This window comes from Callospermophilus lateralis, chromosome 2, assembly GCF_048772815.1.
Source record: "Callospermophilus lateralis isolate mCalLat2 chromosome 2, mCalLat2.hap1, whole genome shotgun sequence".
NCBI classification, from domain to species: domain Eukaryota; kingdom Metazoa; phylum Chordata; class Mammalia; order Rodentia; family Sciuridae; genus Callospermophilus; species Callospermophilus lateralis.
This window is the reverse complement of record NC_135306.1, coordinates 194543032-194615120: the sequence shown is the minus strand read 5'-3', so window position 1 is coordinate 194615120 and position 72089 is coordinate 194543032. Positions and strand designations below refer to the sequence as shown.

The 72089-nt window shown below is 33.8% G+C and overlaps 6 protein-coding genes across 6 annotated transcripts in view; 4 read left to right on the top strand and 2 right to left on the bottom strand.

The window, feature by feature from the left end:
• Window positions 1-5978: 5978 nt before the first annotated feature.
• Window positions 5979-6929, bottom strand: LOC143390411 (olfactory receptor 4C46-like). The gene has a single exon (XM_077108603.1). The coding sequence runs from the start codon at window positions 6927-6929 to the stop codon at window positions 5979-5981; it is 951 nt and encodes a 316-aa protein (XP_076964718.1).
• Window positions 6930-17371: 10442 nt separating this feature from the next.
• Window positions 17372-18307, bottom strand: LOC143391687 (olfactory receptor 4P4-like). Its single transcript, XM_076844447.1, has one exon. It carries the CDS (start codon window positions 18305-18307, stop codon window positions 17372-17374), a length of 936 nt encoding a protein of 311 aa, XP_076700562.1.
• A 19699-nt stretch (window positions 18308-38006) lies between these two features.
• On the top strand, window positions 38007-38927 carry LOC143390410 (olfactory receptor 4P4-like). Its single transcript, XM_076842804.1, has one exon. It carries the CDS (start codon window positions 38007-38009, stop codon window positions 38925-38927), a length of 921 nt encoding a protein of 306 aa, XP_076698919.1.
• Window positions 38928-48252: 9325 nt separating this feature from the next.
• LOC143391686 (olfactory receptor 4P4-like) lies at window positions 48253-49167 on the top strand. The gene has a single exon (XM_076844446.1). It carries the CDS (start codon window positions 48253-48255, stop codon window positions 49165-49167), a length of 915 nt encoding a protein of 304 aa, XP_076700561.1.
• An 11537-nt stretch (window positions 49168-60704) lies between these two features.
• Window positions 60705-61613, top strand: LOC143391685 (olfactory receptor 4P4-like). The gene has a single exon (XM_076844445.1). It carries the CDS (start codon window positions 60705-60707, stop codon window positions 61611-61613), a length of 909 nt encoding a protein of 302 aa, XP_076700560.1.
• Window positions 61614-71283: 9670 nt separating this feature from the next.
• LOC143391684 (olfactory receptor 4S2-like) overlaps window positions 71284-72089 on the top strand; it is a 954-nt gene continuing 148 nt past the window's right edge. Inside the window, exon 1 of the mRNA XM_076844443.1 lies at window positions 71284-72089. This exon is cut by the window's right edge and continues 148 nt beyond it. Coding sequence (XP_076700558.1) covers window positions 71284-72089 — 806 coding nt within the window.

Genomic DNA, 72089 nt, shown 5'->3' with positions numbered 1-72089 from the left:
GACTGCATACATTTCTCCCACCCATTCCATGGGTTCTCTTTTCATTTTAATAATTATACCCTTTGATATAAAGAAATCTAATATTTAGATGAAGACCAATTAATCTAGTTTTCTTCTGTTATGTATGCATTTGTGTTAGTCTGAGACATAATATTCTAATAGAATCTCCTGAAGCTTCTTCGCTATGTTCTCTTCTAATATTTTTAGGGTTTTAACTTGGAAATATTTGATGTATTTCGAGGTGGTTTTTGTTTGGTATAACATAAGGATCCAGCTTCAGTGTTTTACATGTGAAAATCTAATGTTTCCAGCATCATATGTTGACGATTCTCCCTTTCCCATCAAATGGTCTTAACCCTTTTATGGAAAATGATTTGGTGATATCTGAGAGGTATTATCTTTGAGCTCTTTATTTTATTCCATTGTTAAGTCTATTGTGTTGTGACACACTCTTTAATATTATAGTTTTTATTCTTCTTATTAACACAAATTATAAAAATTAGTGGGATTCACTATGGTATTTGTACACATGCAACATCACACATTAACAATAATTACACACCCTACATCCACCCTCATCCACATGTGTCACCTCCACTTACACCCCTCTCATTCACAAGGAAACATTTTTCACTTTCAGAATTTTTTTTTTCTGAACAAATATACATATTTAGATTCCACATGTAAGGGGAGGGGAGGGGAGATAGCAGAGTATAGGAAAGGCAGCAGAATACAACAGATACTAGTATGGCAGTATGTAAAAAGTGGATGTGTAACCAATGTGAATATGCAATATGTATATGGGGTAAAAATGGGAGTTCATAATCTGCTTGAATCAAATGTATGAAATATGATATGTCAAGAACTTTGTAATGTTTTGAACAACTAATAAAAAAAAGAAAAGAAAGAGAGAGAACATGTAGTAGTTGTATTCTATGTCTGGATTATCATTTTCTCTTTGTTTGTTTTGCTTTTGTTTTGGCACTGGGGATTCAACCCAGGGGCATTTAACTACTAAGATACACCCGAGACTATTTATTTATTTATTTATTTTTAAAAATTTTGAGATAGGGTCTTTCAAGTTACTTAGGGCCAATCATTGTACATTCTGTAAAGAAGAGGATCATTGAGAAGGAAAATGTGTAAAAAGTTTCCAAGCTAATTTACCCATGTTCAGTAAGACTGTGGTCCATCTGGCAGATGTTAGAATTGATAGAGAAAGATAGAAGAAACCAATAGTTTTTTTTACAAGTTTCTAGAGTAACTACTGAGAAGTTTCAGCTGACCTTGATATAAAAAATGAGAGAGTTTAGTTTTGGGACAACGTGGGGTAACTGAGTTGGTCTTAAAGAGTCAGCAGGAAATTATAATCAAAGAAAATGCATTAATGTTAGATTTAAAAATGTAAAAAAAAGATTCCTACATCGGTATTTAAAAGGGAAAGGCAATGATCTTTTTAAATATAACTTCAGATGTTCACTTTTGACAGCCAAAAGTTAAATGGGATTTTATGAATAAATATCTAATAGAAACTGTTAAAAAAAAAAAAAAGTCTTGAATCCCACTGTATAAATAAAATACACCAACAAAAAATAAAGTAAAAACTATGAGTTGTGGTGGCTCATGCCTGTAATCCCAGCAGGTCCTGAAGCTGAGGCAAGAGAATCCCTCATTCAAAGCTAGCCTCAGCAAAATGAGACAATAAGCAACTCAGTGACACCCTGTCTCTAAATGAAAAATACAAAATAGGGTTAGGGATGTGCCTCAGTGGTTGAGTGGCTCCAAGTTGCATCACCAGTAATCCCCTCCCCTGTTAAAAATAAAAAATAAATAGATAAAGTAAAAGAGTGGAAAAAAAATTCTCGCTAAACACTCACACATACACACAACAATGTAAAAGATACAAAAAGTGGGAAAAAATAATCTGCTAAAATCATAAGTTTATCCCAAGATAATTTGATTCTAATCTAAGAGATTGGTCTTTTAAAAACACAGATCTTGAGAAACTATTGAAGCTTACATTCCTAACCTCACTACATTGTTACCAGTTACTGTTGTGGCTTTATATTTCTTAATCTCCTAATAAAATAGGTATTTTCCAGATTACAACAATTCCATGGTTAAGTCCTATAGTTCTTCTCAAGCTCCAAGTGGCTCCAAAGGCTTAGCCACATTTAAAATATCACAGGGCAGATGGATGCTAGTGGTTGACTTCCTAACTGCCATGGTGCTACAGAACAGGGGAGCCTGGAACACTCAGGAGAGGCCATTATAATTTCCGTAGGAGTAATCCTAAAATAGGTGTGGAGAGATCATCCACTGGTAGTGGGAGGACACTTCTACAGAAAATGAAGAGGCTTTTTTTTTTTTTTTTTTTTCACAAAAATTCTTATCTCTCTCTCTTCAATATTCTCAATTTCCTCATCCATTTGGTGATGGAAGTCAGAATCTGGTTCTCACCCATAATTCTTCTCTTTCTAATATCCTTATGTATCAGTTCTGTTGTCTATAAGTGTTTAAAATATTTGGGGAACAATCTCTCTCTCTCCATGTCAGTTAATGTTCAATAGATACAGAACTTGAGATGAAGATGTTTACCAAGTGACATACAGAAGTCAGGGAAACCAACATGGTACAGACAAAAAGAAAAATACTTTCAGGTTTCTTGAAGAAGGGTGAGAGACAGATTCATATAAATTTGAGGCAGTGCTCAGGGTTCCTACCTCAAGCAAATACAACTTCTCTTTAATTTCAGGGATCTGGATCTGCAGAGTGGCTCAAGTCTGGAAGTTGATTGAGGGAACATGACTTTCTCATTTGAGGATTCAGTTTTTATTTCACTCAAACTAGAAATTTTCTGCTTAACTATATCAAGAAAGAAGAGATTAGGGAGGGATCAGGAGCATTCCTTAGACAGGCTGGGGAGACCCCCTGCTGTAGTTGCAGGCACCTCTGCTGGAGATGGAGAGGCCCTTTTCATTTGCAAAGTTCTCTCCATTCTGTCTTCTCAGTTCCCTCACCCATGACTCCTGTGTTCTTAATCGTCCTCATTCATTGATTACTTTGTCTCTAACTTCTAAATATAATGAAACTATTTCTCTATTTCAGTTTATGACAATGGACCTGATGTGGGGATTTCCGTGAGTGTGTCCTATGGAAGCCAGGACTAAATAAATCTGATGAGAGAAGGAGAAAATACGTGGTCCCCAGTGAAGTCAGGCTTTAGCCTGGGGCCTTGGCAACTCTGGAGTGTTCACTGTGTCACTGAAACTTGGTCCCATCCCTGATGCCAATCCAGTAAGGAAGGCAAGGTTTTAAGAAAAAAAGGGAAAAAGGAGTTTCACTGTTTTTTCTAGCTAAACAGAAACACAGGGGACTCCTATCCCAGCATCTGTGATTCTCTCCACCAGAGGCAACAGAAAGATTTTAAAGAGTTGATTCAAAGGAATCCCATTTTTCTCCTGAGATTAGGAGGAGGGACTATGGAGAAGAGATTAGGGAGGAAAACAGGGGAAAGATAATTGGAGCAACAGGGCTATGTTTAAAGCATGACATGGACCACTGTTATAGTTGTAATACATAATTTGTTCTTCATGGGGTGGTGGGACTCACAACCTTTTTAAGACTGTTGTGATAGCCTTTTGTTTTTCAACCTGAGGGCCATGAAATATTGGAAATAATCCCTGCATAGAGTCTAGTATTTTCCCTGGTGTATTTGGCCAGAGATGGTTAGGGCTATGAACTCCTAGCAGTCCAGAGTCACAGCACTTGGGTCTTGTGCACAGTCAGCCTGGTGGAAGGATTTCAGCATGATTCCAGTGTCTACAACACTCTGCCTCTTCTCCAGCAGGACCAGAGTTCATTCCAGCCTTTCACCCTCATTATACAAGGCTTCTGCTTCCCTCCTGCCAGTCATATTCCTTCATTCACTGATCATACTGGGGGCCAAGTTATTGTAATCTAAAATATAATTGTATCACTCACCATTTAAAAAAAAATGTTCTATGCTTTGCCGGTGGTTTTTATCATTAAACTTTAACTCGATTTTAGATCTTTTTTGATCAGCATGTTTCTGTCTTTCCCTTCTCACGATGACAATCTTCCTTTACACTAACTTAGTGTTCATTTTGGTGCCTAACATTTGTGGGGTTTCATTAAACAATTGTTGAATAAAAATATGAATTAATAACCACAGTCATGCTGAATGATTTAGGTTTCCTGAATCTTTTGTTTTTAACTTACCTGTCTTGGAAATGCTTTGATCCAAAGTTTTGCTTCATCACTCTCCTTACTCAATTTTAAGCCATAAGTGCCATCTATTTTATGTCATTACTTCTTGGAAACCTTTCCCATCCGCACCCCCTCTCTAGGTCTTTGTTTGTAGTTATCCATTTAATATGTCTTCATGGTATCTTGTCCATCTTAGCATGTGCACATAGCACTCAGCAGTATTTTCCTACTCCCCTTTGATGTCTCTCACTTAACCACCATAAAAGAAGAACCTAGGTGTGTTTTGTTCACCTGAAAAGTCCCCCAAAATATTAAAACTTTTGGAATCAAATCTTGGGGTTTATTAATGAGTGAAGGAGACATTGAATGAAAAAATAATCCCAAAATTGCTTTTGTATAGATAGATGTACATATTTAACAAAATGGATTTTACTAATAAAATGTGGCCATTAAGTAAAAGAAAAATCATAAACAACCTGCATGTAAAGGGTAATGGAATCTTACTGAGAGAATATCACAATATAAATATTTTTGCTCACATGCTCAGAAAATGAGTTCTAAGTTCTTTCTCATTCCTCAGTTTACACAGTGGTAAAAACAAATTGTGGTTTCCCTTGCTGGTCAATCTGAATCATATGACAACAAACAAACAAAACTGTGTTTTTTACTATATATTTTATTTAACTAATATATGTTACTTTAACATTCCTTCTTTATTCAGTATTTATCAGGGACAAATTTTGTACTACATTGGAGAAAATATTGTTTGCTGGAAGGCAAGTACTTAATGGAGTCTAGGTGTGCATTATTCAAATAGAAGTTTCTGCCTGACAATCAAGTGTTCTTTTATTTGACTCACCTGTTTTTCTCATGGATTATCAAACTACAACAACCTGAGTATAAACAGCCTTCCTGAAGACTACAAGTGAATTTGGTTGAATCTGCATCACTTGCCAATCAAAGGTCAATGTTGCTTCTGTTTTTCAGCCTGAAAGCCCTTAGTTACCATGCTCCTCAAAACATATTACCATCAATTGTGATGTGTATACATAATTTTTTAATGAAAATCATTAGATATTTAGGTATAGAAATTCAACTAGTGTGAAGTGTGTACAATACTGTCATTTTCTATTAAATGGTAATTAGTAAAATAACATGATTTATTTATTATAATTACTTATGCTTGTGACATAGAAATTAAGAATATGATCTGTTAAATCTATCATATTCTGATTGCAGGAACATTGATACATGTGTTCTGGTACTTTTTTCTGTCATTTTCCTGACAGATAAAATGGGAACAGTAAATATGCTGTGCTTATTTCTTTTGAGTATTATAATCATTGTGGCTCAATACCAACATATTTAGTTATTTAGTTTTTATTAGGATGACATATGAATCTATGTAGGTAAATAACGATACCAAAAGCAAGTCTTGATTTGGTAAAAGATTCCAAAGATGGGCAGTGGTCCAAAAGTAGTCATTTCTCTATCTCTGAATGAAGTTTTCCTTCCTTGAAAGCAGGAGTTTAATTTTTTGTTTTGAATTTTATTTTTGGTATTTTATATTTATGGATGATACTGAGATTTATGAAGTGAATTCACACACACACACACACACACACACACACAAAAGCATAATTTTCTAAATCTCATATGATTGATCAAAAGTATTTTGAATGATTTTTTTTTTTTTAATTTAAGTTCTGCTTGGTAAGGTCATTAAAACGGGACTTTCTGTAGTTATATCACAGCTGATCTTCAGACATATTTATTTGATCAGCAGAAAGAAATTTGCTAGTAAATAATTTCCTAATGGTGCTTTTAATCTGGGCATTTCTCAAGGTATAGATCAAGGGATTTAACATGGGAGTTATCATAGTGTAGAAAACAGCAACTGCCTTATCAATAGGTAAAGTAACTGCAGGTCTCAGGTATACAAATAAGCAGGGAAAAAAGAATAAAAGGTTTACTGTGATGTGGGAGACACAGGTGGACAGGGCTTTGCGCCTACCCTCCGAACTGTGGGTCCTCAGGGAGCACAGGATGACCACATAGGAGATCAGCAGGAGGAGGAAGATTAGCAGGCAGATGAACCCACTGTTGGCAACAACAAAGAGCCCCAGAGTGCGGGTATCAGTGCAGGCCAGATTGAGCAAAGGGTTTAAATCACACATAAAGTGATCAATGACATTAGGACCACAGAAGGGTAGTCGCAGGATGAAGAGAATCTGGATGGTTGCATGAAGAAAGCCTCCCATCCAGCATACTCCTACAAGCAGGGCACACACTCTCCAGTTCATGATGGTTGCATAGTGCAAGGGCTTGCAGATGGCCACATAGCGGTCATAGGCCATCACCGTAAGCAGAATTATCTCAGCACCTGCAAAGAAATGTTCCCCAAAGACTTGGGCCATGCATCCATTGAACAGGATGATCTTCTTTTCATGGAGTGAATCCACGATTAGTTTAGGGGTATTGACAGAGGAATAGCAGGCATCAATAAAGGAGAGATAGGCCAGAAAAAAGTACATGGGGGAGCCCAACAGTGGGCTGGAAATGATGGCAACCACAATGAGCAAATTTCCTAACATAGAGACGATGTAGATGACCAAAAACACAGCAAATATAATTTTCTGCATCTTTGGGTTTTGTGTAAGTCCCAGAAGAACAAATTCTGTCACATTTCTGTTCTCCATGTACTTTCTGTGCAAGTTTGTTATATTACCTAAGGGAAAAAACAAACAAACAAAAAAAAAACACTTGAATTTATTAAACTTCTGTATTGAAATAGAACTCAAAAGCCTGGATTCTCTTGTACTCTGAAATCCAATCCGATGATTTTTTTTTTTTTTTTTTAAGGAAACAACACATTCTGTGTTGTTCTAGATGACTCCAATGCCTCCTGGGTGTTGATTATGCCAGAGCCTCTGCATAAGGAACTTACAGACACATACGCAGGAGCCCATCTGAGTTCACAGAATTTTCAGAGATGATGGAGGAGACCAAATATAAGTGCATATTGTATACATTGTGGCAATTAAGCCTGTAAGGGAGGTAGAAGATAGATGAAGCAGTCATCATTGTCTAGTTAACTATTTTAAACTTTGTTCTTAGGAAAAGGGAAACTGCACAACCTGAGAAATGAGTGTAAGCATGACAAGGAACTTGAGGAAGGGTGAATCTGGAGCATGACTCTTGTAAAAGCCATTGTGTGCCCTGGAAGAAGCTGATCAAGGTTCAGTGAATAGCAGAAGACAGATCCAGGAATCCCAGGTTGCATACTAGTGAGGAGAGTTTATAGAAAGAATAGCAGTTCAACAGTGATGGAAATGTAAATATAAAAGGTTACTCTTAAATAATTCATAATGCTTAATAACTAAATCCAAGAACTTCATAATCGTCAATGACAAAATACTTTGCAATATTTGTTCAGTGTATTTTATGGTACCAAGTGCTTTGCACACATGATTCTTTTTAATACTTAGAATAACCTGTGTGGTCCATACTACTTCATTGCACAGATAAGGAAAGAATCTCAGAGAAAAATATTTGTAGTGGTTTAGCAAGGGCAATGCTAACCAAACTCACTGGAATCTTCAGGTGTTCTAAATGCTTTTCCAGATGCACATTGATTTAATCCTCACTACAAGACTACAGATTGCTGGTTATCATCATTTCATAGGTATATTTATTCTTACATTACTTGAAATATAGGCAAAGAGAAATTAAGGATTATGCTCTAAAATAAGCAGCTAATAAATGGCGGAGCTAAGAACAGGACCCAGGTTTTTCTTATTTTATTTATTTTTCTCCTCCATATTCTTAATATGTATTATCCTTGAAATTCTTAGCTTTAATTATATACCATATGTTGCCATGCTATTCAAATATTGTACCAGTAATCCTTTTTTGACATGTCAATATTATTATAATTGATTAAATGCTACCTGAGATACGACTTTACAGAAGTAATTTCATCAGCAGACATTATGATCCATTTGAACTCTCAGATATTAAGAAAATAAATATTTCTGAATTCTTGGAGGGGTTCCTTTGTCCTCATCTGTCCCTCAGAACTAATTCTCACTTTTCTAATACCATTATTAGGTGGATTACTGACCCTGCTGGAAAATCTCATTTTGTCACAGTGGCTAAGCATCTTGGCTTGAATATTAGAACTCTGGTTAGAATCCTGGTTCTTCCACTTGCAACTCTTCTTTCTGGGGGTAGTTTCCCAGGCAAAGCATGCAACTATTTTCTCTATCTATGAGATGAAAATTAATAATATCATCTTGTGAGTTATTCTGATAATTGATTGCTATATGAACATACATACCACCCTTCTGAGGGCACATACAGGACTTCAATTTATGTTTAACTGTACGTACTCAGCAGATGTACAGAATTAACACATTGAATGATGAAGAGATTCTCTCCAATATTACTTGTTAAGAAGCCAAGGAGATCTATATTATCCATAGTCATTTATTCAAGAAAGATTTCTCCATGTTTTACTTGTACTCAGTACCTGATGTCTTATCCATCTAGTATTCATATTTAGGTCTCATGTGTGGGAGGTACATTTAAACTTTGTTTTCACCTCTGTGAATTACTTAGTTAACAAAGGAGTGTCTCATGATAAAATACTGGTTCTTTTTGCTAGAGAGCTACTGCTTCATATTTATGACTCTTGAATTGTCCACTGTTAAATCAGGTTAATGAGATTAATCATATCTTAAAAAATTAGAGTGAGGATGAAATACACTATGATTATACTTAAACATGTTGAATAATGATTATAGTGTATTAAAAATAACAATAGTTAATAACATCAGTTCTGTTGAAGAACTTACCTTGTAATCTCATAGGATTTTAATGATGCTTGTGGATATTCAGAAGCAATCCCATATTCAAAATGACCTCCTCTTTAAATAAGAATCTTTAAATATTAAAATATAAGAAACAATTGAAAGAGAACATTCAGATAATCTTATATCAAATCAACAGATACTAAGGGAGTGTCCTTAAAAGTCCAAATCTTTCCTTTCGACACAAAACCTTGAATGCTTCACAGAAAACCCAGGGTTAGAATTCAGAATGGATTCACTTAATTCACTATGGATATATGATTTGGGCTTCACCACAGGAGGTACAAAGTTTGGAGGAAAAACATTCCAGTAGGTCTCTCTAGTCATGATGATTCTTGCTCTTGATGAACTTACTACAACAGAAAGTCTTTCCTCTTACAGTATCTGCTTATTTAAAGAGGTTGCCACATAGACTCTTGAACCTTACTGGTAGCTGGGCTTTTTCTCCCAGGGATCAATTATTTCCTTTCATGAAAAGTTTTGTCTTAGGAGCAGGAATCCTGGAAAGAAAATTTGAGAATCTCTCCCTCTTGAGTGGGGAAATTTATTTCCTGCATTAAGGACCTATGTCTTCTTGCAATACTGTGGTTATAGGACATAGTGCATGTAAAATACTCAGCACGTTACCCACACAGTGTATGGGCTTGAAAAAAGTTACATCTTTTTGAACCTATCAGTTTATTTTAGTCTGGGTTGATTGATATTAGCAGCATTTTCTATCCAAACATCAAACACTTCGTAGCTTGCCTTGCATTAACTAGTGAATACATCATCCAGTATTTGAGAGGTTCATGAGTAGTGGAATCAATAACAAAGAAAATTAATAGAGATTAAAAAAACTTAAAAGGAGTTGAACAAATTACAAAATAAACTTAAAAATCAAAACGCAAAACTCAAGAGAGTGATTTGAAACTTTCTATGGCATAAGACTAAAGCAACACAAATTATATCTTTGCAAAAAAAATTCCAAAGTCAATGAAAATAGATTCATCTTGTCCTTGGTACCTCAAAACAGCATGAAGGTTTTTCAAAAAATTAAAAAATAGTAGTATCATATGATCCAGCAATTCAACTTCTGGATGTATGTATAAAGGAATCAAAATCAGTATGTCAAAGAGATGTCTGCACTCCCATATATAGTGCAGCATTATTCAAAATAGCCCAAATATGAAATCAACCTGTGTCCATCAAAGAATGAAGGGATAAAGAAGTTGTGGTGTATGTACAGTGGAATGCCATTCAGCCTTAAAAAAAGGAGAAAATTCTGTAATTTGCACCAAATGGATGAATGTGAAGGATATTATGTTTAGTAAGATAAGTCAGGCATAAAAAGACAAACATTTCATGGTCTCACTTATACACAAAATCTAAAACAATCAAACTTGCAGAAGAAGAGAATAGAAAGGTGGTTACCAGGAGTTAGGGGTATGGGGTAGAAACCAGGAAATTTTGGTCAAGGAGTGCAATTTGTTAGATATGAGGAGTAAGTTCTAAAGATCTGTTATATAGCATGTTGACAAATAATAATATATCATTAACATAGTTTTTAAATGTTCTCACCAAAAAGAAATGATATGTGAGGTGACAGATATGTTTATTATCTTAATCTAATCATTGTACAACATATATATGTATTATTATGTGTTGAACTAATATGCATTCATGTTAGCTATTACTATTATTATTATTTATTAAATTTAATAAAATGTAATTCAATGGTTATAAAAAAGAAAACATAGGCTTAAGGAAAATCAATACTTCTTAATTTATGCAATTAATTAAGTTAAAGTAACTGTCACATGTTACTGAAATTACTGGTTTACATGTAATATATTATAATCTACACTCACAGAAGAGTAAGAGCCCTTTAACACTCATGCATATGTCTCTCCTTGCTCCCAGCACAGCGCCCGGGGCGTATTAGATATGTGGATGGCATGTGTTGAATGAATAATTAAAGGAGAACACGTAAAAAGAACATATTTAGCTCTAATGCATTTTTCATTTTAGATCCAAAGTCTTCATCCTCCCAAGAAAATAGAACCAACATTTGGGAAATAGTTTGTTTATAGTTCTACTTTCTAATATAATCTTAATGATGCCACGATATAGAAAACAAAACACTCCAGAAGACATTTCAACCCAGGTAGGACAACTTCACCTTGCCTCAGAACTATCACCCATAGCAAGTCATCATGATAATATAACAGGTCACTAAGACAGGACAGCAGATCATTATAACAACACAGAAGGTGATTAAATCATCATGGAAGATCATTATAACACCACAGTAGTTCATTATGATACCAGCACATGTAACAATAACATAGCAAATCATTATGACCACATAGCAGGTCATTATGACATCAAGGAAGGTCATTATGATAACATTACAGGTCCTTTTGAAATAATAGAAGATTCTTATGACATCTTGGCACATCATAATGATATCATGGAAATTCATTATGATATCATGGCAAATCATTATGACACCACAACAGGACAATATTACATCATGCAAGATCTTTATGACACCACAGCAGGTCATTATGACATCATGTGAGGTCTTTATGACACCACAGCATGTCATTGTGACAGCACAGAAGGTAACTCATGTTGTAGCCTGTATGTACTAATATGATACAGTATAAATTTGTATAGATGTAGTAAATAATGTTATCTTCAAAGGCCAATGTTAATACAAATGATCCAGAGATGGCATCTGTATATTGACTTTTATTTTCCTCACAGCTGGCTGAGAATGATTAGTTAAAAAGTTCATCAGCACTATACTTACCTTTTTACATATTCCATTATTTTAATATAACCCCATAAGCAAATGTTAAGGCATTCAAAGGCTAATTAGACTAATTTTGTCTAATTAGAGACTAAAATTAAAGACTAAAAGTAGATTATGCTTTGCATAACCCATGAAATTATACCCAACATATGCCATCCCTGGGAAAGATAAGCTCTGTGGTGTAAAGACCCCAGTGTCTACTGACCCCTGAAACTCCCTGACCCAGTGACTCTGACCTCCCTGCTGAGTGACATCATTTAGACATGTAAGCCTCTCTAATCCTCCACTCCCTCATAGTTCCCTTGTTCTTCTCCTATTCTGAATGCTGGTCCCCTCACAGTAGCCCGAGGATGCTCTTGTGCTGGGAGGAAATTGGCCTTCCAAAGCAAATCTATCTGAAATGACTTGAATAAAACTCAACATTATTACTGCCACCTCAAGGTCATATGTTCTTCTTTCATCAACTCTAAAATTCCTCCTGCTCTTCACAGCCAGTTCCTCCTTAGTTTATTCTGCACTATAGCCATGTGTTTGATATTTCTCATCTATTTTAGGATATGGTCAATGAGTTCCACCAGAAATACTGCTTAGTCTTAATTGTAATTTCAGAGACTAGTCTGGGAGGAAATGCTTTTTAAATAACAAGCATCTCCATTTTTGCAAAGTCTTCTGTAATGTTTTTCAAACAAATGTATACTTTTTTGTGTGAATTATGAGATATATTCCCAAGTATCTAATATGTTTATTTTCCATACTTTTATTTAAGGTCTTACATTCTACTGGTTGTTAGCGTACAAAAATTATTTTGACTTTTATTATTAGTTATAGTTCTAAAAACATAAAAGAATAAAATAAAATGATCTCTTAAGGCTTCTTTTATCTGCAGGGTATTTTTTGTTGTTTTTGTTGTTGCTGGGGATTTAATTTAGTGTGCTTAGTCAGTGAACTGCATTCCAAGTACCCCCTCTTTTTTAAAAAAATTGAGATAGGTTCTCCCTAAGTTGCTTAAGGCCTCAATTTCTAAGGCTGGCCTAAAACTTGTGATCCTCCTGCCTCAACCTTGAAAGTTGCTGAGATTACAGGTGCAGCAATTTTTCTTTAGTGTAGACATTCATGTAAATTTTGAAAGAAAGTTTTATTTATAATATATTTAATATTTATAATGTATTTAATATATATATATATATATATATATATATATATATATATATATAATTCTTGAAGCTCTAATCATTATATACTGACTAGGACATACAGTACAATATTAAATTAAACAGAAATGATAACAGAGGTCCTTGACTTGCTTTTGTTAATTGGAATATTTTCACCTCTAACCATTAAGTATTATATTATTTCTTCATTTTTATATAACCTATACCAAATATAACAAGTTCATCTGCCAAGTATATATATATATATATAATTCTAAGAGATAATTATATAGATTCTCTCTTTTTATATACGAGAACATACTAACATAAAGATACTAACAAAAATAACAGTTTGCATTCTTGATAAACAAATATCAGTTATGATTAGATGAATTCATATAATGCTAGATTAATTTTTCTAATAATGTGTTTAGGATTCACTTCAATATTTATGTATGAGATTGGATTTCAAACTCTTATTTGCTTTTGATAATAAAATTATTTTTTGATGATAAAATTGTTTTTATTAAATGAATTTAATTTCCACCTTTATTTTCTGAATAAGATTTTGTGGGATTAGAATTGTCACTTCCAAGAATGTTTAGTAAAGTGTGCTTTAAAAGTTTCTGGACCCAGCCTTTTATAATAAATAACTGTTTAATTTTATTCTAAATGGACAGAACCATTCTTGTTTTCTGTTAATTATTGGTTCATGTTTTTCATATAGATTTTAATGTATATTTTACTTACAATTTCATTGATCTATTTTCAGTGTGCTTTCTTATTTCATTTTCTTGTGCATCTTTAATGGCCCACCTTAAATCCTTAACACCACGTTTTCTGTCTTTGTAACTCTCCCTCATTTTGTATTAATCTGAACATTTTCATTAATTCTATGTGTTTTCTCAAATGTAAATTCATTAATTTCTTTTATGATACACATTGTTTCTGAAGAGCTCATGAATACAGAATTTTTCATATTTTATACTGTTTTGGGTTATGTAGAGTATACTTTGCATAATTTCCCACTAAAAACTGAAGTAGCCCTTCATAATCATGCATGCAAATTTTCTACAGCAAAATGCATATTTACATACAAAGAGATGCATACATTTTGTAAGTAGCATTGGTTTATTTCTGTAATTTGTTCTCACCAACAAGAATATAATGATTTTCCAGATAGGTTTGTTTTTAATATCAGAATGGCCAACAATAAATTGTACACAAATAAGAAACTGCTAATTTGTCCACATTTTAAATTAAAAAGTAACATTTGATATTTCTCTTCCATTTTGTTCATTCATTCATTTGTTCTGTGCAATCTATAAGTCATACTTCTAACTTTGTATGCTGAATTTAATTAGATAATTTTAGCTTTGATTTTTCAATGTAGCAAATTTTGAGAGTAGAAGACTTTGCACTTTATAAAGGATGTGGTAAAAAGTCTAGCTGGGTATGCATAAAATATAATTTGAATTAGTCAGAGATAAAAGGATCTGGGCAACTCTAAATGTTAATTAACAGTATTTCAGTTTAGCTTCCTGTTTTATATTTCTCGACTCAAATAGTTTGGGAGAATTTGCTATGAACTACATTTCACTAAATGATGTGGTTTTCTCTATGGGTTCACGTTTAAAGGAGACAGTAAAGAAAACTAAAATGTCACTAAATATCACATCAAAAACAAAAAAAAACAGACATAATTCTATAACTTCTGTTGTAAAATGTCTAAATCCTACAGAAATAAAAATTTATCTTAACAACTACTCAATTTCCTTTCATATGAAATCTCAATTTATCATTTCATATGAAGGTAATACGATAGTTTTCTTCTCAGTTTTCTGGCATAAATAAAACATAAGATTCACAGAAGTCTACTGATTTGCCTAGATTTGGGCAGTGAGGAAGTGACAAAAGACATCAGGGTTTGAGGACTGAATCATTGATCTCTTTTATTTTCATCACTGCATTAAAATGTGGCCTTTGATTATGGATAAAAATTCATCATTCATTTGTGTTCTGACTGGGCCCCTAAAATTTTATGGTGATTTGTCATTTTTGATGTTTTGAAGCTGTGTTTAGGAGAAACATATAGAGAATTTTTGATCAAAAAGAACATGTAGGTAGAATATATTATGAAGTCAAATGAATATGAAGGTGTCACTTTTTAAATTTATAAAAGTGAATGGGACTAAGAATAATACTTACCACTGTCTGAAACTTGTAGGCATTGTCTTATTGTCTTCCACTGTTGGATCCATTCAGGACTATATTCATTTTTTATTAGTAACTTGTGAAAAATGTAATTTATACAATCATTTTCCAACATAAATTGGTACAGATTGCATTCCATATCATATTTCTTCCATTTCATCTTCCTTTATATTCTATTAAAACTGGAATCATAGTTGAAAATTTTACTGCATTTAAAGGTTACAATCACCATTTTTTTAAATTAAATTGGTTGTTAATATTTTGCTGTTATATTCCTTCACCTATTTCACAAAAAAGATATTTTCTTTTTGATAATATAAAAAAACTATTTTTACTTTTTCTCTGCTTCTTTTAGAAAATCTTTCTTTAAAATCCCAGTATTCACAATCCATATGTTTCCATCAATGTGCGTATTGCTATATTTTTGTTATCATATATATATCTGTGTTGTTATTATTGGTTTTCTAATAGCTGGGGTTGGGGCTCAGTGGTGGAGCACTTGTCTGGCACTTGTGATCCTGGGTTGGATCCTCAGCACCATATAAAAATAAATAAATAAAATAAAGATATTGCATCCATCTACAACCAAATAAAAATAAAAATAGAAAAGGAAGTAAGGAAAGATACAAACAATGATTTATGTTCATTAAAATTTATTTGCACTCATTTGTCTTTCTCTCTCTACAATGGTGATTTAATTCATAACTCTTGTCTATGTATTGACATGCAGTCTTCCCCAAATGAATACTCTTGGAGCCACTTGATCTGTGTGAAGGAATGATATCTATTAACTATTCATCCTGCCCTTCTACATTTAAGTACATTTCACTTAATAAACAACCTAAAGGAAAAATCACTTTCCATCAGTCCATTTTTTTTTAAGTTGGTGCATTTCCATTACAAAGAATGATGGGTTTCAATGAGGCATGTTAACAGATACATAAAACACATTTAGTTGAATTTCATGCCTCAGTATTGGCTCTGTCGTCCCCTCCTTCTTCCCTGAATCCTCTCCCTCTATCTTACTGGTTAACCATCTACTTTCATGTTGTCCTACCTGCCTGCTCCCCACCGCGTCCCGATTTTTCCCTTTAGCCTCCACATATAAAGGAATATATAGTAATTTCCACCTGAGTCTGGATTATTTTGCTCAAAATTATGGTCTCCAGTTCAACCCAATTTCCTGATAGTTACACAATTTTGTTCTTCTTTATGGCTCAGTAAAACTCCATTGTATTTATATACCATATTTTTGTTAACTATTCATCCATTGATGTATACCCTGGCTGGTTCCATAGTTTGGCTACTGAAAATTATTAATTGATCAACATGAATATGCATGTATCTCTAAAATATGTTAAATTTAATTCTTAAAACATTATCCCTGCCTATGACATTTGGTTATAGTGGGGATTCTGTAGCTTAAGAGAAAGGTATGTCCACCATTTTAAAATTTTCATTTCATGTAAAATTCTTTAAGTAAGCTTCTTCATTACACAACTGAATTTAAAATGTCATCATACAAGATTTGTTTGGTATAATATCAGAAAAAAAGATCAGTAATAGGGCTGGGGATGTGGCTCAAGCAGTAACATGCTTGCCTGGCATGCACAGGGTGCTGGGTTCAATCCTCAGCACCAAATAAAAATAAAAAATAAAGATGTTGTGTCTGCTGAAAACTGAAAAATAAATATTAAAAAATTCTCTCTCTCTCTTTAAAAACAAAATCAGTCATAAAAAATTATTTCTGAAAAACACTTTTAATATTCTCAATTTCTAAGGAAAGATCGCATAGATTTCTGGTCCCTTGAATAAATCACAGATTAAATAATTATTAAAATTGTAAATTAGCCAGAGTTGACTATTACAAAGCCACAAATTTGCCCTTCCATTAAACGAGAATATCATATGTATGTACACACATATACTACTTCATCTCAGACCCATTAGTGCAATTGTTATTTCACTACTAATTCTTCAGTTCCTGATCTCTGACATTTATCAACAAACGATTTGTCTTCAATACTTCAAAAACAATAGTGCTCCTTGAAGGCAAGTAAATGCTTTCAGCTGCATACAGTTGGATGAACATTAAATATTACAAGTCAATTATGTTTTTCTTCTAAAAATACTTTTTGACACCAAACTTTTCTCATAGCCTTTTTCATGTCTGTGTTCCGCAAGGTGTAGATGAGGGGGTTGAACATGGGAGCAATAATGGTGTAAAACAGAGCAAAGATTTTGTCCTCTGGGAAAGTATCAGGAGGTCTAAGGTAGGCAAATATGGAAGGTCCAAAGAATAAGGTGACCACAGTGATATGGGACCCACAAGTAGAGAGGGCTTTGCGTCTCCCCTCTGCTGAGTGACTTCTTAATGTGAATAGAATGACCACATAAGACCCAAACAAGAGAATGAATGTTACCAAGGCAACCAGTCCTGAATTGGCAACCATAAAGACACCAGTGAGGTAGGTATCAGTACAGGCAATTTTCAACAAAGGAAAAATGTCACAATAGTAGTGGTCAATTGTGTTGGGACCACAGAAGGGCAACTGGATAATCATACAGAACTGGGAAAAGGAGTGGACAGCTCCACCAGCCCAGGCAGCCAAGATCAGGACATTGCACCTGGTTCTGCTCATGATTATCACGTAGTGCAGAGGTTTGCAGATGGCGACATAGCGATCAAAGGCCATGGCTGTCAGGATTAGTACTTCAATCAATCCAAAGAAGTGCATCACAACGACCTGCCACATGCAGTAGCCATAGGAGATGGTGTTTCTTCCCACTAGCTGGTCACCAATCAGTTTGGGTGTAACAAAGGAGGTATAGCAGATGTCCATAGAAGATAAGTGACTGAGGAAATAGTACATGGGTTGGTGAGAAAGAGAACTGCATCCAATAGAGATGAGGATCAGAAGGTTTCCCACCAAGATGGAAAGATAACAAAATAAGAAGAACACTAGGCAAAATATTTGAATGTTTTGGTCAGAAGAAAGGCCCATGAGAATGAATTCTGATATGTTCCTCTGACTTTCCATATTTTGCATGCTCTGAGCAAAAATCTGAGTATCTGTGGAAAAGTAATTTGGAGAAAATCATTTGCAATTGGAACACAATCCTGTAAACCCTTTCGAGTACTGGAAGCCAGTCTAACAATCACAAAGTGAATTGATAAATCAATTTATCAATTATATTTGTACTTATGATTTATAACTTATTTCTCTCATAATTCTTTTTAAAAATTTTTCAATGTTCTGTCATTTTGGTAATACTAAGAATATATTTTATTAATTTTTAAAATGTAAGATTTAAAATTTTCATTTACCTAAAAGATGTTCTACTGATATTATTTATGACATTTAGAAGCAGGAAAATAATTTAGTATGATGCAAAGCACTGCTTTATAATTCGAGGTATGTTCTTCATTCATGACTGTGTTTTCACTGCCGGCAATGCTCTTTTTGTCTGGCATGAAATAGAACAGCTCTCCATATTGTCTGCAGACTTGTGTTCAAGGAATATATTTGTATTTACTTTAAAACCTAAATTGTGATCTGTGTGATTGGTGGGATATTCCTTGAAACCCTAGAGATTGTGGGCACTGCATATTAAATATAAGATAGCAGATTTGCTGACTATAAAACTACAACCTATTTATCTATTTATAAATATGTTAAAAACAGAAAAAATGAAATGTATGATTTTCTGTTAAAAGATTGACATTTATAAAAATCATAATACAACTATCTTATTTAAATTTAAGTGTAAAACAGGATATCTTAAGGCAAATTCAAGAATCACTAATATCAATGTTACAAATAAACAAACAAAAGCTAATTTAAATTCACAGATAATTTGATTTCTGTACAATGCATTGTTCTGCTAGAATGGATTATGAACAGGTAGAATCAATAACAAATGTTACACAATGTAAAGACAAGTTGTGCTCAGGAGTTCGCAGCTATTATGTGTTGCTTGGGTTACTTGTGGATTCACATGTTTTATTCTTTGTAGTATCAAGGTTTGAATCACAAAGGCAACAGAAGATTGGAGTAGAGGTGGCATATACTTATGCCATCTCTTGTCACTGGGGTGGAATTAGATGACTTCCAGGTGTACTTTCTACATTACTCCTAAATTAAATGTGGCATCTCTATCTGATCCTGCAGATACCATTTTTTTTTAATATCACCAAAGTGTTAATGCAACATATGGAATAATAAAATCAGCATTTTCAAAATCATGTAGCCTTATTACTTGTTGTTCTTAAGACTATTGCAACTGTTAAGAATTATACTTCTAAACCACATTGGATAATATACTAAGTTAAGCTTTCAGTTCTAGCTGAATACATTTAATTACATTAACAGGGGAGGAACACACCATGGCCATATTCTTTCAATTCTTTAATAATTCCCTCTTTGATATGAAGACAAGTCTTATCCTTGAAATTGTGTACACATGTTAGTACCTCAATAACACTTATTTACTTAAATATTTTGTCACAAACATTGAAAATTATGTTACTACTGAAAATAACATATTACATTCCTTTGTATAAGTATACATAAATCAGAAGTGATCTTGAAAATAAATTTTAAATCCTAAGTTTAACTCTTAGAATAAATTTAGCAGTAAAATACCCATCATATTTAACTATATTACTTTGTGTATAGAGGAACTAATTAATAAAACAATGAATTCCCCATTTCAAAGATTTAATCGATTTTGAAATAAGAAAAAAACACATCTCAGAATTATTGTTTAGTTTCCTACCATAAGGGGTTGTATCTGATATACAGTAGTGGGGGAAACTACCAAACACTGATACCACAAGATCACTGACAGATACACCACTGGAGTTATAATGATAAACTTGTGGTACAAATTGCTTTGCTTTGAAATTGTTATGCAGCAGCAGGCTTTCAATTTGACAAGTATAAACAGCAGTGATCCAACCTGCATACTTATGGAAATGAGATACCATCACTCTTAGAAGAGCAGAGAGAAGAACAACAGGAACAACTTCATGTGAAAGGAAAAATAGAGAAAGATATGAGATTGTGACTTTAGAAAAAAAATTAACTTTTCAGATGTTAAACATGCAAATGAAGAGGAATACCTTATTATTTAAAGTGTGCATGTTATACAATCGATAATGTAAATATTAGAAATTAGAGAGTACAATAAAATAAAAGACAAACCATTTTTTTTTTATTAAAGTTACTATGCATCAGTAAACTTGTGAGCTAATAAGCAGAACATTGGTCACCTAGATACCTCTAATATCTATGTGTTTGCCATCATTTAGAATAACATGAACTGAAATATGGCACCTATTTTTTTGTCTTCAGTTTTACATATTTATGTTTTATTAAGAATGTGGCATCAAGGCAAAGCAGACTTTCCAGATAAGGAGATGATAGTCAATCACTCACTGTGGATTTATACAATATATAAATATTTTCCCAGCAATTGTTTATATATTTCACTCTCTGTTACCATTTACGATGACGTTTAGAAAGCATAAATAGGATTATTTTGAATTTTTACATATTTCACAAATATTTTTCTCAATTTCACAAGGTTCTTTGACATTTATTAAGTTAACAAAATAAATATATCATTTGGGGAAATAACAAGGCAAACCTGAGATTCTAATGCCTAATCTCCTGATAGAATAAAAGTTATTCAACCAAGAATTACTTACAAAATTGCCATCTTATGTTTAATATGCACTGCCCATCATCGCTAGGTCCTCATTTGGGTTTCAATGTACATTCCACCAATATTTTTTCTTGAATAAAGTGACTAATAAATGTCTAATTTGTCCTGCAATCAGACACACATGTCTCTATTCAATAATTTTGAATAAACAAGACAAAGCAGTAAAACATAGATTTTAGAAAGGCAATCCAAACAAGACTGGAAGTAGACACTGTTTAAATGACAAAAAAGATTCCTTTAATGTTGAATTAAATAATCTGGATTTCATAAAGTCTGATTTTAAATAGGTAACTTTCTATCCTATCAAAACTAATTTAAAATGTCAATTTCAATCATTTTAAGTGTTGTAGAACAGTCTTGCTTACCCCTTACAAATTACTGTCAGCATTGTAAGAATGCTTCTCCTCTAGCTTCCCAAGTGCTTACAAATATTAAATATATACTTTCATATTGGTGACTTCGGAATTTGCCTTCATAAACTTACTTTACCCACTTCCAATAAATCTAGACAGTTTTTGAAGAGTGGTATTTTGAAAGGTGAGAATTATTCCAAAGATCAAAGGCTGGAAGACCACTCACAACATGAGAATTTTATTCTTTTAAAAGTACTATACAAAATGCAGTCCCTGCCCACAATACACACGATAGCCAAACAATGCAAAAACTGCATTTTACTCTGGGATAAATTTGGATAGGCCACATATGAATGAATACCCTTAGAATTATAAGAGCAAATGGTAAATAGATCTAGTGATCCTAAAACAAGGATTCTAACAGGAATTACCTGAACATCAGTTGTGGATGATCTTCAAGTTAGTTTTATGTTACTTCTGAAAATATCCTGGTCATACATTGACCTTCTTGAGTAATAGAGTTTGCTTTCTTTCCCTAACATTTACAGCAGAAATGAAAGTTAGAACTATAAATCAGTGAATCAAATAAATTTGTGCCATTTCTTGGAAAATATCTTCATAATTGCTTTTCTCTCGTGTGTAAGAGGGAAAGCCCATTATTTTGCAAGGGAAAGTAAGTTTAAATTCCTCTAAAAATTGCCCTGGATTCACAGTGAAGTATCCATTTCACAAGAAAATGATCTAGGGTATAAATTGCCGCACAGCTCTCTAACACCTGCTAATGCTCCAAGATAAATAAAATCATTATGCCTATATATAAGCTCTAAGAGTCAACTCCTTTATACCCAAATCTGAAAAAAATTGCACTGCATGAGCCAACTACAAAAGGAGAATTGATCATAGTTTTTTTTGAATTATAAAAGCATTGAGAAATTGTTTTCCCAGAAGGACTTCGCAAAAGATCTTCATTTAAAAAAAATACAGCTTCTCACATGTCTGATGTCATATTCTCAAATTCTCCTGAGAAATTTAAGGTGGCAAATTTACTTTCCATCTCAGCAATAGCCACTTTCTGTGCACTGTGTCTCTGGAAGGTAATACTGCTACTCAGACCCAGAGCAGCTTTGGAACTCAGTTAGCTCTCATTAACCTTTCCTAAGAATATGAGGAAACCTGGTTAGCCCTATAGGACTATTGGGTTTCCACTGGAGAGAAGAGAGAAAATAAAACAAGATAGACAGACCGATAGGTAGACAGACAGGAGATAGATAGATGAATAGAGAGATGACAGAGACAGAGACACAGAAAAGAGACGAGAAACAGAGATATCCAAAATCTCAAGAGACACTAAGGAAAAAAGCTCAAATGCATTAGAGTAAATTAATAAGTCAATGATTGGCTGCCTCACCATTCTCCTGGACCAGTGGCCTTGCACAGCAATCAACTGTTATTACTGAAACGGGTGGTTTGGGGTGTGAGACACAAAGGGAAAAAAATAATAAACAAAACAAATGTTCTCTTCTATTAGTGGATAGACACAGACTCCAAATAAATATTTTGTTGAAATTGTATTGGAAAGTTTTAAAAACTCAAAAACCCAAAATGCATTATATATGTACATGTGAGGTATACACAAATATGTATTTGTATGCACATTCATATGTATATTTATAAACACACACATTTATATATACATGTGAACACTTACATTCAAGCCTAATATCAGGGGCTTTCCCTTCAGGGTCTTGAATTCCCCTTGTGGTCATGCAGCTTCCTCCCTTTAACCACAAGATGGCCCAGTTTCCCCCATAGGAAGCTGTTAAGGGAGCTGAGGACCCTTCCCCTTCCCCATGCTCTATCTCCTAACACCTGCTCTGCTCCTCTTCCTTTCCTCTGTAGTCTTCCTGTCATTATTGATTTTTTTCCATTGGAGATCTATAAAGTTGAAATTCACAGTGGAATATTCATATATGTTCATGGCATGATTTGGTTGATTTCATTTTGCAGTTTATCCATTTTCTACCCTTCTTCCCTCTCCCTCTATCTCCTTGCTTTACTGCACTGATTCACCTTCTATGATCATGGGATTCACTTCACTTTTTTTTTTCTTATTTTGGTGCAGTTTCTGCTTATGAAAGAAATATTCAACCCTTGGCTTTCTGGGTCTGGCTTATTTCCCTTAGCATGACTTTCTCCAGTTTCATCCCCTTACCAACAAATGCCATATTTCATTCTTCTTCAAGAGGTGCGTTTTAGTTAAGATAATTGTGGCCTCTTATGAGAAGGTGAGCTCCTCTGAGAAGGGGAGTTACAAAAAGAGCAGGCCTGACCCTTCCTGTTCTCTCTGCAACTCCCTCCCCGACTCCTGCCATGGCTATCTGTGCCCTGAGGAGTAATAACCAAGGGGAGGCCCTTGGTGAACCCCCATTCTATCATTTGGATATTACTCCTCCCAAATAGTAAGCTGTTAAAACTCTCTTTCTTCGTAATGAGCCTGTGCACGTATTTTGTTACAGTGATAAAAGGCTGAGTACTTCAGTAGTCACCCAAGACGGCACAGAATCAATATTTTAGAACCTCTCATCTAAACCAGACCATTTTACTCAGTAAGATAATCACCATAATATCAATAGCTTTTCTTGGAAATTTGCAGTATGTCAGTCAATATTTTATGCATTGTACTCACATAATCTGTCATAGATGTTAGAAAAGATGTTTGCACGCATGCCACAAATAAACAAGAATGGCTGAGAATACAAATCATGTCTCAATAATAACCCTGCATTTCCTCATTACTCAGATGAGGAAATAAAGTTTCTGGAGATTAAATAAGGTGCTCAATGTTACAGATTTTTTTCAAAATAATACACATCTATTTGTGTTCATAAATTATGTAGTAGAAGTAAAAATGTGTGACCTAGCACATAAAGATATTAAGAGGAAAAGGAAGTGTACCATTGTAAGGCTAATGTCCAATACATAAAATGGTGTAATACCACATGGAGGTAGATGTGAGAAGTTCAAGTGGCATATGGTAAAATTGAGGCAACCACTAAAACAGAAAGACAAAGTAATAGCAAAAAAGTCATAAAATAAGACAAGTAAAATTAAAGTATAAATAGAATAAACAGGAAATAAATTTCAAGATGAGAGACTTAAACGCAACCTTATCAATAATCACATTAAATTGAAATAGTCTAAGCTCTATTCAAAGTCAATTTGTTAAATGGGAAACAAAAATACTATTTAAATATATTCTGGATGTAGAGATACACTTAGATAATACAAAGATACAATACATTAGAAGTAAAAGAATGAATAAATGGGATGATATCAAACTAAGAAGCTACTTACTGCAGCGGCAGCAACTATCAAAAGCATGAAGAGAGAGTCTACAGAATGGAAGAGAATATTTGCTACCCCCAGCTCATTTAAGGTGTCAATTTACAGAATATACAGAAACTTAAAAGGCTTAATGTCAAAGAAACAAATAATTCAATCAATAAATAGGCAAAGGAACTAAACAGATGGTTCTCAAAAGCAGAAATATGAATCACATGTAAACATATTCAACATCTCTACCAATTAGACACAGGCACATTAAAATATCACTGAGATTTCACCTCACTCCAGTCAGAATGGCACCCATCAAGAATACAAAGTAACAATGAGTGTTAGTGAGAGTTTGCCAGAAAAGGTACCCGCATACATTGTTGGTGGACTGTAAATTTGTGCAACCACTCTGGAAAGCAGGAGGAGATTCCTCAAAAAACTAGGAATGGAACCACCATTTGACCCAGTTATACCACTTCTCCATGTATACCCAAAGGAATTAAAGTCAGCATTCTAGAGTGATGCACCCACATCAATATTTATAGCAGCTCAACTCAAAATAGCCAAACTATGGAACCTACCTAGATGCCTTTCAACAGATGATTAAATAAAGAAAATGTGATACACACACAGAGAGACACACACACACACAAACAAACACACACAGTGGAATATTAGTCATAAAGAATAATGGTTTTATGATATTTGACAGTAAATAAATGGATCTGGAAAATACCATTCTTACTGAAATAAGCCAATCCCCAAAACCAAAGGTCAAATGTTCTCTCTGATATATGAATGCTAACCCACAAGGAATGAGCAAGAATATATGTTAGACAAATGACAGAAAGTGAGGGGTGATAGGTATAGGAAAGACGGTGGAATTAATCTGACATAACTTTCCTGTGTACATATAAGAATACACTACAGTGAATCTGCACATCATGTACATCCACAATACTGGGATCCTAATTAGAGTAAGACACACTTTATGTTTGTAAAAATATGTCAAGTTTGACTCTCTTGTCATGTATAACTAAAGAAAACAAATATATATGTATGTATACATATTTAGTGCTTACCAATGGGAAAAGGAGAGTCTACATAATTATGTAATGGAATTTTCAAAGCAAAGAATATTACCAAGGATAGCAGATTTTATTTCATAATACCAAAGTGATCAGGGAATGATGGAGAGTTTGCATGAGTAAGTGATTATAACCAGGGCTTCAAAACACACAAATCAACCACATTAGAGCCTTCAGGAAAAATAATCAAATCCATAAATATATTTGAGTTTCAGCACTTGACTATAAATAGAACGAGTAGAACATAGAGGACTTGAGCAAGACTATCAACTTATTAGACTTGGCTGCCCATACCGGGAAACATGAAAGCTTTCAAAAATTTTAATTATAATTTCCAAAAATATAAACAACACAAATTTTCATCAACGGGATTCAGACGCACCCCACATCAGACAAAACTAAGAAGACTGTACCCAGAGAAGAAGTCCTTCAGACATGAAAGAGAGATAAAGACTTTCCCAGGAAAATGGACTCTGATGGAGTTCATCACACCAGACCTGTCACAAAAATGCTAAAGGAACTTCTCCAACTTGAAGGAGGACACTAATTGGCAATATGTAAGGATGAAACTCTGGTAAATGTGAGTGTCCCATCAAATGTAGATTACTCTAATATTGCAATAGTGCTGTGTAAATCGCTTACATCTTTAGTACGCAGGCTAAAAGAAAAATAAATGATTGAAAATGGCTATGTGTTAAGGAATATAAAATATAAATTTATTCAGAGAATGTTAACAACTACAAGTACATATGCATCCAACATTGGAGGATTTAAAGCTATTAAAGAAACATTAAGAGATGTGTCCACAACAGCCTGTGTGGGACCCAGGCTCACAGTAGGCCCAGGTCCATCCCTGCACCTATGGGGCAGACACTCACCAGAGTCCAGCTTCTGGAACAGGACTGCATCTTCGGACCAGCAGACTAGTGCAGGAGCCCAAGCCCAGCCCAGATCTGTCCATACCACCCTGGGTGGTATCTAGGCTCACAGTAGCACCACCCTTATCACCCATCCATTCCCTCCACTGGCGGGGCAGACACCCACCAGAGCCCAGCCTCAGGCACGGAACCACCTCTTCCTACCAGCAGACTACAGCAGGAGCCCAGGCCTAGCCCAGATCCACCCACACCAGCCTGCGCAGAAACTAGGCTCACTGTAGGGCTGGGTCTACCCCTTTACCTTTTGGGCAGGCACTGGTTCCTGTAAAGGACCACCTCTTCTGAACAGCAGACTACCGCAGGAGCCCAGGCCCGGCCCACGCAAACTTGTGCAGGACCCAGGTACAGGGTAGGTCCAAGTTTGCCGGCCCCTCTACTTGGAAGCCTAAGCCTAACTCACTTCCATCTTGGGACATTACATTCATTCCAATAGCCTTCCATACACAGCAGCCCCTAACATTTTGACAATAGACAGGACCTAACAGCTGCATTTCAGAGCAGGCATACCAAAGACAGTGTGAGGTCCACTCTTTCAGCCCCATCTGTAAGAAACTGCTTCCAACTTGGGGCACCTTAACTATTATCTCGAGTCATCTCGGCTATTGTTGCCACCATCTTTAGTTGCAGTAGCATACATTGAGGAACACCAGCAGGGTCTGGAAGCCCCAAATCAAGGTGAGGTACAGACAATCTGCACGGGTACTACAAGAATATAGGGTAGAAACCGTAATATCTCAGATCCACGATGCAAGAAAGGAAGACACATAGACAACATGAAAAAAACAAGGGAGGAAAGTGCCCCAAACAAACTAGGATACTATAATAACAGAACCCATGGACAGTGAAGTTGATGAAATGTCAGAGAAAGAATTCAGATGGTTCATAATTAAAATTATCTGTGAATGAAAGAATGATCCAAATGAGCAAATACAGGCAAAAATTGATCACTCCAACAAAGAGATAAGAGAGAAAATGCAGGTAGCAAAAGATAACTTCAAGAGAGAGACAGAAACTCTTAAAAAAAATGAAAGCAAGAAATCCTTGATATGAAGGATACAATAAATCAAATAGAAAGCATGATTAACAGACTAAATCAAATGGAATAAAGAACATTAGATAATGAATACAAAGTACACAATCTGGAAATTAAAGTTGATCACACAGTGAAGATAGTAAGAAACCATTAACAGAACATACAAGAATTATCGGATAGCATCAAAAGAAAAATCTAAGAGTTATTGGGATAGAGAAAGGCACAGAGTTTCAAACCAAAGGAATGCACAATCTTTTCAATGAGATAATATCAGCAAATTTCCCAAGCATGAAGAATTAATTGGAAAACCAAATACAAGAGGATTACTAGACACAAAATGTACAAAATTACAACAGATCTACACCAAGAGCACATTATAATGAAAATGGCTACCATACAGAATAAGGATAGAATCTTAAAAGCCACAAGAGAGAGGAATCAGATCACATATAGGAAGAGACCAATTAACATATCAGCAGATTTTTTCAACCCAGACTCTCAAAGCCAGGAGATCATGGAACAATATATACCAAGCTCTGAAAGAAAATGGATGCCAACCAAGAATGTTATTTCCAGCAAAACTAAACTTTAGATTTGAAGATAAAATAAAAACCTTCCATGGAAAACAAAAGTTAAAAAAAATTATAACTAGAAAGCCTGTACTACAGAACATCCTCAGCAAAATATTCCATGAAGAGGAAATGAAAAACAATGATGAAAATTAGCAGAGGGCGGTGTTACACTTAAGGAAAATCTAATCAGAGAAGAAACAAAGTCACATTCAATACCAAAATTAAACAAAAATGCCTGGGAATACAAATCATGTCTCAATAATAACCATAAATATTAATGGTCTAAACTCACCAATCAAAAGACATAGACTAGCAGATTGGATAGAAAAAAGAAAGTGAAGGGTTAGGAAACATTATACCACTCACATGGACTATGGAAGCAAGCAGGGGTTTCCATCCTCATTTCAAATAAAATAGAATTCAAGCTAAAGTCAATTACAAAGGATAAAAGACACTACAAACTACTCAAAGGAACCATATACCAATAAGACTTAACAATATAAATATATATGCCCCAACAATGGAGCATCTAAGTTTATCAAACAAACTTAGATAGATCTTCAGAACAAAAGCTGAACAAAGAAACTATAGAACTCAATATTTCAATCAATAACTTGGGCTTAAAACATATATAGAATATTTCACCCTTTAATGAGGAATAAACTTTCTTCTCAGCAACATATGGATCCTTCTCTAAAATAGACCATATACTATGCCACAAAGCAACTCTTAGCAAATATAAAAAAGTAGAGATACTACTCTGCATTCTATCAGATCATAATGGAATGAAATTAATGATAAAATAAGAAATAAAAGCTACTCAAACACCTGGAGACTAAATAATGTGCTACTGAATGAACAATAGGTTGAAGAAGACATCAAAGAAGAGATTTAAAAAATTTTAGAGATGGATGAGAACACAGATACAAAATATTAACATCTCTGTGACACTATGAAAGCAGTTTTAAGAGGAAAGATCATTTCATGAAATTCATTCCTTAAATAAAGAAAAAGTCAACAAATAAATGACTTAACATTACATCTGAAAGTCCTAGAAAAAGAACTAATCTACAGAAGCAGCAGAAGACAGAAAATAATTAAAATCAGACCTAAAGTGAATGAAATTTATACAAAAGAAACAGTTAAAAAAATTGACAGAAAAAAAAATTTGTTTTTTAAAAAAAAAAATAAAATTGACAAACCCTTTACCGTGCTAATGAGGAGAAGGAGAGAGAAAACTCAAATTACTAATATATAGGATGAAAAAGGAAATGTCATGACAGACACTACAGAAATACAGAGATAAATAGAAATTATTTTTAAAATTTGTACTCCAATAAAATGGAAAATATCAAAGACATCAACAAATTTCTAGAGTCGTATGTTTTGCCCAAAATGAATCAGGATGATATACAGAATTTAAACAGATCAATTTCAAGTGATGTAATAGTAGATGCCATCAAAATCTGCCAACCAAGAAAAGCCCAGAACCAGATGAATACACAGCCTAGTTCTACAAGACCTTTAAAGAAGAACTAATACCAATACCCTCCAATTTATTTCAGGAAATTGAAAATAGCACTACCAAACTTATTATATGAGGTCAATATCACTCTGATTCCAAAACCAGGCAAAGACACAGTCATAAAAGAAAACTTCAGACCAATATCACTAATGAACATATATGCAAAAATTCTCAATAAAATTCTGGCAAATTGAATACAAAAACATAACCAAAATATCATGAACCAGGATTCATCCCAGGGACACAAGGTTGGTTCAACATATGGAAATCAATAAATGTACTCATCACATCAATAGATTTAAAGAAAAGAATTGTATGATCATCTCAATAGATGCAGAAAAAGCATTTGACAAAATACAGCACCCATTCATGTTCAAAACACTGGAAAAATTAAGGATAACCAGAACATATCTCAACATGATAAAGACCATCTATGCTAAGCCCAAGACCAACATCATTCTAAATGTAAAAAATTGAAGGCACATTCCCAATAAAAATGGGAATAAGAAAGGGATGCCCTCTTTCACCACTTCTATTTAATGTAGATCTTGAAACACTGGCCAGAGCAATTAGACAGACAAAAGAAATTAAAGGGATACCCATAGGAAAAGAAGAACTCAAATTGGCACTATTTGCTAATGATATGATTCTATACCCAGAAGATTCACAAAGTTCCACCAGAAAACTTCTAGAACTAGTAAATGAATTCAGCAAATTAGCATGATATAAATTCAAGACCCATAAATCAAATGCAATTCTGTATATCAACGACAAATCCTCAGAAAGAGAAATGAGAAAATTTACACAATTTTCAATAGCCTCAAAAAAATAGAATACTTGGGAATCAACTGAATTAAAGAGGTTAAATATCTATATTATGAAAATTACAGAACCCTAAAGAAAGATATCAAAGAGGACCTTAGAAGATGGAAAGATCTACCTTGCTCTTGGATAGACAGAATTAATATTATCAAATTGATCATACTTCCAAAAGCACTATACAGATTTAATGCAATTGCAATCAAAATTCCAATGACATTCCTCATAGAAATAGAAAAGGCAGTCATGAAATTCATCTGGAAAAATAAGATACCCAGAATAGTGTAATCCTTAATAAGAAGAACAATCCTTAATAAGAAGAATGAAGCAGGTGGTATCATTATACTAGAATTTAAACTATACTACACAGCAATAGTAACAAAAACAGCATAGTTATGGCAGCAAAACAGACTGGTAGACCAATGGTACAGAATAGAGGACACACAGAATAACCCACGAAATTCAATTATTTTATATTAGACAATATGTCAAAAACATGCATTGGAGAAAAGATAGCCTCTTCAACAAATGGTGTTGGGAAAATTGGAAGTTTGTATGCAACAAAATGAAATTAAAACCCTATCTCTAACCATGCACAAAACTCAACTCAAAATGAATCAAGGACCTTGGAATAAAACCAGTGACCCCAGAGACCCTGTGTCTAATAAAAGAAATTTATTAATCTCTGTCATGTGGAATTAGGCCCCAGTTTCCTTAAAAAGACTCCTTAAGTACAAGAATTAAAATCAAAAGCAATAAATGGGTGGACTCAAACTAAAAAGGTTCTTCTCAGCAAAAGAAACAATCTGTGAGGTGAAAAGAGAGCCTACGTCTTGGGAGCAAATCTTTACCCTTCACACATCAGAAAGAGCACTAAACTCTAGGGTATATAAAGAACTAAAAAAGCCAAGCACCAAAAAAAATTAATAATAACCCAATCAACAAATGGGCCAAGGACCTGATGAAACACTTCTCAGAAGATGATACACAATCATTCAACAAATATATGAAAAAAATGTCCATCATCACTAGCAGCTAGAGAAATGCAAATCAAAACTACTCTAAGATTTAATCTCACTGAAGTCAGAATGGCAGCTATTATGCATGCAAACAACAATAAGTATTGGCGAGGATGTGGGGGAAAAGGTACACTCATATACCACTGGTTGAACTGCAAATTGGTGCAGCTAATATGGAAAGCAGTATGGAGATTTTATTTGAAAACTTGGAATAGAACCACCATTTGACTCAGCTATCCCTCTCCTTGGTCTATACCCAATGGACTTAAAAACAGCATATTACAGGGACACAGCCACATCAATGTTTAAAGCAGCACAATTCACAATAGCTAAACAGTGGCACCAACCTAGATGCCCTTTAGTGGACGAATGCATAAAAAAATGTGGCATATATACACATGAAATATTACTCAGCAATAAAAGAAAATAAAATCATGTAATTTGCACGTAAATAAATGGAGTTGGAGATGATAATGTTAAGTGAAGTTAGCCAATCCCAAAAAACCAAATAGTAAATGTTTTCTCTGATATAAGGGGGCTGATTCCTAGTGCAATAGGGAGGGTGAGCATGGGAGGAATAGTCCGACTCTAGATAGGGCAGAGGGTTTGGAGGGCAAGGGAAGGAGGCATGGGGTTAGAATGATGGTGGAATGTGATGGACATTATTATCCAAAGTACATGTATGAAGAAGCTGTATATTTGAAAGAGGGGGAAAGAGAGAACATAAGAGAGTGAGAGAGAGCAAAGTGAAGGACAAGATATAGTCCAAAATCATATCTCTGGTTACCTACTACCTCCAGCCACACCCTACCTCTCTGGTGTTATTACATGAATTGGTGTGAATATACTTTGTATAGAATCAGAGATATGAAAATTTTTGCTCTATATGTGTAATAAGAATTGTAATGCATTCTGCTGTCATATATAAATTTTTAAAAAATTAATTAAAAAAAGAAGTGATGGGTGAGGCCCTGCTCCTTGGTTTATCATGAATGGAAGTTGAATTTTGACAAATTATTTTTTCTATATTGATTAAGGTAATCACATTATTTTCATGTTCGATTCTGTTGGTGTGTACGAAACAAATTTGCACATCCTTTACATGGCAAAGACGAATCCACTTCATCTAGATATATGATCATTTAACATGCTTTTGATTCTTGATATGGAGGATTTCTGTGTCAATTAAATAAATCATTTTTCTTAATATTTATCTTCTCAGGTTTTCCATTTCTTCATTATTGAATATTAGCAAGCCCTAAATTTTTAGGACTTTTTCTATTTCTTCTAGGTTATGCACCATAGTGGTGCTGTATAATTACTCATTATACATCAAATAATTGGTCATTTTCTCTTGTGATTTTGTTTTCTTGTAGTTTTCCTCAAAGTCTTTGGTGATGTAATTCCATGGATTCAGTTGTTACACTTCTGATTTTACTAATTCATGTGCTATTTTTTTCTTAGTTGGCTGAATTAAAAGTTTGCCATTTTTTTTTACCTTTCAGAAAAAAAAATTCATTGAACTTTTTATTGTTTTATTCCCTTCTGTTTATAGACATCATCTTATCCCAATTAGAATTGTCATTTTCAAATGGTCAAAAAACAACAAATATTGATGAAGCTGTGAAGAAAAGGGAACCCTTGTGTCATATTCAGGAGAGTATACATGAATATAGTTGTAATGAATAGCAGTACATAAGTTTCTCAGGTAAGAATAACTACTGTATGATCCAGTAACTCTTTTTCTGGGGATATATCCAAAGAAAATGACATGAACAAATCAAACATACAGCTAAACACTCACGTTTAATATGACACTATTCAGAATACCTAAGAAAGAGAATCAGCCCTGATTCCCATCCACACGTGAATGAATATAGAGATGTGGTATATACCCACAATAGAATGTTATTCAGACATTAAAACAGTGATGTCTTATTATATGAAGCAAAAAGGGTGGAACTAGAAATCATTATTATCAGCTGTATATTTTAAAGAGGAGGAAGAGAAAGCACAAGAGAGTGATAGCAAAAGTCAAGGATAAGATATAGTCCAAAACCATGTCTCTGGTTACCTACTACCTCCGGCCACATGCTACCTGCCTGGTGTTACTACCTAAGATTCCATTTAAATTATTAATCCACCAAATAGATTAATGCACTATTGAATTTATAGCTCTCATAATCTAATAATTTCACCTCTGAACATCTCCTGCATTGCCTAACACATGAGCTCTTTGGGGGTACATTTTTAGATCCAAACCATATTATAATTTAATACTTAATTAAATAAATATTTAATTATTAAATGCAAAGAATATGCATTCCTTGTTCAATATATAGCTTTATCTATGCCTTTATAAACTTTTAAGTTGTCATTTAGATCTTTTATGTTATTTCTACTTAGTGCCAGCTTTACCCATCAGTATTAGAGATGGGGATATTGAAATCTTCCACTTTGAAGGTGAATTCATTTGTTTCCTCAGGTGGGTTTATTTAACATTGTTCCATATATCTTGGGACTATATTATAAACAAACATATCAGCTAGGATTGCACAGTGAGAGAGCAGTGTCAAATGCTATAATTTAACAGGAGTGTAGAAAGAGTCTATTTTCAAGATGTGCACAGCTATAGGAAACAACCCATGAAGGTGTGATATCCTGGGGTTCCGGGGATTTGCTATGCTAATGACAGTACAGTGACTATTCAGAAAGGTAAGGAGATGTGAAAGGGGTAATATAAAAATTGTAAAATAAAATATGTCTGTAGAAGGACTTTGCATAGATCTATGAGGATGGTCTGCCATGAACTAAGGGCTGTGATTTATGTAATCTGTTCCCTTAGCATCTACTGAGTCTTCTTTTCCTCTTTTATTCAAGGAGGATGAAAGACAGAACGAAGCAAAAGAGTAACAAATAAAAATAAGAACAATAGTTACTATATATTTTACAAAAATAAGTATTATATATACTTAATCAGTATTCAAATACTACTACCTATTAACATAGAAGAGTGAACATGGGCTCTAAACTTCCAAAGGGCATAATTAAATGTTGAGTAACTATTTTGAAGTGTTTTTGTAATGGCAATGACTCTGAGGATAATATTGATGGGTATATATTAATACTCTTATGATAGTTTCTTAGCTCATTGATAAAACTAGGTAATAAAGAATTTACAATTTATTAAGTGTATATTACATGACATCAGTGAGTTTGGACTTTAAGGAAATTATTCTAGTTGAGAGGGTGAAATTATCACATTATCAATGCTACAACATTACAGAATCACTCATGTCAAGACTCTAAAGAGAAATAAAAGAAAGCCTTAAAGCTATCTGTATGAACACTTCAATGTTACTGGCTTTATTTTTACAATTATAACTATATAGGCTTTTTTATTTTCGGGAAAAAATTAAATGCCTATGGGAGTTTTTCCCTCTGGTCCATCTTAAGTCTTTTATTTCAAAGTATTCCCAGTAATGCAGCCCTAAAAACTTCTTGTGCATTGAAGATCCAAAAGGGAAGACAGCTGGTATCTATATCAATTTGCTGTTTCATGTTACACAGAAAGGTAAGAAGAATCAGCCTGAAGAACAACCATGACATTGCAGAGAAATATAAAATAAGAGACAATATTAGCATAGATTTTTTAAAATGGGAAAATATTTGAGGTTATGGACATCTATTTACATAAAATTTGATTTTAGTAAATATTAATTTTAATTATTAATTTTAAATTCTTCTGGAATATTTTAAATGGAAGTTCTTTTTTTAAGAAAAGACACTCAGGAAAAGCTGGATGGTAATTTGAAGATAAATTCATTTGAGGGAAAAAGTATTAAACCTTTGATTTTGTGATATGACAAGTATTATAAAAATATGAGGTTTTGAAACATACAAATACTGATTAGATGTAGACTTTTCTATTTGAATTTTGTTGTAATATTTCTATTTGCAAACAGAGGAAACAATATAATAGCATATATCTCATTGGGCCATGGTGAATATATAATAGATAAATAAATAAAAATTTTAATATCATGCCCAAAACATATTAATAATTATGGTACAAAAACATTTTGTGTCAAATGATTAAGTCTACATCTTTCTATTTCACATTTTTTTTCATTGTTAAAAATACGATGACTAATTACACAGAAAAACATATAAAATCATTTCACATATTCTCTGGATCTTAGTCATGCATCCATTTCTGAAGAATGACACTTCAATGGGCTTTTCTCTTTTTTTAGCAAATAGAAATTGACATATTTTTGCGAACAGTTTTGCATAGGAACCTTTCTCCAAAAATTTACATAGTAAAGGAAAAACTTTGGGGAAATAGACTTAAAGTAAAAGGTATGTGATCAAATGAGCTCAAAATTCTTCACTCCTATACCCTTGTGTTTCGATGAGAGAAACAGAAAGAGAGAGAGAAAGAAAAAGAGAAAGAGGAGAGAGAGAGAGAGAGAGAGAGAGAGAAAGAGATCTTAGAGGCAGAGACAAAGACATTGAAAACTTTTAGTATTGTAAGAATAGAAAGGTTTCACAAACAGGAAGAGAATGGTGGATATTGCAACATGAGGTGTCTTTTTCAGAGGGCTCCTAAAACTGCTCTGGGAACTGCTCTGAAGCACCTTTGTCCACATAGTTCTATAATATCCTAACTGATATCCTCTCATTGTAACTAGGACAATCCTGTATCAATGTTAAAAAGTACTGGTGCTTTTGTCAATATCAGGGAAATATTTTGAAGCAAGATTTCCACTTTCTACAGTTTTAATTTTGTACTTTTTTTTTTTTTACAGTTTTGTTCCATAGTTTGAATGAGAAATTATTCAGAAATTCTTTTGTCTTTAAACTGACATATTTTTTTCCACAAAATTTGAATCTGAAATGAGCACAGCAACAATCATATTTTTCTATGTACTTAACATGTGTTTAAAATGTATACTTCAACACTTTTCTCTGTGGCAGACAAAATCACAGTAGGTGGAAGCATCAAGATAAAATATTGATATTCATTTCCTTTTACAAGAGTTTGCACCTCTGAAAAAGATTTCAAAGGGTAGGTCTGTTCTATGGACTTGTTAAGTTGTATTATATTTTATTGCATGAACTCATTTCTCTGCTTAATTAGCAGAGCATCCGAGAGGGGCACTTACTATTATGCTTCATTATGAAGGGACCTGCCCATGACAGCAGAATGGTTCCTCACTGTTTCCACTGTAAGATTAGAGTCTGAAACAATGAATGGTTTGCTGATGAGGATATTGAGATCTTGGTTAAAGGTGATGGTTTGGATGTATTTGCTGTCTATTCACAGATTCATGGTATCAGAATAGCTGCACTGCTCTGAACTTATGATTAAATAAGCAAGGTACATGAGGTTCTTCAAACTGTCATCAGAAGACTACAAGATCCTTAAAATGTTTCTAATGCATTAGCAGTAACCTGTAAAAGATGACTTCAGAATTCTTAGAAAAAAGGTAAGTTTTCATACAATAATGCACTGTGTCCCTCTATTTAGATGTTCAACATTGCTACCCAGAGTTCTTTATCTCCATTTAGCATCTCCATTTAGTGAGCTTTGACCAAATATGCTACAGAAAGGCACTGAAGCTATTATCAGGCTATTTTTCTACTAAAATATTCTATAGTATGATTAAGTGTCTTGCATCTTTAAAAATAAATCTTAATTCTACTGGATTTATAAATTAACAGTGAGATGAAAGCTACAAAGTAATAGGAAATGAACATCAAATTTTATGGATAAATTTTATGTAAAATATAGAAGGAAATATCTTTCTTAGTATTTTAGAGTTAAAAAAATAACAGATAAAATGAAAGACCCCCTGTTTTTTACAGGTGTGTAAACAACTGCAATTCCATTTGTTCTATGGAAAATATTGCACAGCTCTAAGATGCATGGAATCTGGAATCAGATACAGGTTTATATCTTGAGTCTGCTTTCTAATAGTTTAATGATTTTGTATAATTAACCAACCCCTCCTATTTCTCTATTATTTCATGTGTAAAATGAATATCAGAACCTTACTGTGTTTTTATGAGAGCTAAATGCATTTAAAAGGTTTACAAAAGTCCTAGGTATAAAACATGCTTTCATTAAATATCATGAGCAGTAAAATGATTCTTTTTATCTAAAAAAAGTTCTGAAAGATTAACCCCAAATAACATCTGTTACTACTACATATGTTTTTAATTTATAAATGTATCCAAACATAAAAGCAGCTATTAAGATATTATGTTCTGTCTCATTTCAGATGAATTAAGTTTCTGCTGTGTATGTGGATTCCAGTTTACTTCATGGAACATCCGAATAATGTCACAGAATTTGTTTTCATGGGGCTTTGGGGAAATAAGGGAATCGAACTACTCTTCTTTTTCCTCTTCCTGCTTTGCTACCTAGCAGTCTTAATGGGGAACTTTGTCATTTTACTCACAATCACCTGCAGTCACCTCATCGAGCAGCCCATGTACTACTTTCTGTGCCACCTTTCCCTCATGGACCTGTGCTACACCTCCACTGTGGTTCCCAGGCTTATCAGGGACTTGGTGGCAGCAAGAAAAACCATTTCCTATAACAGCTGCATGACCCAGCTCTTCACGGCCCACTTGCTGGCAGGGGTGGAAATATTCATCTTGGTGTCCATGGCTTTTGACCGCTATGTGGCCATCGTCAAACCGCTGCACTACATGGTCATCATGAATCGGAAGAAGTGTAACCTGCTGGTTGCGGTGGCCTGGGGCGTGGGTTTTTGGCACTCTATTGCTCTATTGATCATGGTACTCAGGCTGCCTTTTTGTGGCCCTAATCAGATAGATCACTACATATGTGATGTGAAGCCTCTTTTGAAATTGGTCTGCAAAGATATTCACATTGTTAGTATCTTAGTGATTGCCAATTCAGGGATGGTGGTAGTTGTAATTTTTCTTGTTCTAGTAGCTTCTTATATAATGATTTTATATAATCTGAGGACAAGGTCATCCGCAGGGCGTCGCAAAGCTCTCTCAACCTGTAGCTCTCATGTAATGGTAGTCGTTTTGTTTTTTGTGCCCTGTATTTACACCTATGTACTACCTGCAGGTAGTGAGAACAAGGACAAGGAAATCTCTGTGTTTTACACTGTGGTTGCCCCCATGCTGAATCCTCTCATCTATACACTCAGAAATATGGAGATGAAAATTGCCATGCAGAAGGTATGGTCTCGAATGTCACATGGATAAGTAAAGTAAATAAGGAGACATTCATGATGCTTTTCTTTTGTGTCCCCAGGTCTGCTATCATCTAAGTGTCATAGATCCTATGAGTGGAATTGTTCCTAAAGTACTGATTTCTCTTTTTATTTAATGATGTGTGTTGTTTTTAAGTGTCTAGATTATCTCCTCCTTTCATTAACAAACATTAGTAACAAAATAATTGAGTTAATTTTACACTGACTTTCCTAATTTGAATCATTCCTGTCTCAATAGTCAGTCATGTCAACTTCAAGGAAAAGTCACAGAGGCAGTTGTGTGTTTGACTTTAGTACCAGGGTCTCCTTTATTCACTTTTCAAATCTTAGAACTTTTGACATAATTAACTGTTCACTTTTTCCCCCTCCTGAATCTATGCAAAACTCTACATTATCTTGGGAAAATATTATGTCCTTCAAAAAAAAAAAAAGTTGGCTCTGATTAGTTATCTTAACCATACTTTTATTTAGTTCCCTTATTGTATTATTTTTCAGCAGAGTATTTGGATTTTCCTTTCAATACAGAAACATGGCATGTGGAAATGAAATTTTGTTGTGTGATGACTTTGTACATGTATTTATGACATGTGGTTCTTGCAGATTTTGAGAACATATACATGAAAATACACATTCTATCAAGAATACTTGCAATAAAACTAAAACAAAACAAAACATTTTATTATCACTTGTTTGCTTTTCTCAAATGTTCACAGAGTTTTATTGGATAAATTTTGATAATGTTACATGATTAGACCACAAAAAATTTATCGGTTCAATTTTTCTTTAATTACTTGGTATTTCTCCTAGAATTCACTTTCCAGCATGTTCACAATACCTTGTATATGCCAAAATATCTGTCTAGTTAATATGTAGGAGAAACATAAAATGTTTTGTCATGCATATGAGAATAAGCATACATATTCAGCAAATTTTATTGCATGGGAATATCAACCATTACTAAATTTTATTAAATGATTATCTTAAATCACATGAACCCCCATTCATACTAAGAAACATGGTACTTGAGAAGTATCAGAAATACCAGCATGAAAGTAGGTTAGAAGTCCTGGTCAGGGACTCAACATGGATTAGAAGCCAAAACTAACTGAGAGGGATTTAGTTTTTATTTGACATCCTCCCTTGACCACATAATTCTTCTTCATCTTCTTTATTACCCTCTTTCTCTTTCTCTAGATATCCACTAGAAAAGCTTATTTAGATACTTTCAGGGTATTCTAATATCCTTTCTAAGACCTGAAAAAGTCTGGTGGTTTTGATCACACGTCCTTTATACCTCAAAGCATTTCAGATTTTAAATAGTCATCATTTCTTATGTACCTGTGTCACCAATTTACCCAGAGTATTTTGATTTTGCTAAACATGTATTAGAATTTCTTTAGCTAAAGTTTCTGAAATGGTCTTATTTTATTTGGAGTTAATGGTATTTTTGATATACAATGAGCCACAAAATTAAACTCACAAGGGGAACTTGGCCTAGTACTGTACATGGCACAAGAGGATGAAGGGTTTCTTGTAAATTTTGGGCCTCTATATTCTTGTCCAGCTCATATTTTCATTCTCCTACCTTCTTTTTAATAGCTTTAATTGTTGAAATCTACCACACACTAATGAAAAATAGGTTATTCTTTAGAAAATCTTTCAAATATAGAACTAAAGAGGAGTTTTCTGAACTCTTATTGGCTATTAATCTTTGCTACTTAAAATAAAATTTTCTGTATATTTCTTAGAATTTCTAAGTAGACAATCAATTCATTGGGTTTAAATACCTTTTCACTGTGTTTTGCTCAATATATGTGACTATGAGTTTATAATGTGAGTTTGAGAAATAAGATAAGTATGCAAATACCAGTTGTGTAGTTTGTACCATTAACTAAAAATCTAAAATTGCAGTTTTATTTTTATTTTTTTCCAGACATGATAGATTTTAAAAAGTCTATGTTACATTTGTATGTGATGGTTTCACTTATACATAGGTTGCAAAATGATTATAATAACCAAGTTAAAATCTCGTTTATAATTTCATTAACAGTATAAAATATTTAAGGATGACTGTTAGTAAATACTCTATGAATTGAACCCAGAGCTTCAGTCATGCTGGCAAGTACCCTACCACTAAGCTATATCCCCAGCCATTGGTTACACAATGTGAGCAAGACGTGTACTGCCAACTGAAAACTTTGTTAAGAGAATCTGATGACATAAATAAGTAGAAATAGACATGCTCATGAACCAGACAACATTGTGAATATCTAAATTCCCCTCAAATTAATCTCTGGATTGAAACAATTTCAAATAAAATCTGAATGGGCAGCTTGTCTAATTTTGAAAATTTATAATTTTATATGGAAATGTACAGGAAGAAGATTAGCTTCTACAGCTTACAATAGAATAAGTTTGGAGAACTTATATCATAATCTTATATAAAAATACTATTTTCAAAAACATAAAAATGATAAAAAGACCTGACAATGAAACTCAAGAGTAGATTTGGACTTATATGATTATTTTTTAGCAAAGTTAAGTCAGGAATTTGGGAAGAAAAAAATAGCTTTTGCAACACAGGTGGTGAAACTAGTGGATGTTTTTGTACTATATACAGAATAAACAAACAATTAAACAAAAAATAACTCCTTTATACCTTACAGCCAGTAAAAATTTAATTCATAATAGATCATAGACATGGAAAATTTAAAAGTAAAGCATTTAAAATTCTATGTAGAAGATTTTATGATCTTTAAATAAACAATTAGTTTTTAAGTGAAATAACATATGCATGAGCCATTAATAAATGATAAATTGAACTTCATTGAAATTAAAATATTTACAAGAGAAAGTATGTGGCTTTGGTTGTATTCTACATTTGAAGCCTTAAATGCAATACCTTTCATATTTCTAGGGTATCCTGGAGTGTGTGTTTGTAGGGTGTGGAGGTTAGAGGGATGACAAGCAATCTTGCATAAAGTAGTTTGAGTGAAGTTTGGTTACCAATGAGCATAATGTTGAAGTTGAAAAACTGTACAACACAGGGTTTTGAAATCTTTTTACTAAAGTACTAACTCATTTACTCAGGAATCCTTAGCTTTCAAAGTCTTGAAGAAAACACTTCAGAAAAATCTATTTCATCATTTTTTTTTCTGATATCTAGCTGTTTAAGCTAGCTCTTAAGCCTCTAGAAGATTCTGTGTTTTTATCTAATGGAGTGAATAATAGTTATGTCAAGTTACAAGTATAGAATATATGATGAATGTAAAATACCAGTAATCTCCTTAAAAAGCATTACTATTATTTTGATAAATTGTTTAATACCAACTGTATCAGGTATATGTAATTGGATTTCCTGAAGTTTTATAAGTCTGAGGAATCATAAAATCTATGGATTTGTCTATGTTGTTAATTACCCACCAACTGAATCAGTGCGTGTGGGTGGGGTGGAGCATCAACAACCATGGATGCCCAGAAGGAAGAACAAGTAGAATACAACTTTGCTTCCCTTTGAGTACCATCTTCCTCTGAATATTCCATATATTCTTCACCTTATGATGGACAGAGTCTTTAACTCATGTCCAATGTATGGGAAAAGAAGCTTTATTAATTTATTTTTTATTTTTCCTTTTCCTCTTCTTTCATTCCTCAACCATCTATGCCCAAAGTGTTATTCTCTGTCAACAGTTAATTTATAACTAGTTGTACTCTTGTAGTTCATTGATTTTATTAACCTATTAACTCTCCACTACTTAGAATTTCAGTAATAGACCATATCTGAAATATGGACATCTGTCTCTGGTTCTCTTTGTACATCCCCATCTCAGATGTTCTTAGAAGGTAACATAATACTATTATAGACTTTGTCATTTCCCTTCCCATTCCTCAGAAAGCTGGAAGAGCATGCACCAGGAATTGTCCTGAGCTGCTTTGTATGGCTACAGCATTATGGGACCTCCAGGGAACTAGTACCTGAGCCAGATTAACCCACAGGTGGAAGGAAAACAAACACAGGGGCACCAGAAACCATTACCATGGACAGGGGCTTGGATGCATTTAACCAAAATTGGTTTGGAAATCTCATAAGACAGGAATATAACTTCTTAGAGCTTTTAAAGACATATTAATTCTTGCTTGACATTTAAATTTATATGTTGCTTTTGGTAAACTAATTTTCTTCAGGCAAAGAGTGCTAGGACTTAAGAATGTACATTAAATTTTGAAGGAATTTAAAATATTTTTGATCATTTATTTAGTCTGTGCTCTTTTTAAAAATGCTGTTTGATTGAAATTCAGATTTCCTAGCCTGCTTCCCTGATGGATGAATGTATATTCTTCCTTCGTTATTGATAATTTTAGCAAATATTTGAGATCCCTTCCTCTTGGAAACCTTTAAACATTATAATATCTGTAAATTTTGGGGGAATTGCTAATCTTGGTAAGTTGAATTACTGTATAATTTTCTTAAATGTATTGTGTATTTTGATGCTGAGATACATTGCTCAAATGAGTATCTTGCGGCTGAACATTTCCTGATCTTCACATAAATCCAACCTGTCAGTGAGACCTGATGGTCATTGTATTACTATGTTCCTCTGGTTGTGGGGAGTCCCATCACCCGCTGTGCTGGGGTGAGAACGTGCTTTTGCCATTGATTCTATAAATTTCATTCTGAATATTTGAACACCTTAGTAGCATATGATAATTTTTACTATAAAAAGTTTTATCATACTTAAAACTTACTGAGCATTATAAGTAAGCAGAATTTCAGTTAAGAACAAAAGTAAACATTAAGAACATATAAAGTGGGTTGTGAATTTCTAAGTTTCTAAGTCTTGTACTTTCTCCATATTCCCACTAAGAAATTACCCAGTTTAGACTGGCTCAGTGTGCATGACATCCCAGCTACTCATGGGGCTGAGGCAGGGTGATGGCAAGTTTGAGATCAGCCTGGGGAACCTAGCAAGACTCTCCTTCAAAATTAAAAATGAAAGTAAATGAAGGAATAAATTTTTAATGTGCAATCAGTGTGGTTTTCCTCTCATACTATCAGTATGTTGGCGTTAATTATATACTTTTTCCACCCTGGTATATGCATGGGGAACATCATGGAATACGTTTATTTTTTCAGTTCTATCATCCACACCATAGCCGTGAGTCACATGAATGTTCTTGGCAAGAAAAGCTAGGTCTTGGTCCTGATCTTGATTGTTACCAATTTCACTGAACAATCTACATTAAGCCTGGATATTACTGTTGATAACAATCCAAGTTTGGAATGACAAATTCCTATCTCTGCTTCTCTTTACTCCTCCTCGTCCCCATCTCACATATTCCTGGAAAATAACCTATTACTATTCCACAGGCTTTGTTTTCCTCCCTCTTTCAGAATGCAGATGAACATAAAGCAGGCAGAATTTCCTGAAGTGCTCTGTGTAACCAGCATCTTGTCTTTTCCAGAGAAGCAAAGTTGATCCAGGCAAAAGTAGGTGAAAAGAAAAGTTACAACCAGTAAATGCACAGAGGCACCAGGGCACTTGATGAATATCTGTTTATGCCTCTGGGAATGCATGTTCTTAGAGTTTGCGTCTATTAATTCTTATATTGTCACAAAGTTTAAATTCTGCTCTTCTGAACCAAAATTTCATCAGGAATAGGTATAAAATGAATCACTCCTAAGACTTAAAATGGCATTTGCTTTTCTGAGAAATTCAAAATGTATTTCTTTGTTCTGTGAGGCTTGCATTTTTAATGATTAATGAATATTTATGGATGAAAACCTACAAAAGATTCTAAGACTGCTAACATTCAGAAGTGCTTGGAAGAGAATTAACCTAAATGTGTTTACAAATCTCTGTATGCTATTAGATTTAGAGACCTTGAGAAGAATTGGCAGGAAACAACCTTTCTCACCCAGTCTACTGCTATCCTGACAGTGAATCAGCCTTGATGGTCTGCCAATTACCCATGACACTGCTATGGAGGCTATACATCTTGTTTAAATGTACTCTATTTAATTTTATTTTTAAGAATATAATTTCTTGAATATTTTCATTGGTGCATTGTAATTATACATACAGACAACATAATTTGTTGACTCTCTTTCTCCAGTACCTTCCTTTTCATTCACCTCCTTTCACCTCCTGCATGAACCATTTGCACTACTCTACTGATCTCCCATCAGTTACGGTTTTCATTATTTTAATTACTACATTAACATTGTATATATAAGTGGGATTCATTGTGTGAAGGGACATAGCATAATGTGATAGATTGTGTTTCCAGTACTTTCTCATGCCCTCCACCTACCCTCTCTATCTCCTTTCTCTACTGTATTGAACACTATGATTTCTTTCACAATATAAGGCAATTTGATTACTATGAAAACATGATATCTAGTTTAAGTTTTTAGTACATATTATTAACAAGCAGAACAACAGATGTAAAGGAAAATAGGTGAGGCAAAGATCTCATTAAAATCTTCAAGTTGCAGTGAACTTCATTGAGTTCCAACTTAGTGCTTTATGTACCTACCCATATTCTGAACAGCCTGGTTTAACTTTGACATCTTCAAACAGGAACAAATAATTTCCAACTTTCAAAAAACGTGCCACATTAAAGTGCATTATAATCATCAGATTCATCTAAGGTAAGTTTACTGCATGTTGTGTTCTGATACCAGATGTAGCAAATTTGAAGTTATAAGAGCATTTATTTTTATTATCTTGATAGTAAAATCAAGAAGAATGTAAACTTTGTATTCAACCTTACCAAAGAAATCAAGTAATAATTTGAGTATAATTTTAAAATGCATAAAAAAGTTTATGTTAGTCACTAGCAATACCCAAACCAAAAAAAAAAAAAAATCTCACAGTAATTTTAGTTTTAGCAATGGGTTGTTGAAATGGAAATTTCTCCTTATTACCCTCAGTATATCTGTTTTGTTATGTTACATGTGCATGGCAATGTCAGAAACTGCTCATACAAAACCCAAGATAAGATTAATGTGTGATTGTTAATCATGTATGAGACTAAGATGTTTTCATAATGTTTCTGTGTTCCTTATTATAATTCTGCATTGTGTGATAATATCTCAATTTATAGATGCAGAAAATGAAACTTACAAGAAGCTAACAATTATGTCAAGATTCACAAGTGGTATAGAAGGGAAGAAAGTTAATTCTGTTTACTGGGTTCCTTGTTAAATTTTTCTGATGTATAAAAATGTCTGATGTATTAGGCCAATGCTTAATAAAACTAATGAAGATAATATTTACACAGTATCTATGCTTATATTGGGTGATTAACTTCTCATAAAATATTAGTAAGATTACTCTGATTTTAATTTTTACACTAATCCTAGATAACTATTGTAATAATGAAAATAATCTAATTATAAGGATAAAGTCCACTTACTGTATAATCTCTGAATATTATAAACATATAGGTACTTGGTTATTTTTATATATTCAGATGTTAATAGCTGTAGAATAACTATTTAAGTCGAAGCACTTCACTATCTAGTTTGTTTTTTTTTTTATTTCTCCATGCTTCAATCACTTTGTTGACAAAATTCTAGCCACATATGAAACAAATGCACATATGAAATATTATACTGTCACAATTTATGATGCCAATTAGTTTAAAAATTGAAAAGCTATGATCAAGTTAATATTATGACTTAGGACAGCAGTTCTCACCAATTGTATTCAACATGACTTTTCCCTCTGCTAACAGCAGTGATAATGAGAGCATGTTCCCTAAATACACAGGATGACATTTTAAGAGCCTTTGTGAGTAAAATATCCATTATGACCACAAAACAAGTCAGAATCTGAATTTAAGAAATGCATATTTTTCTAAGTTGAAAAACAAAAAGTTACACAGAATTGATTAGAATACTAAATAATTAACAAACATAGGAGACCTGGAGGTTATTGGTATGGTGTTGGGGGGGGAGGGAAGGAAAGAAAAGACATTGAGGAATAAAATTGCTCATGCTGTGCTATGTACTTGTATGGATATTGCAAAATTAACCCCCCTCTTATTTATAAATATGATGTATCAATAAAAGGCAAAAAGAATGTTGGGTCACATGCTTATGTTAACTTCTAGACACATTCACATAAATACTCAGAAAGACAACGTGGTTGGTGTGGTTATCTGTCAGCTTGCATCTTCTTGCAGGCTGAGATGAGGATTCTGAAGCATTTCCTCTCACTGCCACCCTACATCGCACCCTATTCTGCTTTGGTATCAAGCATGCAAATAGCTTAAATCAGGATAGCTTGAGAACCAGGATATTGGTCCCATAATATCTACAGGGCAGTATTTTATGATCCAAAGAAATAGTTGGATTCTCTTGATCTGTGCTTCCTTTACTGAAAATCAGGAATTTGGGTACTCTAATTGATGGGAGAATTTGTTTACCAGCCTATTTCTCTAACTATAATCTTTATTATGTTTTAGGTAAACTACCTATCTATTACTAAAATGCCATCTCATTATAATCCCCTTAGTTGTAAAAGAATAAAGAAAATTCTGGTAAATAAATAAAAAATATTAAAGTCCTGTTATTATTAACTTTTTAAAATATGTTTTAGTTGTAGTTGGATATTTATTTATTTATTTTTATGTGGTGCTAAGGATCAAACCCAGTGCCAAACATGTGCCAGATAAGTGCTCTACTGCTGAGCTACAACCCCACCCAACCCCTGTCATTGTAAACTCTTGAGCACAATAAACCTGATAATCATTTCCATTTTGTTATATAATATTGTTATATTATATAAATTATTATTTATATTACATATGAATACATATACATCCATCAACACCTGTTAGTAAGGCTTATGTAAATATTTTTTATCTGTACTAATATATGTCATAGGTTATATAATCTATACAAAATGTCAAATATACATACATATATATGTTTATACATAATGCCATATATATGTATATATATACATATATATATATGTATTTGCACATGTGTATTTGGAATGCTTACAATAATACTAATGTCATAATGGGAGGAAAATTAAAAATTGGGTAAAGAAAAAAGAAAATGGGTGAAATATTTTTTCTTGAGAATAGACGTGTATAGTTGGAAATATTTCTTTGTACACTGTATGATTCATTTTTAATGCCATACCTATTATCTTTTCATCACCCAAAGTGATTTTAAAGGTATGGATTTTAAATTTGTGAATGACTATATTTGCTTATGTGTATATAAATTTGCCATAGCACATTCACATGTTCTTTCTTTTCAGATACTAACTCACATTTTAGAAGACAAACTGAGATACATGGAAAACCAGAGGAATGTCTCAGAATTTATTCTTTTAGGGCTTTCTGATGAACGGAGCATACAAACATCATGTTTTGTGCTTTTCTTATTCTGTTGCGTTGCCCTTTTGGTGGGAAACCTTCTGATCCTTATCTCTGTTCGGTGCAGCCCTCTATTTCACCAGCCAATGTACTATTTCCTCTGCCACTTGTCTTCTATGGACATCTGCTATACTTCTTGTGTGACACCCAAACTGATTGGTGATCTGCTTGTGAAAAGGAAAACCATTTCCTATGGTAACTGCATGTTGCAAGTATTTGCCATACATTTTTTTGGAAGCATCGAAGTCTTCATCCTCACAATCATGGCCTTTGATCGCTATGTTGCCATCTGCAGACCTCTTCACTACCTGATTATCATGAGCAAAGCAAGGTGCAATCTCCTGGTTCTAGCTGCTTGGGCTGGTGGGGCTGTCCATTCCTTTCCTCAGTTGTTTATAGCAATCCAGCTGCCCTTATGTGGCCCTAACGAAATCGATCACTATTTCTGTGATATTTTTCCTTTGTTAAAAGTTGCCTGCAGTGATACCAGTACTGCTGGTGTCCTTGTGGTTGCTAATTCAGGAATGGTTACCTTAGTGACATTCGTGGTTTTGTTTGTTTCTTATGTCATCATACTGTGCACTTTAAGACATCATTCAGCTGAAGGAAGGCGCAAAGCCCTCTCTACTTGTGGGTCTCATGTTACTGTGATAATTTTATTTTTTGGACCTTCAATCTTTGTCTATCTTAGACCTCCTACCACTTTTCCAGAAGATAAAGTGTTTGCACTATTTTACACCATCATTGCTCCTATGTTCAATCCCTTAGTCTATACTTTGAGAAACACAGAGATGAAGAATGCCATGAAAAAAGTCTGGTGTCAAACATCCTAGATAAATTTTCAAGAAATGTGTGTAGAATCATGGAGCTAGAACTTGATTTCGGTGATTAATTATACTGTTGGTGTTATTTTATGAATAACATAAGTAGGTTTAGGAGTAAAATATAACTACTATCTAATACTAATTCTGTTGTGCAAAAATGAGTCAGAAATGTAGTTATTTTGTGGTTTAATTAGATGGTGTGAGCAGGGTTACATGTGTAAAAATAATTTAGGATGCAGTAACTGAGATAATTCTGAGCAATGAATTATGACATAAAGAAGAAAACCTTAATGATAATTTAACTATAAATTTTAGGATTAGTGGCTAGGCTACGTTATGAAAGTTCTCTGTGTCATATGAAAAGTTATACTCTATAAGTTAAATAATGAGCTTTAACTTGTGATAGGATTTTTATCTAAAAGACCTTCAGTGGCATTAGAAATCCATTATACAAGAAATCAATATAATAATAGTATAATAATAAAATTGGTTTAAAGTGGTTGCTGAGCATCAACTCTGCTGACTAGCATCAGTAAACATTACTAGCAAAGGTAGCACAAAATTAATTACTCAGAATGTTGGTAACTTACTCATTGCTGTCCTATATTTGAGCATTTAAAAAATTCATAAATGAAATGAAGCATGAAATTTAAGAAATTAAAAGGACAATAATTAGTCAATAATTAGAAAATAATAAGTGGGTCACTACTTTGAAGTCAGCCTGGATAATTTAGTGAGAGCTTATCTCAAATGTAAAAAGGGATGTTTCGTACTTCAGTGGTAAAGCACTGAATCAATCTGCAGTGCTAGAAAAAAAGAGAGAGAGAAGGAGGAGAGAGAAGAAGAAAAAAAAGAAGGCAACCATGCAGGAAAGAAGGAAGGGCAAATAAAGAGAGAAAAGATTAAATAACAAGATTATGAGTAGGATTATAACTAATATGAAGAGTTTTAGAACATGTAAATACAGGAAGCACACTCACTTCAGTGATTATATATAGAAAATAAAGATGACAGAATGGTTTTAATCTAAGAACTTGGTAATTTACTATTTTGTCAAGTTAGTATGAAAACAAAATACTGTCTGATTTAAAGTTCTTTTTTTTAAAAAAAAAAAAGTAAATTTGGTTAAGTGTAAATGTTTGAGGGAAACATTTTAAAAATGACATTTTTGTAAGTGTGAAATTGGCATTTTATGGTAAAGGAAAACAACAACACTTCCTTTAAATTGGGTTTATAGGTTAAACAATTTATGTGTCTTTCTTGAAGAATAAATATTGATGGGGCTGGGGTTGTGGCTCAGCGGTAGAGCGCTCACATAGCAAATGGGAGGCCCTGTGTTTGATCCTCAGCACCACATAAAAATAAAGAAACAAAAAAGCAAAACTTAGGAGACATTAAACAGATCAGTGGTTCTCAGGGGTTCAGTGGAGAGAGGGCTGCATGGGTGGGGCAAGGAGAATTTTCAGGGTAGTGAAGCTACTTTGTGGGAGACTTTCATGATGAGGACATGTCCTTTAGTAGGTAAATGAGAAAACAAATATAGTACATTCAAACAATGAAACGTTGTTGGCATTAAAAAAGCAATAAGTGATCATACAGTTGTCAAAACCCAGAGAATAGGGTTGGGGTTGCTGCTCAGTGGTAGAACGCTTGCCTAGCATGTGTGAGGCACTGGGTTCGATTCTCAGCACTGCATATAAATAAGCAAAATAAAGGTCCATTGACAAGTAAAACAATATTTTTTAAAAACCCCAGAGAATATGCACAATGTGTGAACCCTAATTAATGTACACTATAGATTTTGTTATTAACAATATTAATGTTTTTATTTAATTTAATAATTTAATGATGTAAAATATTAATAATAAAGAACATACATGAGAACTTCCTGGACTTTCTGCTCATTTTTTCCTTAAAGCTGAAACTACTGTTGAAAATTTTAAAATGTCATGGGAACAAATATTTTCCACATTTTATGCCACTATATTCTCAATACATCTGGAGACCCATATTTTCCCCTGCTTCCTAACACCTTGTTTTGTTTTGTTTTGTTTCTTGAGTTGCTTTTTTATTGTATAATTATCTATTGACAGAATATGCCTTATTTTCCTTCCCCTAAGTCAAGGAGATAATGCTTAATGTGGATTTCCTTAAAACTTATAAGGAAGTTGATTCTATGAAATTGAAATATTTCTGAATTCATTACAAATGAAGAGGGGACTGGGTTGAACAATTTACACGTTATAATATCATTCTGGAAATCATACGGCCAGAATACAATAGCATGTAACCTTTTCAGATCTCCTTTCAAGTAGCAGCACTGATTTAAGATTCCTTATGTCTTTTTATGGCTTGATCACTTATTGCTTTTTTAAAAATGCCAAAAATATTTCATTGTTTGAATGCACTATATTTTGTTTTCTCATTTACCTACCAAAGGACATCTTGATTGCTTCTGATTATTATCAATTATAAATAAAGCTTCCACAAACATTTATGTGCAGGTTTTTAATGTGGACATAAATTTTCAACTCATTTTGTTAATACCTGGGAGTGTGATTGTTGAATTATATGGTAAGTTCATGTTTATCTCTGGAAGAAACTGTAAACTGTCTGCCAAAGTGATTGGATGATTAACATATTTTAAAATACTCTGGGAAGCAGCAAAGAGGCATGTTATGAATTCATTCCATCATTCACATGTTACATGATATTAAAGATAAATTAGGTAATAGAAAAGATAAATAAATAAATAAATAAACAAACAAAATAAAGGTATTGTGTACAACTAAAGAATAAATATTAAAAAATAAATATTGAAAAATTCCCCAGTAAAATAGTAGATGAATCAAGGTAAAATACTCAAGATGAATCTAGTTGAAATTAAAAGCAATTGATAACTTTCTGTTCCCAGTATCAAAGGGCACTCAGATTAATTCCAGACTAACTCTGGGGAGAGTGTTTTATAGTACAAAACTGTGTTTCAACCTTTACCCCTTCTTTACTATTTCAATTTGACTAAATTAACTAACTTTGTGATTTTTTAAATATTAAATCTTTAAGTAAAAATTTCAAAATAATAAGATTGATAACATGTGAAACTGGAGAAATAAAAGTGCTTAGGAAATAAAGCAGCTCCATGCTTTAGACACAGGAAACATTACTCATACACAGAATTAAATTTTATTCCAAAACAACACAATTGGTCCTATGGTCATTTCTGCGATTCCTCTGTACACATAGTAGCTTTGAATCCTTCTTGATCCCTGAATGAGAAATTTAGTTTTGGACACAACTTCACTTGCTTCAACTCCTGAACTTCTAAATTCTTTATTCAGTTAGAATATACAAACATCTCAACTGAGCAAAGGAACTTACAGGTAGATTTAGAACTGTTCCTAGTCCTTAGCCCTGTTCAGCCACTCGAAAGCAGATCCTACATGAACTAGCAGTTTAATTTCTTCTGAACTCACACTATGGGCACCTCACTTTCGCACCTTTGATCCTAATGCCCCCTCCTCTCCCATCTAGCCTCCTCCTGTTTTCTTAATCAGATTCTGCCTCACTTACTATGTACAATTCAAATTTCCTGACACTTAGGAATACTTTCCTAATGCAATCATTTTTCATCTTTCTTTCCTTTTGTTAGTGCATTACAGTTTTAGACAATATTGGGGTCCATTTCAGTGTACAAACATGAAAAATAATTTGTTCCACTTTAGTGCATAAAACTTTCTCTTTCCTTCAACTCCTCCCTACTGCTGTTCTCTTTCCTCTACTCTAGTGGTCTTCTACTTACTTTTAGATTTTTTAAATTAGTGCTTTATAGATGTAAATAAAGGTGAAATACACTGAGGTCTATTCATATTTGAACATAGCATAATTTGCTCCATTTCATTCTGTAGGTTCCTCTTTTCCCATCCTTCCTTCCTCCCCATCTATCTCCCTCCTCTACTCCACCAATCTTTCTTTCATGGGATTCTCCCCCAACTCTCTTTGCTCCCTTAGTTTGGTTAGTTCCCCACATATAAGAGAAAAATATTAAAAAAAAAAAAAACAGTTTTTAACAAATCAGAGCTTCTTTATTTTTAATTTTAATATTTGTTTTTTAGTTATCGGCGGATAACTATGTGGTGCTGAGGATCGAACCCGGGCCGCACACATGCCAGGTGAGCGCGCTACCTCTTGAGCCTCATCCCCAGCCCAAGAGAAAGATATTGACCTTCTCTTTTTGAGTCTGGCTTATTTTACTGAACATGATATTCTAAAAGTTCATCTATTTACCAGCTAATGGCATAATTTGATTCTTCCTTATGTTTGAGTAAAACTCCAGTGTGTATTTATACAATATTTTTTCCATTCATTTGTTGTTGGGCATCTAGGCTGGTTCCATAACTTGGCTATTGTGAGTTGTGTTGTTACAAACCTCAATGTGCCTTTATCACCATAGTATGCTGATTTTAACTTTGGGGGGATGAACATGTATCGTTTGAACATAGAAGCATGATGTTATTTATTGTACAATCTTCTTTCATGTAAGTTAGAATATATTATTTGTAAAAACGCCTTTACTCTGTATTTATCTCTTATCTCACAATAATTTGGGATTTCCTTGGACAAAATAATAAACAACAAGAATTTTAATAAGAAAGGGTACATATGCAACACTGAATATAATATGCAAATTTTACAGTTACAAAAATCAAAAATATGAAAATGAGAAGACTAAAAATAAGAAATTATCAAAAGTTTGTATTAAAATATCATTGCCTCTGATTTTAAAGATATTGTAATAAATTTATTTGTGTTATTTTATTTTGGAAATATTGAGGCTCATTGAAAAAGTAGATTGTCAACATTTTCTTTGTGAAACTGATTGTATATTATATATTTAAGATATTTTATCATAGATTAAATGAGGTCAACTTTAATTGAAGGGTTTATGAAGAATTTTAAAAGTCTTAGAATCATTTTGGATTTATAGAAAATTTGCAAGAATATATAGTTTCTTTATAAAATACAGTTTAATCCATTATTTTTCTTTCTTCTTTTCTTTTTTAAAATTTCTTTTATTTTTAGTTATAAATGACTATAGAATGTATTTTGGCAGAATGTAGATACATACAGTATAACTTATTCTCTTTACATTCTTACTCTTGGAGTCATATGTAATGTGGAAGTTACCCTGACTGTGTATACACACACCAAATCTAGGAAAGTTATGTCCAATTAATTTTGTGTTTTCTATTCCTCTCCCCTCTTCTTTCCCTTTATTTCCCATTGTCTAGTTCAATGGATTTCTATTATTCTCTTTCCTAACTTTTCTTGTCTTGGGTTAGCATCCTCAAATCATATAGAATATTTGGCCTTTGTTTTGGGGGATTGGCTTATTTCACTTAGCATGATATTTTCCAGTTCTATCCATTGACCAGAAAATGCTATAATTTAATTCTTCCTTGTGACTGAGTAATAGTCTATTGTGTATATACACCACATTTTCTTTATCCCTTCATCTATTGAAGGCCACCTAGATTGTTTACTGTTAAGGTCTGTAAACAAGTCAGATTGGCACCTGTTATTTTGCCAGAGAAATGTTAAGAGTCTGTAAACAAGTCTGGATGGTGTCTGGCAAAATGCCAGAGGGAGTGGTTTGTGAAGTAACAAAAGCGAGCCATTAAGTATGGAGATTCCTTATTGGTTGACTGCTGTATCTATTTTATGCTAATTATATAAGCTGTGTAAAATGTATAAATATCCCTCAGATCCTACAATACAGGGCTTCCACTCCTGCTGTATCAACGTACACAAGTTATTCGTCACCCCCCGGTTATTTTGCTGCAGCCAGCCGGACTGCGGCAGTTTACATGTAGCTTGGCTATTGTGAATTGACCTTCTATAAACATGGATGTGGCCAGTCACTGTAGTGTGCTGTTTTTAAGTCCTTTGTGTATAAACCAAGGAGTGGGATAACTGGGTCAAATGGTTGTTTTATTCTAAGTTTTCTGAGGAATCTCCATATTGTTTTCCATAGAGGTTGCACCAATTTGCAGTCCCACCATCAATGTATGAAATTTCCTTTCTCCCCCACATCCTCGTCAACATTTACTGTTACTTGTATTCTTTAATAATGCAATTCTGTCTGGAGTGATAGAACAGAACAGATGTCACAAAGACACATCCACAAAAATACAGTTATCTCATCCTAGACAAAGGCACTCATAAATGTACATTGAAGAAAAGATAACCTTTTTAACAAATTTTTCTTGGAAAACTAGAAATCCATATTTAATAGAAAGAAATTGAACCCTTATATCTCACTCTGAATGAAACTCAATGGTAAGTGAACTAAAGATATAGGACTTAGACTAGAGACACTGCACCTGCTAGAAGAAAAATAGGCTCAACTCTTCAACATGTTAGCTTGGGCACTGAATTCCTCAATAAGACTCCTAAAGTGCAAAAAGTAAAATAAAGAGTTAATAAATGGGATGATATCAAACTGAAAAGCTTCTTTATAGCAAAGGACACCATCAAGAATATGTACAGATAAAATATTCACCATCAGTACTTCAGTATTTTTAAAATAATTTAAAAGCAGTGAAAAAGATTATATAAAACAAAGAACAAAAGGGGTTGAATAAATTATAAAACAATTAGTATGATGACAGGCTTTAAACCAAATATATTTTAATTACTTTCAGTGTGTGTGATCTAAATATGGCAACTAAAAGACAATAAGACATGATTAAAAGTAAAGGCATAGAGAAAGATATTGCAAAAAATAAACAAAGAATGCTGAAGAAATGTTAATTTTGAACAGAGTATATAATGGAAACATGATCTATCAGAGGTAAAGAGAAAATTATGCAATCATCAAAAGATTTGTTTTCTGAGAAATCATAACTAACCTAAATTACATGGTCCTAGTGATGTTATAAAGATATGTACCATCCCTTTGCTCAACCTGCTGGTGAGTACATGTTTGTTTGTTTGTTTTTGTACTTGGGATTGAACTCAGGGGTACCCAACAACATCCCCAGCCCTATTTTGTATTTTATTTAGAGATAAGGTCTCACTGGTTGCTTAGTGCCTCACTTTTGCTGAAGCTAGCTTTGAACTCATGACCCTCTTGCCTCAGTCTCCTGAGCCACTGGGATTACAGGCATGCACCACTGTGCCTGGCAAGGTGTTTTCTCGTTTGTTAAATATTTACTATTCTTAGTGAAGCTCATAGAGGAACTTAGAAGTAAACCTAGTTTTCAGCATAGATGTACCAAAAGAAAAAAAAAGGTGGATTTATAAATTATATAAAACTAGGGGAAAATTACAGGATTTTTGACTATACTCTTGAAAAACATTTAACTTGAAATGAAAGGAAGTTCTACAGGTCTGTAATTTTCTAGAAAACTCACATTAGACAAGAATACTTGAAGCTCACACAGACACACACTTCTTCCCTAGAGAACATGATAAAATACTGTGTGGAAATTGGTGAGAATCATTTCTTAACATGGGGACGAGAACTACAGCTTTCTTCTCAGGTTATAAAGATGGGAAAAAGAAACTGAGACTGCATAAACAGCCCTTCTCAGTCATTAAGAACTCTGTGGTGAATAGGATTTGAACTACATGCTGTAGAAGAGTCTTTTTTTTTTTTTCAATGTATTTATAATCCCCTTGTAGAGTTGCTCAATAACTTCGATATAAAAGGATGCTAACTGGTGAGTTGATTACTTTGGTATGCATAAAGTGTTCCATTCAATAAAGAAGCAAAGCTCTGGGAGAAAAAAAAAATACCTTTAGAATATAATGTACATCTAGTTTTACTTATATTTGAGCCTGAAAGTACTCACGATTAATTTGGCTCTCTGGAGACTATGATTAACTACTTTCCAAAAGCCAAGTACTCCTGCTTCAAACTTTTATTTTTTCTTATGGGGTGACCTTCTGTAAATTATTTGATTCAGTGATGTGACAGTAGATACAAACTGATATGCATTTTGTATTTGCATATGTATACAAACTATATGCATAAATTGGGAAAAACAGAAAGTGAAGGATCAGTAACACTGTGCAAAAGATATCAAATCAAAAGTCACAGGAAATAATTTAAATACTAAGGGATGATTGTAATTTCAATGAAGAGAGAACATAAAAGACTTATAAAATAGAAAATTCTAAATCAGTGAAGAATCTATGCGAGTAAATTATTTCTTTCTTTCTTACCATTACTTGAATAAATATGTGATATTTGTTGAAAATATCCTTTCACTTCTGTGTTAAGAAAACATACTTATTTGCATCTCATTTTCAAACAGTATCAGAAATTCTAGAGACTAGGATTAAGAGAACATGAAGTTCCAGGAGGTGCTGAGTGTCCAATAGTGGTGGGATATCATATTCTAGAAACGTAAGATCAACATCAGAATGATGCTGCTCAGTTTATTGGGGGACCTCAGGTAAAGAGGAACACACTGTCACAATTCTAAAGAGGTAACAGACCTGGACCAAGAAGAATACATCTGGAATTGGGCAAAGCACAACAATTTGGGAAGGATTCTTAGAGATTGTTGAAGCTGGTTCCCTCCTTTTACAGAGAGGAAACTAATGGGCAAGAATATCAGGTCACATCCCCAAGTGTCGGTGAGAACTGGCACTCCAATCATGCTTCAGAGAATAAGGGCCTATTGCCTCCCGGGGAAGTGTGTGAGCTGGGCATCTGTTATTTCTACAGTTGGCTTCTGTATCTAAGAAGCCTGAACTGATTTGTTTTTTTTTTTTTTTTTTTCAGGGAAATTTGGAGGGCTAGAGTGGAACACTGACTGAAATTCAGGAGGTAGCCTGGGTTTGCCTGGGACTTGGACCTGTAATGCACATTTCAAAAGTGGGAGAGGCAGAGGTAATGTCCAATTTATCCTGTTGCTGTACAGTTTGTTTGTTTTTGAACTTGTGACAGGACCGATAGTGACATGTGTATGAGCTCAGGCTCCAAGGTCAGAAAATTCACGTTTTAAGACCAGAACACGGGTTGTGTTACTGTGTATATGTTTCTTCACCTGTATAAGCCTAAAGTAATTTTTATCTCTTTTATTTTGTGATCCATTAATGTTAGCACAATGACATCATCCATGCACTATTTTATTTTTTTTAAACACTCTTTTCCATGTATTATTGAATCTCAGAACAAACCTCTAATTATTCAGTTACATACATTTTCATATATTTAAAATGAATAAAATCTTTTAAAAGAGAAATTATAAAATTTGCAAACATCAAATCTACAGTTAGTGATTGAGTTAAGTCATGTAACTGGGGATTGTCTCTAAATTATAATGAATTATTATATTTCATAAAACTTGAGCTTATTATATTTTGCCCATAAATTACTCATTGTGGTAGTAAAACATAAAAAAATAGAAAATTGTTTGGTAGAGAAATTATCACCAGCCTCCACTTTCTGAATCCACATGACTTGATTACCGGAATCAATGAAGATCAATGAAGACATCTCATGATCAATGAAGACAGATGAATACAGTAACACTGCTTGAGGACACTTTTAGGTTTACTTTGAGACCAAATTTCATTTAAGAGTCTGTATATGCTTAAGATGGGCCAAGCAGTATATTTCAGATGAGTTTTAGATTACATTGATATGATTTGGTTTATTAAAACGAAAAGGCATACAAATCACTTTTAAGAATAATTCAAATCAGATAATATACCCAATATTTGATTTTTTTCTTCAAATGAAACAAAATAGCTTTTCTTATTTAATGGAAAATAATGCTATAGTTCAATTTTGGGCTAGATTAAAACCAATTTCTCTAAAATGTGCCTCTTATCTAAGTATGTTCCTGAAAATTTTATATGAAAATGGATGTATTTATTTTGAAATTCAACTTCCATTACAAATCAATTATTCATTGTTTTGGTAACAATATTTACTTTGTACCATGGAGAAATAGGGAGAAATTTTACTTAGAGTTTGATTAAGAAATTAAATTTAAGATTAGGGTAGGAAAATGTATACTACAAAAAAGTTATTTTGAGATCATCTGATAAGAATTAAGAGTAACCATTTTAATTTAAAATAGTAGAGACCAAAATTGATGGAACATGATGATAATTCTGTGTCAGTTTTCAGCAACAAGGTCTTTGCTACTACAACAGTGTCAGCTCATAGGATCAAACCCTTTTACTTTGAAATAATTTTCACTGATTGGTGATGATAAGCACTCTACTCAGATATTTTCATTGATTTAGAATTGAAATTTCCCACTTGTGAAAAAAAGGAAAATTAAGAGTTTGAGTAACATTCAACTCACAATATTTCAACCTTCTTAAATGTTATTGTATATGCTCAGAGTAAAATTTATCAAAACATTACTCCCCATATTTCAATAATAATGTGCTTATAAATATTACTGAAAATTACAAAGCAGCTTCACATTCCATTATTATTTAAATGTCACAAATACACATATTGCACAAGGCATGTAATTCCCTGTTTTTTGTGCTCAAACAGATGAAATAGTTGACATGCAAAGTAAAGGCATATTATGTTATTGTGCTAAAAACGAAGCCTGTCCAATCAATCGGTCTCCCTGTAAACCACAGTTCTGTATGGATTTGTCACTATCTGGAGAGTTTGTGGGACTAGATAAAATGATAGTATTGGATGGATTCAGGAAAAAATACGTACTCTCCAATCACAAGGTTAAAAGGAATTTGACTTCCAAAATATACTATCCTACACTGAGGGCAAATTTTAGTATAACATTTCCCAAAGCATTGTCTTTTCAGGGACTTATTCTTAGGTTTATTTGGTGGTTCATGAGATTTTGTTGTTCTCCTTGAATTAATTAGCAAATTAAGCTATTCTGTGTTTTAAAGTGTCAGCACATAATTTTCAGTAAATCATTGAGAAAACCAATAACAAGGAAACAAATAACACAAAAATACTTCAAAAGGCTTGTTTCATCTTCTTAAAGAGACAACATTGTATCTTAAAATATTTTTCTGTAAATTTTCTTAGTTTTTAAGCTAACTAACTCTAAGACAGACTTGAGATAATGTGTATTCAACTAACAAAACCAGTTAAATTAGTTGGTACATAATGAAAAAAATATTAGCTATGTGACTTATACTTGTTTCCTTAATGCATTTTGAGTCCCAGAAAGTCAGAGCAGAATTCTTTACAGGAATCAATTGACTATTTTATTAAGATTTAGGAGTAGATATGATCAAAAATAAAATAATAATATTGTTTGAACAAAAACATTGGTGCTCACTAAGACAAGAGTTGATCACCATTTGCAGAAGAAGTAATAGAAATCAAGCAGTATGTATTCACAGGGAGTCTTGAGAGCCATTTTAATTGAACACCAGGTTTTTATTCTTTGAAATACCATAATTAAATAAATTACATCTAGTTAGTGCATCAAGTAGAAAATAACCATCACACTTTTCAGCAAACACTTATAGATTTAAGCTCACCAATTATGTCATTTCAGTTGATTTATGTGCTCTATCTGAACTGGACCATGGAAAAAAGTAATAATCTCACTGTATTCATTCTCCTGGGACTTTCCCACAATAAGAACATAGAAGTCCTCTGCTTTGTATTATTGTTACTTTGCTACCTTGCTATTTGGATGGGAAATGTGCTTGTAATGGTTTCTATCACATGCTCGCAGCTCATCAGCCAGCCCATGTATTTCTTCCTCAATTACCTCTCGCTCTCTGACCTTTGCTACACGTCCACAGTGACCCCTAAATTAATGACCGACTTACTGGCTGAACAGAAGATCATTTCCTATAATAACTGCATGGCACAGCTGTTTACCACCCATTTATTTGGAGGCATCGAGATCTTCATCCTCATGGGGATGGCCTATGACCGCTATGTGGCCATCTGCAAGCCCCTGCATTATGCTGCCATCATGAGCAGACAGAGGTGCAACACGATCATCCTGGCGTGCTGTGCTGGGGGATTTGCACACTCTGCCAGTCAGTTTCTTCTTACCATCTTCTTACCCTTCTGTGGCCCCAATGAGATAGATCATTACTTCTGTGATGTGTATCCTTTGCTGAAATTGGCCTGTTCTAATACACACACAATAGGTCTCTTAGTCATTGCTAACTCGGGGTTAATTGCACTGGTGACTTTTGGTGTCTTGATGTTGTCTTACTTTTTTATATTGTACACCCTAAGGGGATGCTCCAGGGAGGGCCGCAGCAAAGCTCTTTCCACGTGCAGTGCCCACATCACTGTCGTGGTCCTTTTTTTTGCACCCGCTTTATTCATCTACATCAGGCCAGCCACGACATTCCCAGAAGACAAAGTGTTTGCTCTTTTCTACACCATCATCGCTCCCATGTTCAACCCTCTGATCTACACGCTGAGAAACACGGAGATGAAGGATGCTCTGAGGAAAGTTTGGTGTCATTGAATACTTCTGGAAAGAAAGTAAACTTTTGGATTATTTCTGCTTTTCACAGCGTGGTACCAGGAGAGCGCAGTCATGAGTGAGACCCACTCTTGGAATCCTCCTGTCCTCAGGGCTTGGAGAGAAAAGTGATCAACTAGGAACATGTCCAATCTGTCGTTTCATGATTCTGCCTTGATTCATCATCGATAAATTGAGCATTATTCTTATTTATACCCTGTGCAATCTTACTTAATCATTGGATTGTGGTCATAAGATGAGAAAGGAACAATTTCTTTAAAATGAAGGATTATATGGTAATATGTTGAAAAATTTATGCTTTTCATGCCTTCAAGTACTGAAAAGCTGAAGAAAATATTGCTTTTCTTTTTTAAAACTTTTCACTGAAACATAAAAATACAGATACTTGCACATATTACCATTATTATCAATATACACTCACAAGTTTTCACACCCTGAGCACTATTGAGTAATCAGCATCCAGATTGAGGCAGAAACTATCACTATACTAGAAATCCTCCTCATCCTCTTAATAATAAATAACTTCATGATTTTCATCTCTAAAATCATTTACTTATTCCTTGTATTTGTAGAATAAGCATGATACAAATTATGCATTTACTATTTATCTTGTCATTATTACATTTGTGAGAATCATTCCTCAAATTTGTGAAATATCAAATTATTTTCCATAACATGTAGCATCTCATTATATGAATTTAAAATGAGTAATTTTTCCATTATCTTACTGGTAGAATTTGTGTAGTTTCCCCTTCAGGGAAATTATATATAGTACTACTTTGAATATTTTGGAACATATCTTGTTAATAATGTATTTCCTGTTCATTTTTCATTATGCTTTGTATTGGAATTAATACTTAACATTTTAAGAAAAGTATTGTGTATTCATTTTAATACTCTACTATAATATGTTATTGATACAAAATGAGAACTATTAAACTCAAAAAGAGAATATTTATTATTCATGGAAAACTACTAAGATAAGTTAAAATAAAAGCTTAGAAATACTGGAAGACCCTGGCCCTTGTAGGATCTATGTAATGGGATATGGGGAATGCTAATTATCACAACATGCCTATCAATCTTGGGCAAAAAGAAGTAAGCTCTGAAAATAGTAGTTCACCCAAGGAGTTAAAAAATAAAGTATAACTCTCAGGGATGCCTCACTAAGTTATGCTAGCAATATTAATACATAGTTAATCATTGTTGGTAGTTTTATGAAATAAGATCTCTGCAGCAAATGGAGCAGTTTGATATATTAAATTAAGCTGAGTAAATTCTGTATTCATTTTCTCAGAAAATCTACTTCACGGACTCATAGTAAAGAAATGTGTTTCTGCTAACAGATTCCCATCACACTCAAACACACCCACATATATGCGTAAGGACATTAGATATAAAATAAGCACTTTCCAGGGGCTTCTATTTCTGGCATAATTTGAATAAGTCTATTCATATAGAAAACCAAAAATGAAGAAAATATTTAATTTTTGTTCACAACCATACAACTACTCAATTAAAAAATTACTTAAGACAGGAAGAAATATGGTTGGAAACAGCTATATCAGAGTAAAGAATAGAAAGAGTGCATGATTTTCAGTTAGACACAAAATTTAATATGACCATATTCATTTTATAAAAATATAATATCCTTTTAATGGCATAATATAGTAATATGAACTATCAAATATTACAAGCTATTACAAAGCAAATACAAAAACTTTAGCAAATAAAAAAAGAAAATTTTTATTAGAAATGTGAGGGATAAAACATAGCAGCTGTATCCTAAGATGTAATTCATGGGCTGAAACTATATGCTAATAAATTACTCGGAAGACAGAATAGAGAAAAAACTAAATGACAACAATTAAGGTGATATTAAGATACAATGAACTACTTGTGCAGAAACCTCCAGCCCAGGACATGATCAGTAGTAGCTCAGTGCACACCCAGGCCCTCCTGATAACCAGGTGATGAAAGGGCTTATGGATGGCCACATAGCAGACCTCCCACAAACTGCCAGTAAGTTGCTCGCTGCCTCCTGCTGCCTGAAAGTACAGTCACAGTACCCACAGGTTTGGTTACATGTGGCCACCACCATCTTGGGACACCGTCCAGGGCCTAGAGATATGTTTATTATTTCTGTTGGGTGTGCTATTGGCCACCATCGGGCTGCCTCTTTACATGGTCACCTCTTGGTGTGAGCACATCTCTGGTGGTCTCTCTGAAAGTTAAAATGGCATTGAGATCTTAGGACTGCAGCAAGGCAGAGCCTGGGGAAGCTGAAGCCCAGGTCTGTCAGATTGCATCTGGGATTGCATGAGTCAGTCAGGGTCTGGCAGACCTATGGGAAGCTAGAGAATAGGGGCAATGCCACAGAGGAAACATAGGTTAGAGAAACTGGGAAAAAATGGGCTCTCTGCAGCTCAGTGAGTCTTAAAGTCCATAGAAATATAAGGGTCCAGCTACAATGGGTGGAAAGACTGGAAGAGGGTATGAGAACATCTTACTGTCTATCAGCTCATCCACCCAACTGGTCTGGCACCCAGTGGACTGGAGCTAGCATCAAACTTCAGACACACCCACCTATCCATGGAGAAGGAAAGCTGAGAAAACTTTTTAAAGTCAACAGAAGCAATTGCTCAACTTTCCTTTGAGACTTTCTTTTATTTTTATTTATTATTATTATTTTTAAAATTTTATTTATTTTTTATTTATTAAATTTTTTCCCTGTCTCTCACACTTCTATGAATTTTGAATCAAATGTTTTTCACACATCATTTTATTGAGGAAAAGGATATCTGAATAGTATACTAGAGTTTTGTTATATATTCTTATAGTTTTACTTTTTAAAAAATCTATATATTTTTTTTCTCTCATCTATCTGTCTCCCTGGATTCTCTTTCTCACTGCTCTCATACTGACATTCAACCTCTATTACTTCCTTCCTTGCTCTTACTATAAATTTTTTCCTCTATCTTCTCCCCTCCTTCATGAACATTACATCTTGCACTATGTCTGTTCCCTCATTATCCATCATTATAAATGGTAAGCCCTTGTAGTAACCTTACTATTATATTGTTAATAATCAAAGATATCATTTTTGTCTATTGTGACAAAATTGTAGATGCCTTAATAGGAGCTATTTGGTTTCAGGTTGTATATTGTTTCTTTGGTTGCTCTTAATACTGGTCTCCCTTTTAAAGGTGAGATACTGGAAGCCTTTGGGGACATTATAAGACTTCAGGGTAGAAGCTGTACAGCCTCAGATCCATACCACTAGATTGAAAGACACACACATACAGGAAAATATAATGGAACAAAGTACTTAAAACAAACCAAGAAGTTCCAACAATAGAATTCATAGACAACACAGTAGAAGAAATGTCAGAGAAGGAGTTAAGGAAATACATAGTTAGACTGATCTTTGAAATACAGGATATCAGAGAGAAAACCCAGGAAGTAAAAGATCACTTTAATAAAGAGGCAAAGAATATAAAAAACAATCAAGCAGAAATCCTTGAAATGAAGAAAACAATAAACCAAATTAAAAATTGAATGGAAAGAATCACCAATAGATCATTTAGAAAACAGAAACTTAGGTAATGAAGACAAAATATATACTCTTGAAAATAAAGTTGACAGCACAGAGAAGATGGTAAGAAACCATGAACAGAACTTCCAAGAAATATGATATAACGTGAAAAGATCAAATTTAAGGTTTATTGGACTAGACAAAGGCATGGAGATACAAACCAAAGAAATGTATAATCTTTTCAATGACATAATATCAGAAACTTTGTAAAATCTAAAGAATGAAATGGAAAATTAACCATAAGAGGCTTACAGGACCCCAAATGTACAAAATTACAGCAGACTCACACCAAGGCATATTATAGTGACAGTAAGGATAGAATTTTAAAAGTTACAAGACAAAAAACTAAATAAATTACATACAGGGGGAAACCAATTCAGGTTTCAGCTGATTTCTCAACCCAAATCCTCAATGCCAGGAGGTACTGGTATAACATATACCAAGCTCTGACAGAAAATGAATGCAAACAGAATGCAAACAGAGAATTTTATATCCAACAAAATTAAGCTTCAGATTTTAAGATGAAATAAAAACCTTCCATGATAAGCAAAGACCCAACAATATGCTGTCTTGAGACTCACCACCTAGGAAAAGACATTCACAGACTGAAAGTGAAAGTTTGGGAAAAAACATATCACTCACATAAACAGTGTAAACAAGCAGGGGCTTCCATCCTCATATCAGACAAAGTGGACTTTAAACCAAAGTTAGTCAGAAGGGATAAAGAAGGATATTTCATACTGCTGAAGGGAACCATACACCAACAAGACATAACGATTATAAATATATATGCCACAAACAATGGAGCATCCATATACATAAAAAAAACCTTCTCAATTTCAAGAATCAAATAGACTACAACACAATAATATTGGGTGACTTTAACACCCCTCTCTCACCATTGGATACATCTTCCAAAACAAACCAAAACTAAAAAAATTATAGAATTAAATAATACAATCAATGACTTAGGCTTAATAGGCATACATAGAGTATTTCATCTTCCAGTGAGTGAATACACATTCTTCTATCAGATAATAATGGAATAAAACTAGAAATCAATCATAATTAAAAAAAATAGAAGCACTCTTACACCTGGAGATAAAATAGCATGCTATTGAATAAAAAGTCAACAAATAAATGATCTAACATTACAACTCAAAGCCCCTAGAAAAAGAAAAACATATCAACACCAAAAGCAGTAAAAAGCAGGAAATAACTAAAATCAGAGCTGAAATCAATGAAATTGAAACAAAAGAAACAATTCAAAAAATTGCCAAAACAAGAAGTTGCTTCTTTGAAAAAATAAAAAAAAATCACAATCCCTTAGCCATGCTAACAAGGAAGGAGAGAGAGAACTCAAATTACTAAAATTTGCAATGAAAAAGGAAAATAGCACAGTGGACACTACTGAAATATAGAAGATAATATAAACTATTTTGAAAATTCATACTCCAATAAGATCGGAAATCTTGAACTCATCAACAGATTTCTAGAGACATTTGATGATCTACACAAAATGGATCAGGAGGACATACACAATTTAAACAGATGAATTTCAAGCAATGAATTAGAAGGTACCATCAAATGTCTACCAACCAAGAAAAGCCCAGGACCAGACAGATTCTCAGCCTAGTTCTACAAAACCTTTAAGGAAGAATTAACACCAATACTCAAATTATTCCATGAAAGAAAAAAGGAGGGAACCCTTGAAAACTTATTCTACAGGGCTAGTATCACCCTGATACCAAAACCAGAGAAAGACACGTCAAGCAAAGAAAACTTCAGACCTCTACAATGAAAGCTACAAAACACTAAAGAAAGAAATTGAAGAAGACCTTAGAAGATGGAAAAATCTCCCATGCTCTTGGATAGGCAGAATTAATATTCTCAAAATGGCCATACTGGGGCTGGGGTTGTGGCTTAGTGGTAGAATGCTCACCTAGCACAAGTGAAGAACTGGGTTCCATCCTCAGCACCACATAAAAAATAAAATAAAGGTATTGTGTTTTCATTCACAACTAAAATTTTTTAAAAAAATATTTGACCATACTACCAAAATTGTTCTACAGAATTAATGGAATTCCTATTAAAATCCAAATGACACTCTTCACACAACTAGAAAGAAACAATCATGAAATTCATTTGAAAAATAAGAGACTCAGAATAGCAAAAGAAATCATTAGCAAGAAGAGTGGAACAGGAGGCATCACAATTACAGACCTAAAACTCTACTACAGAGCAGTAGTAACAAAAACTCCATAGTGTTGGCAACAAAATAGAAAGGTAGACCAATGGCACAAAATATAAGATACAGAGAAAAACCTGGATAAATTAGGTTATTTCGTACTAGACAAAGACAGCAAAAACATACATTGGAGAAAAGACAGCTTATTCAATAAGCAGAAAACTGGAAACCCACATGTAAAAAAATGAAATTAACCTCTTTCTCTCACCCTGCACAAAAATCAACTCTAAGTGAATCACAGACTTAGGCACTACAAGAGACCCTACGCCAAAGAGAAGAAAAAGTAAGCTCAAATCATCATCATGTTGGCTTAGGACCTGACTTCTTAAAAAGACTCCTAAAACATGAGAAGTAAAATTAAGAATCAAGAATTGGGACAAATTCAAACTAAAAAGCTTGTTCTCAGGAAAGGAAACCATCAATAAGGAGAGCCTCCAGATTAGTAGAAAATCTTCATCACACACACGTCAGATAAAACACTAACCTATAGGCTATTTAAAGAACTCAAAAACAGAAAAGACACTTCACAGAAGAAGAAAAAGAATTATTCAATAAACATATGAAAAAATGTTCATCATCTCTAACAATTAGAGAAATGCAAATCAAAACTACTCTAGGATTTCATCTTGCCCCAGTCAGATTGGCAATTATTAAGAATATAAGCAATAATAATCCACATCAATGTTCTTAGCAGCTCAATTCAAAATAGCCAAACTATGGAACCAACCTTGATGCCCTTCAAACAGATGAATGCATAAAGAAAATGTGGTACATGTACACAACGGAATATTACTCAACATTAAAGAAGAATGAAATTATGGCATTTGCAGGTAAATGGATGGAACTAGAGAATATCATTCTAAGTGAAGTAAGCTAATCCTAAAAAATCAAAGTCCAAATGTTTTCTCAGATAAGAGATGTTGATCCATAGTGGGGACAGGTAAAGAAAAATGAAGGAACTTTGGATTGTGCAGAGTTGAGTGAGGGAGGGGAGGATTGGGCTGTGGAGATAGGAAGGACTGTGGGATGCCACCATGTACATCCAGAGCCATGAGAATTTATGCTCCCTTTGTATACAATATGTCAAAATACATTCTACTGTCGGGTAAAACTAACTAGAACAAAATTTTCTTAGAACAAATTTATAAAAAAGAAAAAAGAGTAGAACATTTAAAGTTCTATCAATAACATATATATTTTGATATGGTATATTAAGTGTGTGCAATTTAATACACACATTGAACCACATGGACCCAAAGAAAAAAGTGTAAAATCAAAAAAAAAAATTTGGCAACTGGCTTTGAGTTAGCATCATGCTTTGAGTTGGCATTATGATCTGATAATTGACTGACCTCTAAATTTGTGTTTTTACTTATTTATTTATTTATTTTTAATTACAGAAACCTGGAAATTGAAGTTCTTTGTTAGTTCTGTAATTTGTTTTTGACTTGGAGGAAGACTTTGGGGAAAAGCTTTCCCCAAGGTCATTATCATTTTGCTGCATTCTTTTTAAGGAGACCCTGTAAGAAGTAGATAAAAAAGAGAATTTATTGTCAAAGTTACTATGAAACTGCAGGTTTAAGTAGGCAAGAGAACCAGGAAAAGCAAAGACTGACCTCTCTCAGCTTTTGAATTTAAGGTATCTGCGATTCTCTAGTGCTAACCATTTACAAAGTAATTTTTCAGGTATCACTCTTCTTTCAATTTGATCTGCTGTACCCACGTTATCTAAGGAGGAGATAGAAAAATAAAGCAAATTCAAGCACTGGGAAATACAGGTGAAACTTTTCTTTTTCATTTAAAATGAATACAGAATGTTTGTTGGAAAGGGTAATTCATTTAAATTGCTAGATTTTCTATATTTACAATAAAATTGCAATACACGGCTTCCTGAAGTAAATGAAGGATGAAATTATTAAGATGATAAGATAAAATGTTTTCTATACATGACTGTGAGATAGGGTGTCATGAATGTCACAAATAGAAAAATATCAATCATTGCAAAGGATACTGTGGTGTCAGATTTCAAATACTCAGCAAGTTGAGGACTGCATCATTGAGATGTAGTTTGGTTTAAGGAGAGAGAAGATTTCCTCTAGGACCTTGTGTTTTGGATAGTAGAGGGATAGTTTTTCAGCTTGTGCCTGGTTTGTTTTGGAGAACCAACCAATGCAGGTGATATTTGCCAAGGCTATTATGATGTGATCTGCAATAAATTCTCAATGGAGAATAGGCTGTTTTTAAAATCAGTAGACAAACTAAAGGAGTATGAACATAGTAGGGAATGTGCCTGATCCCAAATCTGAATTACATTGTTGCTATTACCATTGCTGTTATTACTATCAGCATTTTGTAATGCCCCAGAGAAGGCAGAACTCTAGTGACTACCAAATCCAGCACACAAACTTGATGGTACACTGACCTGCAATTTCCCCAAGCTGGAAGTACCAAGCACAATAGAGGCAATGAGTGGGCTCTCAGCACAGAGCTCAGAAGTCATGAACACTGAACTCAGTGGATCTGAAGGGATGTGTTCTCCGTAGCACAGTCTGGAAAAACAGGAAGCATTTATGTGCTCGGCTTGATTTGAGGAAGAATCTAGAAAACCCCTTTACAATTATTCCACATACATAGTGGAGACTAACACATACCAGTAATCTCTACTAGAGTGTCTGCAATTCCACTACTGAATGTACATCTATTTAAAGAATACTTTCCCCTGTTCATAATTTTAATTGTCATTCAATGTTAATCTCTTCCTGAAATATTGAATTCTCCCAAACTGGGAGAGCTAATGCAACTACCATAAACTGGAAATATCAGAAGGATACACACGAAAAAATGTGAACTGAATGCAGCCTTTTTCTTTTCTCTTAATTTTTACTTTTACTTTGAATCAGTTAAGAGAGAAATGGTGTTTTGGCTAATCCATGATTATAAAAGTGATTTAATTTCATAATGGAAATAAGTGCTATCGTGATAAGTGATAGTGAGACTGGAACACTGTCATTTCATACATATAATAATGGATTCTCTGGGAAGTTAAATGATGTATCTATGTTACAACAGCCTCACTTCAGAGTCTAATTTGCATGGTTTTGATTCTTTTCTATTAATTCACTCCACATCTGGAGCTTTCGGCCAAATAAGGGGCTATGAAGTCATTTAGACAAGATCCAGGTTCATAAAGAGGAGAACCTGCGGAAGTTTCTAGGCTCAAGTATTTGAGGACTCATGAGTGGATATTGTGAATAGGCATGGAAATACTCAGCATGGAAAGTGAGGACATGTATTTACTTATATATCAAAATTAAAGAAAAAATATTTTTTGTATACAAACATTACTATTTCCTCAAACAGTTATTGTTTCAAAATTATAGTGCTTTATAAAAAATAAAAACTATTTTAATCAAATTACATTTTCATGTAAATGCACATATGCCACAATGAAACTCACAATTCTGTATAAATTATATGCATCAATAACAAGTAAAATAAACAAAAAAATAAATTTGTAAATACACTTTAATAAATAGCAAAGGAGGAAATATACCTGGTAACAAGTGAAACTCAGGGGATTTAAATTATCTCTCTGGACATTTTTTATTCATCTGAAGTGAAGAAAATAGATATAATATAGAAGTAACATAATGGAAAAGATGAAATTCATTTTCACATGTGTATGCCAATCAGGAGTAATTACCCATTTTTCTATTAACAAGTACTAGAAATATCTATTTGTTCTGAGCTAGAAATAAATGATGATAGTACTTTCCATGTGTCCTTCAGGTAATTTGTCTCTGGGGAACATGGCCTCATGGACTCATCCCATGGAAAAAATAAACAATGTAACTGAATTCATCTTCTGGGGCCTTTCCCAGAACCCAGAAGTTGAGGAAGTCTGCTTTGTACTGTTCTCATTCTTCTATGCAGTCATCCTTCTGGGAAACCTCCTCATCATGCTGACAGTTTGCATGGGCAACCTGCTCAAGTCTCCTATGTATTTCTTTCTCAACTTTTTATCTTTTGTAGACATTTGTTATTCTTCCATCACTGCTCCCAAGATGATTGTTGACCTGTTAGCAAAGAACAAAACTATCTCTTATGTGGGGTGCATATTGCAACTCTTTGGAGTGCATTTCTTTGGTTGTACTGAGATCTTCATCCTTACTGTAATGGCCTATGATCGTTATGTGGCCATCTGCAAACCCCTGCACTATATGACCATCATGGACAGGGAGAGGTGCAATAAAATGTTGCTGGGGACATGGATAGGTGGGTTCATACACTCCATTATCCAAGTGGCTCTGGTTGTCCAATTACCCTTTTGTGGACCCAATGAGATTGATCACTACTTCTGTGATGTCCACCCTGTGCTCAAACTTGCCTGCACAGACACCTATATTGTTGGTGTTGTTGTGACAGCCAACAGCGGTACCATTGCTCTGGGGAGCTTTGTAATCTTGCTCATCTCCTACAGTGTTATTCTGGTGTCTCTGAGGAAGCAGTCCGCAGAAGGAAGACACAAAGCTCTGTCCACCTGTGGCTCCCACATTGCAGTGGTCATCATCTTTTTCGGTCCCTGTACTTTTATGTACATGAGGCCTGACACTAC

Excerpts from the sequence above, each read along its gene's own strand:
- LOC143390411 (XM_077108603.1), bottom strand. The coding sequence starts at position 6,929 with ATGGAGAACAGAAATGTGACAGAATTTGTTCTTCTGGGACTTACACAA.
- LOC143391687 (XM_076844447.1), bottom strand. The coding sequence starts at position 18,307 with ATGGAAAGTCAGAGGAACATATCAGAATTCATTCTCATGGGCCTTTCT.
- LOC143390410 (XM_076842804.1), top strand. The coding sequence starts at position 38,007 with ATGGAACATCCGAATAATGTCACAGAATTTGTTTTCATGGGGCTTTGG.
- LOC143391686 (XM_076844446.1), top strand. The coding sequence starts at position 48,253 with ATGGAAAACCAGAGGAATGTCTCAGAATTTATTCTTTTAGGGCTTTCT.
- LOC143391685 (XM_076844445.1), top strand. The coding sequence starts at position 60,705 with ATGGAAAAAAGTAATAATCTCACTGTATTCATTCTCCTGGGACTTTCC.